Source organism: Hypanus sabinus, chromosome 8, assembly GCF_030144855.1.
Source record: "Hypanus sabinus isolate sHypSab1 chromosome 8, sHypSab1.hap1, whole genome shotgun sequence".
Taxonomy (NCBI): domain Eukaryota; kingdom Metazoa; phylum Chordata; class Chondrichthyes; order Myliobatiformes; family Dasyatidae; genus Hypanus; species Hypanus sabinus.
The window spans coordinates 114,504,467-114,576,555 of record NC_082713.1 but is presented as its reverse complement, the minus strand read 5'-3'; the positions used below and the strand labels follow the sequence as shown (position 1 = coordinate 114,576,555).

General features: G+C 43.0%; 1 protein-coding gene across 1 annotated transcript; it reads left to right on the top strand.

The window, feature by feature from the left end:
- The first annotated feature begins 16,544 nt into the window (after positions 1-16,544).
- kera (keratocan) lies at positions 16,545-43,668 on the top strand. The gene is made up of 3 exons (XM_059976550.1): positions 16,545-16,738; positions 33,178-34,051; positions 41,658-43,668. Exons 2-3 carry the CDS (start codon positions 33,178-33,180, stop codon positions 41,828-41,830), a joined length of 1,047 nt encoding a protein of 348 aa, XP_059832533.1. The 5' UTR covers positions 16,545-16,738; the 3' UTR covers positions 41,831-43,668.
- Positions 43,669-72,089: the final 28,421 nt, after the last annotated feature.

Genomic DNA, 72,089 nt, shown 5'->3' with positions numbered 1-72,089 from the left:
ATTGGTTCTAGTCATTCTTCTTATCACACTTTGACTATTCCTAACAAGCCTGACCACTCTGTAACATCTATACTGTACTTTTTTTTTGCACTGCTTGGTGACTTGACACACACGTAATATTTTTCAGATAATTGTTGGGAAATTCACAGGGATGGTCTAAAGGCTTTTGGAGACAGAGCTCCCAGACATCCAGGGGGCTGATCTTCTGAGTACATAAATCTCCCAACTAATGATAGGTCAGCTATTTGATGTGATAAGAGATAGTATCAATCTGGCCTGCAGGCTTCCTTGAACTATATAACTGAGCCAGGGTTGACTGGTTTGTTTCAGACCCAGTTAACATAACCCCGTTGACTGATGCTGTACCTTTTGAGCAGCCAGCCCTGTGTTGTGGGCCAACAGCCTGTGTTCTATACCCAGTGCTGTTTGCTTGCAGAACTGTCTTTTTAACTTAGGACTGATTATTGATTGCAAAGTACATTAAGAACTGGAGACTAGTTCTTTTTATAACAAAAAGCTCCAATAGTTGGCTGCTGATCGTCCCTCCTTTCAAATCTTTATCAGGTGGCCTGAGGCCTAGCTGGCCCCAGTGGGGTGAAGAAACATCTTCCTCGTGATGGCCATGAACATCTCCAAATCCGCACAGGACTTCAATCTACGTTCCTATGTGTGGTGGCCCAGACCAGATCTCTTCCAGGCCACTTCTCTGCACATTGAAAGGAACCAGGATGCCTGGTGTTCAAACACTAATGGACATTGAAGAAGGGATCTGAATCAGGTGTTCCCATTCTGAAATATGGTAATCTTGTTGCGTGCCATTTTGTTTCTCCCTGTACAGGTGCAGGGGGATGATAATTCTATTTTTCCCTGTTGTCATTTGGTTAGTTGGAGCATCTTGCCAATGCTCCAATTGACTGTCAATAATGTACTGAGCACTGCCAAAAGAAACCTTTGCCATGCCATTTGCCCAAAATTATGTTAAGAATTATACTTGAAACTTGCATGTATGCATAGTTCAAACAAACTCGAACTACATGCCGTGAAATCCAGAGCAAAACTGCTCAAGGCAGGAATCTGAAAATGACTTGGGAAAAATTTCACCGAGCACTAACTGAAAATTAGATTCACATTTATTTCTCACCTGCGGTGAACTGCATTAACAACAAACACAACCTGAGCAGGTGCTGGGGGAAGCCCATAAGCCACACACTCTGGCACCTACATAGCATGCCTGGAACATTCAGCAGAGCACAGGCAATAACAACAAGAGCAAACAAACACCACAGTAATGGGAATACAAGCCCCTTCCGCATCCTCCCACTCCCACTCACAGACTGCCCTCCTACCTTTGGCCCCGGACTCTCAGACTCACAGATTGTGGGTCAAACATAACTGTCAAATTTTCCAAGAGTCTTTGGACCAGATACAAAGTCTGTTCCTTTGCCAGCCGGTCCCAACTATCTGAGTATGACCTAACACTTGTTTTCCTGGCATTCTGGTTTGCGATGGTGCTGGTGAAGCCCAGTGGCTAAGTTTCACTGGCAAGCAAAACAAAAAGTACAACTGAATACTTTATTAATAACACTACTACCAGTAAAATGTCTGGTAAATAATCACCACAAACAACAGAGAGGTGGACAGAGTTGAGGATCGAGGCGAGCAGGTGCAAGGCAGAATTGAGGCAAGTGGAGGTGAGGTAGAGTCAAGATGAGTGAAGGTGAGGCCCACCCTCAAAAACCAAGAGCGAGGAAGATCCAAGGTTTGATTGATCTGAGTGCCAGGCTGATTTGGAAAGATCAGGTGCGTGCCGAGGTGTGGCTGCTGGGTCCGGGCCCAGGGCACATCAATGTGAAAGGGCCTGGTTCCTAGAGCAAGGAACAACCTGATGTTTGGATGATTTAAACACTGGGCCAGATTGAAAGGCAGAGGCGAGGGTCAGGCCGGTTCTGCTCGCTCCTCTGCAATGTTTAGTTGGCTCTGTACTGAACCAAGGCTGTGGCCTGCTCCAGCTGGCTTTGTGTGTGGATTCACTTCTCTTCTGAGTGCTATTTGCTTACTTTAATTATTTCTACAATTTGTTTTTTTTTTCTCTCTGCGCATCGGGAGTTTGATGGCTTTCTTCATGGGTTCTTTCAAGTTTCTTTGTTTTGTGGCTGCCTGCAAGGAGACAAGTCCCAAGGTTGTATAATGAAACACGCTTTGATAATAAATGCACTTTGAACTTTTGTTTGACCCTGAAATAATTGAGTCCATCAACACAGACTCCATGGTCAAGAGTGCCCACTTCTGTCTCCAGAAGCGGTGGAGAGAAGAGGAGAGGGCTCGGTCCAATATTTCACAGGCACAACCCTCCGTATCAGCAGCTCGAGGAGGCTTGGCCTCAAGAAGGCAACATCCTGCATCAAAGATCCCCACTGTCTGGGTTTTGCTATCTTCTTGCAGCTGCCAACGGCAGGAGGTACAGAAGCCTGAAGACAAAAAAATGACAGCTCACAGCTGCTTCCCTTCAACCATTTTGTCTTGGAGCCAAATGGCAAACCATTAGAGTTTAGCAACACCATGACCACTTTTATCATTTTACACTAAAATTAATTTTTTCTTTGTTGTAATTGTGTTCTTTCGGGTAAAATTGTGCATAATTATGGGAGAAGGGCTCATGTTGCTGTCGTTGTCTTGTTTTGTTATTATTGCTGTTGCTCGGTTGTTCTGCTGAAGGTGGCAGACACGCTATGTTGGTGCCAGAATGTGTGGTGACTCTTGAAGGCGGCCCTCAGCTCACCTTGGGTGTCATTGTTGTAAATGCAAATCATGTATTTCACTGTATGTTTCGATGTGCTTACGACAGATAAATGTAAATCTCATCGTGAACGTATGTTTAATGTGTGTTTTTCTTGTGAATGCTACTATCTGATACTCTGTGCCTGTGGTGCTGCTGAAAGTAAATCTTTCATTTTGCCTGTGAATACATGTACTTGTGTCCACACAGTGGTCACTATGTCAGGCACACCTGTACACCTACTCATTAATGCAAATATCTAATCAGCCAATCACAGGGCAGCAACTCGATACATAAAAGCACGCAGACATGGTCAAGAAGTTCAGTTATTGTTCAGACCAAACATAAGAATGGGGAAGAAATGGGATCCAAGTGACTTTGACTATGGAGTGATTGTTGGTGCCAGACAGGGTGATTTGAGTATCTCAGAAACTGCTGATCTCCTGGGATTTTCACGCACAACAGTCTCTAGAGTTTACAGAGAATGGTGTGAAAAACAAAAAACACCCAGTGAGTGGTGTTGATCATGAGAGAGGTCAGAAGAGAATGACCAGACTGGGTCATAGTGACAGGAAGGTGACAGTAACTCAAATAACCATTTGTTACGTCAGTGGTGTGTAGAAGAGCATCTCTGGATGCAAAACATGTTGAACCTTGAAGTGATTGGGCTACAATAGCAAGGCTCCACTCCTGTACCTAATAAAATGGCCACTGAGTGGACGCAATAATAAACTAGACTTCACTTGAGAACTCCTGCCAACTCGCTCCAATTTTGACTCATCTGTGGCTGAAATATTCATCCGTTCTCTGTTTCTCCTTGGATACGAGGAATGTGATGCTCCCTAGGCTCTTAAACACACTCATCCTGACGACACCCCTCTCTGTCACTGGATCCTGGACTTCCTGACAGGAAGACCCCAACTAATCCAGGTTGGCATCAATATCTCAGGCTCCGTCACGCTGAGCACCGGCGCCCCACTGGGATGCTTGCCCAGTCCGTTGCTGTTCACACTGCTGACTCATGACGGCACTGCCAGATTTAGCTCAAACCGCATCATTAAGTTTGCTGTTGATACAGCAGTGGTTGGCCTCACCAGCAACCTTGATGAGTCGGCAACACAAAGTGGCTTGTCAGATGGTGCGAGAACAGCCTCAGACTCAACATAGACAAAAGAAATGATTGTGGACTTCAGGGAGGCCTGTGTCCACTAATCTCCATTACACATCTGCGGTGGAGAGAGTGAAGAGTGAGAAGTTCCTTCGGTTGAACATAACAGACAATCTAACCTGGACCCTCAGCACCTCCTCATTACTCAAGGGCTCAGCAGTGTCTACACTTCCAGAGGAGACTGAGGGGGGTGAGGCACCCCACCCCCATTCAAACAACTTTCTCCAGGAGCACCATCGAGAGTGTCCTGTCTGGCTGCACCATTGTGTGGCACGGAAGCTGCAAGACCCTACAAAGGGCAGTAGGATCAACGGGGTTTCTTGCACTACCCCCCCTCACAATTTGTGACATTTACCAGGAACGTTGTATAAAACCATCAGGCATAGGAGCAGAATTAGGCCATTCAGCCCATCAAGTCTTCTCCATCATTTCATTATAGCTGATCCCAGATCCCACTCAACCCCATACCCCTGCCTTCTTGCCATTTCCTTTTGATGCCCTGACCAATCAGGAAACAATCAACTTCTGCCTTAAATATGTGCACGGACTTGACTTCCACCGCAGTCTGTGGCAGAGCATTCCACAGACTCACTACGCTCTGGCTAAAAAATTCCCTCCTTACCTCTGTTCTAAAAGGTTGCCCTTTAATCTTGAGGCTGTGCCCTGTAGTTTTGGATACCTCCACCATAGGAAACATCCTCTCCACATCCACCTTATCTAGTCCTTTCAACATTGGGTAGGTTTCAATGAGGTCCACACACACACTTCCAAATTCCAGTGAGTACTGTCAAACACATCTTATGCTACCTCTTTCATTCCTAGAATCATCCTCGTGAACCTTCTCTAGACTCTCTCCAATGACAACGCATCCTTTTTGAGATATGGGGCCCAAAACTGTTGACAATTCTCCAATTGAGGTCCGTCTAGTGTCTAATAAAGCCACAGCATTATCTCTTGGTTTTTATATTTTATTCCCCGTGAAATAAATGCCAACATTGCATTTGCCTTCTTTACCACAGACTCAACCTGTAAATTAACCTTCTGGGAGTCTTGCATGAGGGCTCCAAAGATGTTTGAACCTTCTCCCTATTTAGATAATAATCCACGCTATTGTTCCTTTTATCAAAATGCATTATCATACATTTCCCAACACTGTATTCTAACTGCCACTTTTTTGACCATTCTTCCAATTTGTCCAAGTCCTGCTGCAATCACCTTGCTTCCTCAGCACTACCTACCCCTCCACCTATCTTCGTATCATCCACAAACTTTGCCACAAAACCATCAATTCCATTATCTAAATCATTGACAAACAATGTGAAAAGTAGTGGTCCCTGTACTGATCTCTGAGGAACACCATTCGTCAGTGGCAGCCAACCAGAAAAGATCCCCTTTATTCCCATTAATTGCCTGTCAGCCATTCCGCTATCCATGCCAGTATCTTTCTTGTAACGCAGCCTTGTTTATCTTGTTAAGCAGCCTAATGTGAGAAACCTTAACAAATGTTTTCTGATAATCCAAGTAAATGACATCCACTGCCTCTCCTTTGTCCACCCTTCTTGCTACTTCCTCAAAGAACTCTAACAGTTTTGTCAGGCAAGAATTTTCTTTACAGAAACCAGGCTGACTTTAACTTACTTTATCATTAGTCTCCGAGTACCCTGAAACCTCATCCTTAATAATAGACTCCAACCACTGTCAGGCTATCTGGCCTATAATTTCCTCTCTTTTGCCTTCCTCCCTTCTTAAAGAGTGGAGTGACATTTTCAATCTTGCAGTCCTCTGAGACTGTGCTAGAATCAAGTGATTCTTGAAAGATCATGACCAATGCACCCATTATATCTTCAGAAACCTCTCTCAAGACTCTGGGATGTAGTCCATATGGCCCAGGTGACTTATCCATTTTAAGACCTTTGAGTTTGCCTAGCACTTCTCCTTTGTAATAGCAATGGCACTCACTCCTGCCTCCTGACACTCACTGACCTGGCACACTGCTAGAGTCTTCCACAGTGTAGACAGATACAAGTACCCATTAAATACATCTGCCATTTATTTATCCCCTATTACTACCTCACAACCATCATTTTCCAGTGATCCAATATCAACTCTCACCTTTTTACTCTTCATATAACTGAAATCTTCTGGTATTCTACTTTACATTGTTGGCTAGTTTGCCCTTGTATTTCATCTTTTCCCTTCTTATAGCTTTTCTGATGAATTTTGTTGGATTTTAAAAGCTTCTCAATCATCTAACTTCCCATTACCTTTTGCTACATTATTTGCCCTTTTCTTGGCTTTTATGCAGTCCTTAACTTCCCTTGTCAGCCACGGTTGCCCACCCCTGCCATGTGAGAACTACCTCTTCTGTGGGACATATCTATCCTGTGCCTTGTGATCTATTCCCTGAAACTTCAGCCATCTCTGCTCTGCTGTCATCCCTGCCAGTATCACCCTCCGATCCACCTGGGCAAGCTCCTCTCTCATGCCTCTGTAATTCCCTTTATTCCATTGTGATACTGATACATGTGACTTTTCATTAAGCTCCCGAGTAAGATCCGGGTTTTTACACAACACTCAATCTAAGGTAGCCTTTCCCCAAATAGGCTCATGTACAAGCTGCTCTAAAAAGTTATTTCACAGGCATTCAACAAGTTCCCTCTCTTGCGATCCAACATCAACCTGATTTTCCCAAACCCCTTGCATATTGATGACTCCATTACAATTGTGTCATTACCCTTATTACATGCCTTTTCCAGCTCCCTTTGCAATCTCAACCCCACATCTTGGCTACTATTTGGAGGCCTATGTATGATTCCCATAATGATTTTTTATCTTCGCAGTTTCTTAACTCCACCCACAGAGATGCAACATTCTCTGACCCTATGTCACCTCTTTCTAAAGATGCAATTCCATCTCTTACCAAGAGAGCTACATCATGCCTATGCCTTCCTGCATGTCCTTTTGATACAAAGTATATCCTTTATTATTGAACTCCCAACTATGACATTTCAGCCATGACTCGGTGATGCCCACTACGTCACACCAACCAATCTCTAATTGCACCATGAGTTCACCCACCTTATTCCATATGCTATACACATTTAAATACAGCACCTTCAGTCCTGCATTCTTTGTCCTTTTTAAATTTTGCCTCTGTGGTACAATTTACCTCTTTGCTCTGTCAGCATTTGTACCCAATCATTGGCTTGTCCTTCCTTACACTCATGTTGCATTTGTCATCTACTTGTAAACCCGCCAGATCATCTTCAACTCTGTCATACTGGTTCACATCCCACTGCGTATTAGCTTAAACCACTCCCAGCAGCTCTAGTAAACCTGCCTGCAAGAATATTGTTTCCCTTCAGATTCAAGTGCAAATCATCCATTTTGTACAGGTCCCACCTGCCCCCAAAAGAGGTCCCAGTTATCCAGAAATCTGAATCCCTGCCCTCTTCTCCAATTCTTCAACCACGCATTTATCTGCCTCCTCATTCTATTCCTATCTTTACTGTCACTTAGCATAGGCAGCAATCCCGAATTTACTACCCTTGAGGTCCTGCTTCTCAGCTTGCTTCCTAACTCCCTGTATTTTTATTTTAGGACCTCTTCCCTTTTTCTACCCATGTCAGTGGTAGCAATGTGTGCCATGACTTCTGGCTGCTCACCCTCCCTTTTCAGGACATCGTGGATGCGTTCGGACATTGGCACCTGGAAGGAAAACTACCATCCGTGTTTTCTTTTCACATTTACAGAATTGACTATCTGTCCCCCTGACTATAGAGTCCCTATTACTGGTGCCATCCTCTTCAGTTCCCTACCCTTCTGAGCCACAGGTCCAGGCTCAGTGCCAGAGGCACGGCCACTGTTGCTTCCCCCAGGCTGGCTGTCCCCCCCCACCCACCAACATCATCAAAGTGGAGTACTTATTGTTGAGGGGGACAGCCACAAGGTTGCTCTCTACTATCAGACATTTCCCATTCCCTCTCCTGACAGTCACACATTTATCTGTCTCCTGTAGCGTTGGGGTGACTGCCTCCCTGTAGCTCCTGTTTATCACCTTCTCACTTTCCCTAACAAGCCGAAGGTCATCGAGCTGCAGCTCCAATTCCCTAACATGGTCTCTAAGGAGCTGAATCTCGATGAATCTGGTGCAGATGTGGCCATTGGGGAGGCTGGAAGTCTCCTGGAAATCCCACATTTGACACCCAGTAGTCTGTAGACATGCCCTCTATTCTCTTAAGGAAGAGAAATAAAAATAAGGATTGAAGTCACTTACTGACCTTGCCTCCACCTGTTCTCACTGAGGCCTCGTTGAGCCAAAGCTTTACAGCTCTGCCCCAGTCTATGCAGTACTCCAGTCAATGGTTCCTGTCGAAAAACCTCCTGCTGTTTAAAACTCCTTGCCGCACTGTTGAAGATCCCCACCACCCACGCCACAATCTCTTTGACCCACCACCCTCAGGCAGGAGGCACAGGAGTGGACTGCCAGTTTGCATAGCAGCTTCTTCCCTTTGGCCGTGAGACGACCGAATACCCTGCCACCACTAGGACACCAACCTGTTTACTGTTTACCTGTGCTGTGCTTTACAGCAGGCATTTTGAATTATATTTTATTAACTTACTTATAGTGTAATATTTCGCCCAATGTGCTCTGAGTGAGGTACAGTATATTGTGTGGGTGCACTGTGGTTTGGGGTTTGTTTGCATGTACGTACAGTCAGATGATAATAAAATTGAACCGGAGCTTGAAGCATTGCCATCTATTCATAAATAAAAATATTTGAACAAAACTGCAAAAGCTAAAAATCTGAAATAAAAACAGCGAATGTTTGAAAACTCAGTGGTTAAATAGCATCAGCAGGGAGAGAGACAATTGATATTTTGGGTCTGAGCTCTGATGAAGGGTGTTAGGCCTAAGACGTTAACAGTTTCTCTTTCCACACACTCTGAGATTTTCCACCATCTTTTGAAATTTACTCTCTTCTATTAACTTGCATCGTCTCTGTCACAGAGCATCCCCAAAGTTATTTGACTCACACTGGCTCCTGATTGGACTAAGTACCAGTTTTACATTTTTTTCCTGCCATTGTCCCACCCCTCCCTAACTTTGTATCTCCCACAGGCCTACAAGCCATCACAGTATCTAAGCACCACCAGCCTTGGCCTTATGCATCAAAGGAAAAGACCTTAAACAAGTCCTTTGATGTTGGTTGGAGAGTGATGCACCATCAATAACTCACTCTGAGACGTAAAGGCGAGATATTGGCTTTTATTGACTGGAAGAAGGAACAAGCAGTGAGTGACCACCATACTACATCCTGGAGACTGAGAGGCCGGGCTCAGGCCTTGATCACCTTTATACCGGGGTCTGTGGGAGGAGCCACAGGAGCAGTCAGCAGGGGACGTGTCCAGACAGGTAGATGTAGTTCACCTCAGGGATGCATTAGCTTGTATTCCGTCTGGGTAGCCCATAACCTGATGGCATGAACACTGATTTTCAGTAGTTTCACCCACTCCCATTTCTCCCTTTTCCATTTCCCATTCCGGTTCACCTCTTACCCCTACCCTTCTCCTCCCTCTAAAGCCCCTCCTCCTTCCCTTTTTCCCTTGGTCCACACTCACTCTCCTGTCAAATTCATCCTTCTTCAGTCTTTTACCTTTTCCATGTATCATATCCCAGCTTCACCTCTCCCCCCACTCAGTCACCTCCCCCCTCCACCTGGTTTCACTTATCACCTGCCAGCTTGTCCTCCTTCCCTTCCCCCCCCCACCTTCTTATTCCAGCTTCTGCCCCATTCCATTCCAGTCTCAGCCCAAAACATTAACTGTTTATTCCTGTCCATAGATGCTGCCTGACCTGCTGAGTTCTTCTGATTCAAAATTTGTTCTGTTTCCAAGCCACCAAAATACTTATTTATTGAGAAAAATAGACCCTTCCAGCCCTTCAAATGGCACCACCTGGCAACCCCCGACTAAACCCTAGCCTAATCACGGGACAAATTGAAATGACCAACTAACCTCGCAGTCGGTATGTCTGGATTGTGGGAGGAAACCCGGGCACCCAGAGGAAACCCACACGGTCACGGGGAGAAGGTACAAATTCCTTACAGACAGCGGCAGGATATCGAACATAGAACATTACAGCACAGAAACAGGCCTTCTGGCCCTTCTTGGCTCTGCTGAACCATTTTTCTGCCTAGTCCCACTGACCTGCACCTGGGCCATATCCCTCCATACACCTCTCATCCATGTACCTGTCCAGGTTTTTCTTAAATGTTAAAAGTGAACCTGCATTTACCACTTCATCTGGCAGCTCATTCCACACTCCCACCACTCTCTGTGTGTAGAACCCCCCCCCCCACAATGTTCCCTTTAAACTTTTCCCCCTTCACCCTTAACCCATGTCCTCTGGTTTTTTTCTCCCCTAGCCTCAGTGGAAAAAGCCTGCTTGCATTCACTCTATCTATACCCATCATAATTTTATACACCTCTATCAAATCTCCCCTCATTCTCCTACGCTCCAGGGATTAAAGTCCTAACCTATACAAACTTTCTCTGTAACTCAGTTTCTCAAGTCCCGGCAACATCCTTGTAAACCTTCTCTGCACTCTTTCAACCCTATTAATATCCTTCCTGTAATTCGGTGACCAAAACTGCACACAATACTCCAAATATGGCCTCACCAATGCTTTATACAACCTCACCATAACATTCCAACTCTTATACTCAAGCCGGGTTGCCTGTATTGCATAGCGCTGTTCCAACCATTACGCTACTGTCAAATCTGTCAAGAAACTGAATTCATTGATTCTGTGTCGATACCACTATCCCATTTTCCCCAAGGCAGATACATCAGATACCAGAGGATGTGTTTTAGAGGTTGGCAATGGTGGGAGGGGAGGGGTGGGGGTTGAGAGGAAGTTGAAAGACGATGTGGAAGGGCAGGCTTTTGTTCACAAATGAAGTGGCAGGTGTCTGGAATGTGACATTAGTGGAAGCAGGGAGTTTGGTGGAGTTTAAGAGGTTTTTAGACAGACACATCAATATAAAGAGAATGGATGATACACGGAGAAGGACATTTATCATAACTTGGCACAACCCCATGGGCCAAATGGCATGTCCAATGGTGAACCATTCTATGCTCTGTCCCAGTGTGATTGGACTTCTACTGATATCCTTTAAAACTGCAGTGTTATTTCAATTCATATCAAATAAAATAATTTGCTAAAACAGCCACCTGATGCTTGGGGTATGATGTCCAACACAGGAGATATATTACTGATTGTGCCTAAAGGTCTGCTTCCAAGCAAGTGCATTAAAACCTCAGACAAGCTACCTTGCTTGTAAATAATGTGCAATTATAAATGATATAATGGCAAATCAATATGCACCTTGATTGGTGACCGCAGTAATATCAATAGTGTGAATCTGGTACCTTCAATATAGTCAAATGTCTGGTTTGAACCACCCCACTGTGCGTGGCAGTGACTCCAATAGCCGTATCTTCAGCTGCTTTTAATTCCCTCCCACTGGACGTGGAAGCCAATTTCAAAAATAAGAATGTTGGAAACTAAACCACTTCTCATGTTGTATCGGCAAAATGCAATATACTGATTGGATCAAATGAGAGTTGAATGTATCAGAATCTAATAATTCATTAGATTCACCAGGTGCACCGAGATGCAGTTCCTGAGAGACTGCGTTAGGGATCTGGAGTTGCGGCTCGATGACCTACAGCTTATTAGGGAGAGTGAGCAGGAGGTAGAGAGGAGCTACAGGGAGTTAGTCACCCTGAGGCTGCAGGAGTTAGACAAGTGGGTGACCGTCAGAGAAGCTCAGATAGTGGAGAGCACCCCTGTGGCCATACCCCTCAGTAATCGTTATCTCATTTTGGATGCGGTTGAGGGGGGTGACCTGACACAGGACGACCATGGTGATCGGGTCTCTGGCACTGAGCCTGGTTCCGTGGAGCAGAAGGGAAAGAGGAAGATGAGGAATGCAGTAGTCATAGGGGATTCCATAGTGAGGGGAACAGACAGGAGGTTCTGTCAGCCTGATAGAGATACCCACATGGTGTGTTGCCTCCCAGGTGCCAGGGTACGGGATGTCTCGGATCGAATGCAGAGTATTCTGAAGGGAGAGGGTGAGCAGCCAGAATTCTTGGTACACGTTGGTACAAATGACATAGGTAGAAAAAGGGAGGAGGTTTTGAAGAGGGAATTCAGGGAGTTGGGTAGGAAGCTGAAAGGCAGGACCTCTAGAGTAGTAATCTCAGGATTGCTGCCTGTGCCATGTGCTAGCGAGTGCAAGAATAGCATGATCAGGCGTATTAATGTGTGGCTGAGAGACTGGTGTAGGGGGCAGGGCTTCGGGTTCCTGGATCATTGGGGCCTCTTCTGGGGGGAGGTAGGACCTGTACTAAAAGGGCGGATTACACCTGAACCCAAAGGGGTCCAATATCCGAGCAGGGACATTTAATAGAGCTATTAGGGAGGGTTTAAACTAATTTGACATAGGGATGGGAACCAGAGTGATAGGGCTGAGGAAGGGGAAAATAGAAATAAATCAAAGATAGCGTGTGACAGAGATGATAAAGGGACAGGCAGGAGATGAGGCTTAATCAAAGCCAGTGGCATGAGTTACAGGGCAATAGAGGCGTGGTGCAGTTAAAAAAAACTGAAACAAATACTGGACTGAAAGTGTTATCTATGAGTGCACGCAGCATAAGGAATAAAATGGATGATCTTGAAATTCAGCCACAGATTGACAAGTATGACATTGTGGCCATTTCTGAAACATGGCTAAAGGATGGCTGCCACTGAGAGCCGAACATCCAAGGATATACGGTATATCGGAAAGATAGGTTAGTAGGCAAAGGGGAGGTGTGGCCCTGTGTTTAAGAAATAATATTAAATCATTAGAAAGAGGAGACATAAGATTGGAAGGTGTAGAGTCTCTATGGGTTGAGTTAAGAAATGGCAAGGGTGTAGTGTGTGTAGGCCTCCATTAGCCTTGATAAACCTTGGATTTGCACCTTGGAAAGTTTCCAGGGTGCAAGCCTGGGCAAGGTTTTTTTTAAAATGGAAGACCGGCAGTTGCCGAAGCTGCAAGTCTCCCCTCTCCACACTGATGTTGTCCAAGGGAAGGGCATTAGGACCCATACAACTTGGCACTGGTGTCATCGCAGAGCAATGTGTGGTTTAGTGCCTTGCTCAAAGACACACACACAGCCTCAGCCAAGGCTTGAACTAGCGACCTTCAGATCACTAGATGAACGCCTTAACCACTTGGCCACGCGCCAACATAAGCAAGGGTAAAAGGACCTGAATGACAACTGTATAGAGGCCTCCAAACAGCAGCAGGGATGTGGATTACAAATTACAGCAGGAGATAGAAAAGGGATGTCAGAAAGGCAATGTCATGATCATCGTTGGGGATTTTAATATGAAAGTGGATTAGGAAAACCAAATCAGTACTGGACCTCAAGAGAGTGAATTTGTAGAAAGTCTAAGAGATGACTTTTTAGAACAGCATGTTGTTGATTCCACTAGGGGATCAGCTGGACTTGATTGGGTGTTGTGCAATGATCCAGAGGTGATAAGAGAGTTTAAGGTTGAGGAACCCTTAGGGAACAGTGACCACAATATGATCGAGCTCACATTGAAATTTTAGAGGGAACAAATAAAATCCAATGTGTTGGTATTTCAGTGAAATAAAGGAAATTACAATGGCATGAGAGGGGAACTGGCCAAAGTATCCCTGTCCTGAACTGTCAGTAACTATCCTTTGCAAATGGTGGCCCCATCTCGCCAAATTAACATGCAAAGTTTCCTCACTTACAGAAGCACACATGCACGCGCACACACTACTCTTATATCTAGCAGTTCAGCTCTCCGCGTTTGTGATACCTCGTGTTCCCGTGTACTGCTGACCCAAACAGATCCAAGTGTGAGTGCATCCACTTAGACTGCTAAGATCGCTGGCCACACGCTGGATCACGAAGGTATCCCACTCCTGACACCAAACGTTGTTGAATGAATAAAGTCGCCGGAGAAAATTACTGGTAACTATGAAGCAGCTTCTTTATTCAACATAACAAGGTACAGCAGGCAGCATATGGAGATACTTTCTTGTTGAAAGCTCTTGTTGGCCCAACATGGGGCTCGATATTTCAGGTGCCAAACATCAAAGGACAAAGTATGGACAATGCTTTCTTTGAAACTACACAGAAATTTCACACCTCCATATCCGGCCCACACCACAAACATCCAAATGAAGTTTAATCATTATTTTAATCATCTGGGATTCACAGCTTTTAGGAACCCATTGTTCAGAGCTACAACTCCAGATTAATCCACAATACGTATTCAGATGTGAAGACTGGTCGCCAAAGTCACTTGCTAAATGTAAATGTGCTAAACCCAGAATTGTCTTAACAAATCCCATTTGGTCACAAGTAGAATGTACACACGGATAACAGCGGGAATTGAACCCTGACCTTTGGGTCACTGGTGCCGTAAAGCATTACGCTAACAGCAATGATAATGTGCCAAGTGGAGGAAATATTGGCTACTGAAGCATGAGGGATCTGCTGCATCTGATTTAGGAAGCAGTGGAGGCATTGGTTTAATATCTGATCCAATGATCTTGTGAAATAAATGAGGATTACAGAGAGGGGTCATTGGCCTTGGTGTGCTAGCAGTATTTCAGGCTGAAGGTCTGCGGCCATTTGTTCTGAGGTTCTTAATGTCCAAGACCTTCAAAGTTGTCACATAAATTGATAGGGTCATTAAGAAGATGATTTATGATATGTTGGCCTTCATTATTCAGGGGATTGAGTTCAAAAACCATGAGGAAACGTTGCAGCTCTGTAAATCCCTCGTTAGACTACCCTTGGAGTATCACGCTCGCCTCATTATTAGAAGGATGTGGAAGCTTTAGAGACAGAGCAGAGGAAACTTACCTGGATTAGAGAGCATGTCTATCGACGATAGGTTGAGTGAGCTCGGGTTTTTCTCTTTGGAGTGGAGGAGGGTGAGAGGTGACTCGATAGAGGTGTACAAGATGACAAGATGCATAGACTGAGTGCGCAGCCAGAGACTTTTTTCCCAGGGTGGAAATGGCAAATATGAGAAGGCATAATTTTAAGGTGATTGGGGGAATGTCTAGGGGGGATGTTATAGGTAAGTTTTTTACATAGAGAGTGGTGAGTGTGTGGAACACCCCGCCAGGGGTAATGGTAGGGGCAGATACATTAGAGGTATTTAAGAAACTCTTGTTGTTCAGTTGTCGAGTCCAACTCTTCGTGACCTCATGGACCATAGGATTTTCATGGTAAGATATGAAGTAGATTACCAGGCCTTCCTTCTGTGGCTGGGTTTGAACTCAGGATCATCTGCCTTGAAGTCCAGTGCTGATGCCACTACACCACCAGTCGGCCCAAGAAACTCTTAGGTAGTCTCATAAAGAGGAGTGCTATGTGGGAGGGAAGGGTAAGATTGCTTTTAGAGTAGGTTAAAAGGTCAGCAAAATATCATCTTCTGAAGGGCCTGTACCGTGCTGTGATGTTGGAACATCTATATTGGATGTTCTGGGCCAGGGAATTTGGACCTAAGGACTGTGACTCCGTCTCCAAAACAGGTGGCATTTCTTCACCTTTCCTGGGCAGGATTCAGGGGTGGAGAGGGATTGGATGGATTTCCAAGGCTCCAGGCAGCAGTTAAGCATGCTGAATGTGCAGAGAGCAACCACCACGTGTTTCAGGAACACACATGTGATCTGAATTAATTGCAGTGATTTACCATCCGTATTTAAAATGCCATAGTTACCACAGCTTTCAGGCACAATAACACAATGGTCAAACAAATCAACTGTGCCACAAACTTAGCATAAATATCCATACATCTGGTTTATACTGTATCCTGATCCCAGGAGAGGGAGAAATACATTGCCAAACAGCTGGGATCCCTTACCCCGATGCTCAGCAGTGTGAATGAAATATTAAGTATTATTACTGAATTACATTAGCTGATCTGGAATATCTTCCACCGCCATTGCAAATGCTTCTATAATGATCTGCCTCCTTTTCAAGCAGTGATATTATTTTAAATCTTTTTATTTGCACAGTTTGTGTTGTTTTGCACATTGGACGTGCGTTGGTCTTTGGAGTTTTTCATTGATTGCATTGTAACTTTCTGTTCTGTTGTGAATGCCTGCAAGAAAATGAATCTCAGGGTCACACGTGGTGACATAGCCGTAGTTTGATAATAAATTTATTTTGAACTTTGAAAATAAATTGCATTGTTTATTCTGCCACCGTACACTAAATTGTTTAATCTAAGACTTGTAATGAAAGATCCATCCATCCTGAGCAAGTGTGTAGGCTTTCTCTATGAAATTTAAAAATTACTGCTCTATGTTCTCCCTGCCCTAGTCCATCAGCTTCATTTGTAAAGGTGACTGCATTTTTAGGGTTAAAAAGAAACTTTATCAGAATACATATATTAGGCTGCCTTAATAAGATCCAGCAAACAGGCTCAGCCAATCTGATGCAGTGTAACAATGGTGTGAGTGAGGCTGCAGAGCAGAGGGAAGTGTGCCTCCTGTTTTCCTGTAGATGCAAGAACAAGACCTCAACGATAGACCCTGAGAAGCTTTGAACCGCTGCTTAGTTTCAGTAACACCAGATTGGATGGAAGGTATTTGAAATATTCCAGTGCTCCCTCTAAGCAGAGCGCCCCGCACAGAGTTAAAATACAGTCAAGGGAAGTAGAGCTGAATTCCTGGATGCCAAGGTAAACTGTTTTTACAATTTACAATGAAATCTTAGCTCAAATATTTCAGGCTATCTGTGAGCTAGTTTGGGATGCTCAATGTGAGGTGCTCACCTTAGACTAGTGAGTGGGAAAAACATGAGGAAAAATCCTTATCCTTGGCTTGAGAAAGAAATATCAATCTTTGTCAATGAACTGTTTTTGTGAGCAAAGGACTACAGTAAGTGAATGAAATAATATATACAGTTGAGTTTGAATAATCTTAAATGAAAAAATAAACCTGTAACATACTTTCAGGTATTCCTTTGCTTTCCAGCTTTCTATTTTTAATGAAAACCTTATCATCATTAAAAATTTCTCTCTAATGTGTTTGAAATTCTGGAATATGTGGATTGATGAGTATCTTCTCACTTTGACTGACAATCATACAAAGTGATTTTAAATGCAAGATGATTTAAAATCTCCCTTAGCCTCCACAAGCCTCGAACTCCTTTGTGGCCACTGTGCAGACGGGCTCTGGTTTATTCAGCAAGTCTAGGGGTATGCAGAGACAGACGGGAACACTGGCTGTTGCAGTGTTCTGGTTAGTAATCCTATCCCATTTCTTCACCCAAGCTGCTGACAAGATTATGAAGTACTTATATAAAGTTTAAAAATCCGTATCTATACTTGTAAATATTGATGCCTGTCAGCTTTGCTCTCACTGGCACAAGGATCCCATCCTGCAGGACAAGTGAATTGTCATTACAGTACAGCACGGTTTATGTTTCCATGCATGTAGGTTGATGCTCGCTGGCGTTTCATCTATAGCCTGACTACGATCGCTGCTCTGTGCATCTGTGGAGCAACATCTGACCCTATTTTACACTTATGATTTTACCCTCCCAGATTGCAAGTAAAGAGTGCATAGGCTTGATGAACTTCCCTTTTGATTTTAGCTTGTTAGCCAAGAAATAAAACCATGTGGTAAAGATCAAGTAACCTTTGCGCTGGTTAACAGGCTTTGTGATATAACACAGAGCTGGCAGATCCATTTGTTTGTTGGAGCATACTGCTTTCTGCCTCTTATTCTCACAATGCTTTTGCTTCACTGTGGTCTACTGATTGGACCAGCGATGACAGAACATCTTCTGTTAATTGCACTGAGACCCATCTGTGAAACTGGAATAATGGTTCTACCTGTAATAACAACTGCAATTTTATCTTGTGACATAACAAAACACCTCATAGACTATAAGACAGGGATCAGAATTAGGCCATTCAGTCCCATGACATTGCTCCTCTATTTCATCATGGCTGATTTATTAACCCTATCAACTCCATTCTCTTGCCTTCTCCCTGACTAATCAAGAATGGATTAACCTCCGTTTTCCAATGTACCCAATGACTTGGCCTCCACAGTCGACTGTGGCAATGTATTCCACAGATTCAGCATGCTCTAAAGAAATTCCTCCTCATCTCGGTCCTAAAGGAGCTTCAGCAAGCCAAAAGATGGTGTTGCCAAGCCATGTACAGGATATTAGATTGGACCATCAAAATGTAACCGAAGAGTTATTCTTTTGGAACATCTCAAAGGGTGGATGTTGGGATTGGAGGTATAGGGAAGGAACAAAGGGCTGAAGGCCCTCGTCCTTTGTTACATAGGGAAGTTGAAAGCCCAGTGACTGTGAGCCCAAATCCACTGGAGATTGAGGACGGTCTGTCCTGGGATTGTGGACCTTGTGTGGATGGGTGGGAGGAACGGGGCTCGTTTTAATGATGTTGTTTTGTTGCTTGTTGTGTTCTGTGTCATTCTGCAGAGCGTGGTGGAAATGGTCTGTTAGCACCAGAATGTGTGGCCTTTATATCACTGAGAACATGATACTTGGATTAAATCCATGGGTGAACAAGAGCTATGATGAGAGGACTTTGATACCTCAGGAGGTTAAAGATAATGAGGACATCTCAGGAGTAGGGAGTGTGGACAGTTGTAACGCTGATCAGGATGAGTGAATGGATCTTGGTACATGATTTTGGATGATCTCAGCTCTTCTAAGAGTGGAACCTGACAGAGAGCCAGGGGTGCAGTGGAACCACCAAATCTGAAAGTAACAAAGATATGGATAATCAGTAAATGCAAAACAAAATAAACTTGGACATCCTGCTCCAGCTGTGTTTACTCAAGCATAACATGCAATTGATATTTGATCCCATTGGGAACATTGGTTATCTTTGAGAAGGTATTCATCAGCAGTCATAAATTCTTGCGCCATCGAGTCTAAAACAATGACTGCAAATTACTGTATTTCTCTTTGATATCGCTTCGCAGTAAGGGAAACCTGCTCTGTAGAAAATTTAAACCAGATGGCATAATTTTTCAAGATGATTAGACGGGTATAAACATAATCAGGCATTTCTGTTCTTCCAACAGTTAAGCACACAGAAATTCCATTATTTTCTTAACCAGACTTCCCCCTTTCCTGTAAACTTGGATTTTATCCAAAACCCATTCTCTGCATCATTACTTGCACCAAGGCCCATCACCCCAGCTCTGACTTGCAGCGGAGAAACTCAAGTCTTTATCAACTTTGATTTCAAGTAATTTAATGAACTTGTCCACACTTTTCTGTAACTTCCATGAGTTTCATAACCTCCCTCTAGTCCGGACTCCGAGTTGTTCCCAGTTTATTCATTCTACAGGCACAGAAGGCTTCAGCTTACAAGGCTGTAGCGATGTAAACCTGGAATCCATTTTCCAAAGTGCTTTCAACCTCTGTCTACCTATCTATCTACCTTTCTGTATCTCTCTCTCTCTCTCCTCTTTCTTGATTGTAATGTGTTTCAGTGCCTCAGGATTTCTTTCCCAAAGTGCTTTACAATGAATGAAAAACTTTCGAAGTGTTTTTATTGTTGTGGCTTTGGAAACAAGACATCGGTTTCTATATAGTAATTGACATCTGCTCTAGAGAGAAGCAAGTAAGTGGAGTGTTACAGGCTCACGTTATCCTCCCTGGATTCAGTCAAAGGAAATTTATTACCAGGGTACTGATACGTCACCATATGCTACCTTGTGATTCATTTTCTTGCAGGCATTCACAGTAGAATGGAGAAATACGGTATCCACCTGTGGCTGTTTCAGGCTGTTTGAGGGATATCAGGTCTTGGTGCAGCATTGCATCTGAAAGACAGACCAAAGTTCCCAGCCCAAAATATTGACTACACATTCCTTTCCACAGATGCTTCCTGACCTGCTGACTTCCTCCAGCATTTTGTGTGTATTGCACTGCATTTTCCAGCATCGGCAGAATCTCTCCTGTCGATCATCTGAAAGACAGAGCAGTCTTTCACCATTTCGGCACTGGGGAGTCAGCCGAGGATTTTGTGCCTGAGTCCCTGAGGTGTTCTGACACCTGTGTTCATTAGGTTGTTATTGAACAATAATTTGTTCCGCATGTCACACTGACTGAAATCCTCACCAGCTGGATTCATTCTCAGGCTGTCAGGGTGCAGCGGGGTCTTCATATTTCCCAGACTACTTCCTGTGATTCATCTGAGTGCTTCCATCAACACACAAGCAGACCCTGCGTTAGTATGTCGATGGTGTGCTTGCTCAGTGTGGCTCCCTCCCTGTGTTGCAGCCCTTCAGTTCTGAGGCACCACTCTCTCAGGAAACATCCCATTTGTTTTGCTAATTATGATGGCTTCCAGGTCCCTCTGGTTTTCCAGCCTCTTTTGTTTCCCTTTTCTGCTGAGCATGAACCCCTGCAATTGCTCATTGTCCTGAGGGAGAGCGGTCAGCAAATAAGGATGCTCTCTATATGTGAGGCTTTATAAGGAACTGCTCAGACCACACTTGGAGTATTGTGAGCAGTCCAGGTCCTTTCTCCGACAAAGGATGTGCTGTCATTGGAGAGAGTCCACAAGAGGTTTTCGAGAATGATTCCAGGAATGAAACGGTTAATGTTTGAGGAGCGTTTGATGGCTCTGGGCCAGGACATGCTTGAGGTTAGAAAACCGAGGGGGGAATCTCATTGAAACTCATCAAATATTGAAAAGGTGGATGTGGAGACGGTATTTCCTATGCTGGGGGTGGGTGGGGGGGGAAATGTTAGGACCAGGGGCCACAGTCTCAGAATAGAGGGATATCCATTTACAGCAGAAATGAGGAGGAATTTCTTTAGCCAGAGGCCAGTGAATCTGTGGAATTGATTGCCACAGGCAGCTGTAGAGGCCAAGTTATTGGGTATATTTAAAGCAGAGGTTGATATGTTGTTGATTAGTAAAGGCATCTAAGGGTAAGAGGAGAACAGAGTTGAGAGGGATAATACAGTAAATCAGCCATGATGGAATGGAGGAGAAAGCTTAATGGGCCGAATGGCCTACCTTTGCTCCTATGCCTTATGGTCTTGTAGGATCATCCTTCTCGTTGGTGTTACAGACGGCCCAGAACACTCTTTGACATCTGCTTTTTGCCTCATTCACTGTTTTGTTGCTTGTCATGTCCTGTGTGCTGCTAAGCATTAAGGGTATGCTATGTTGGTGTCGGAATGCGGCTGTACTTGTCAGCTCCCAGGTCGTCCTTTGGTAGTGTTGGTTGTTAAGACAAATGATGCATTTTACCACGTTTCCATATACACGTGATAAATAAATTTGAATCTGCTAAAAAAGACCAAACCATTTTGCACAGCAAGATCCCAGAATAAAATCAATATGATTATGAGGCAGAAATTTGGCCCCCCAATCCACCTGCCATTCCACCATGGCTGATTTAGTTCTTGAAAAAAAGCCCAAGGAGGATGAGTTACCTGATAAAAAGGCAAAGTGGACAGGGGGTCATTTCTTGAGAGAAAAAAAAAAGTACATTAGACAGTCTAGTGCTCAGTATATACTGAAAGCTGGTCTACAGTTTTGGGCTCAAGGACATCTTACTCTCAGTGACTATTTTATTAGGTACACTTGTACACCTGCTTGTTAATGCAAATATCTAATCAGCCAATAATGCAGAAACAACTCAATGCATAAAAGCACACAGACATGGTCAAGAGGTTCATTTGTTGTTCAGACCAAACATTAGAATGGGGAAGAAATGTGATCTAAATAACTTTGACCATGGAATGATTGTCGGTGCCATACTGGGTGGTTTGAGTATCTCAAAACTCAAGTAACGTTACTCCAGGGCCAAGGTGCAAAACACAACACCAACAGTCATACACAGCACAAGGCACATGTAGCACATATAAAAATAACAGTAAAATATAGTCACACAAAAAAAACAAATATAGCCCAACACCCTGTGTCCATAAACATTGCCAAAACCTGCAGCCAACTGCAATACAGCTCATCTTCAGCCAAGTGAACACAGAACCAACTCCAGCTTGGACGCCACAGCTCACAACCTCCGGTGGAGCACACTGACGGTGATGCCTCTCTCCTGGGTGGCTGTAAACAGGTAACATCATGGCTTGAGGCCATGCAGATCTCCCGTCGTCTTCCAATAAATCTGTGAGTCAGACTTGCAGTATTCCACATTAACAATTTCCAACAGGGTCTTGCGATCACAGGAAAAGCGACTAAGATGATCACTCATTGTTGTACTGCACAACTCCTTCATGCACTGATGCGTTCTCAGATGCAGACAGCAGCACGATCCACACATACTCCAACTCCTTCAGTTTCTCAATCAACGAACAGCATGCTGATGGGATAGACCTGCAGTACTTTTAGTTCTTAATGTTCAGTGGGGTCTTATGATCGTTAAAAAATATCGTTTAAAAAAGACAATAACACCTTTGGTTGACCCCTCCATAGAAATCACTGCAATTGAACGTGCTGCTATCTTACTGGAACTATGCTGGCCTGCTGGGGTTTTTATGCACGACATTCTCTAGAGTTTTCAGAGAATAGTGTGAGAATCGAAAAAACATCCAGTGAATGGCAGCTCTGTGGGAGAAAATGCCTTGTTCATGAGAGGCATCAGGGGAGTATGGCCAGATTGGTTCAGGCTGACGGGAAGGAGACAGTAACTCAAATAAGCACACGTTACAACAGTGGTGAATAGAAGAGCATCTCTGAATACTCAACACGTTGAACTTTAAAGTGGATGGGCTACAGCAGCAGAAGACAGTGAACATTCACTCAGTGGCCACTTTATTAGGTACAGGAGGTACATCACAAACTGGCCACTGATGATAAATGTACAATTTGCTGATCTAGATGTGGGATTCCATAGGAATTCACGATAGGAAGGATGTGGAAGCATTGGAAAGGGTACAGAGGAGATTTACTGGGATGCTGCCTGGTTTGGAGAATATGCTTTATGATCAGAGATTAAGGGAGCTAGGGCTTTACTCTCTGGAGAGAAGGAGGATGAGAGGAGACATGATAGAGGTATACAAGATATTAAGAGGAATAGACAGAGTGGACAGCCAGCGCCTCTTCCCCAGGGCAACTCTGCTCAATACAAGAGGACATGGCTTTAAGGTAAGGGGTGGGAAATTCAAGGGGATATTAGAGGAAGGTTTTTTACTCAGAGGGTGGTTGGTGCATGGAATGCACTGCCTGAGTCAGTGGTGGAGGCAAATACACTAGTGAAATTTAAGAGACTACTAGACAGGTATATGGAGGAATTTAAGGTGGGGGTTTTATATGGGAGGCAGGGTTTAAGGGTCGGCACAACATTGTGGGCTGAAGGGCCTGTACTGTGCTGTCATGTTCTATGAGTTCTCCATGCTGAGACTTACTGGGTGGGATTGAAGGTTATGTAACCAATGGGAAACAGACAGAATGAAAGATGGGAGCTCTCCATTGGAAAGTCCGAGTTTGCTCAAATTCCACATAGTGCACATCCAGCTTTGAAGTCTTTGAACTTTGAATAAAGTTGCTGCTTTAACAGAGCAAGGGAAAGCCTGGTGTAACACTTTACAGTGGCAGCTGTGAAATCAAGATTCAATTCCTGCCACTGTCTGTAAGGAGCGTGTACGTTCTCCCTGAAACCACGTGTGTTGTGCTTCCTCCAGCTGCTCCAGTTTCTCCAACATTTTAAAGCTGTATGGGTTGGGGTTAGGGTTAGCAAGCTGTGGGCAGTCTACCTCGGTGTTGGAAGCACGGTGACACCTGGGACCTGTCCCCAGCACATCCTCAGTCTCTGTTGGTTTTTGAGGCAAAATATTGCACTTCACTGAATGTTTCAATGTGCAGATGACAAATATCAGTAGGTTTCAGTAGGTATGTTTAATGCTAAAGAAATGTATACAATATACATCCTGAAATTCTTTTTCTTTGCTAACATCCACGAAAACAGAGGAGAACCCCAAAGAATGAATGACAGTTAAATGTTAGAATCCCAAAGCCCCCCAGCTCCCCCTCCCATGCACAAGCAGCAGCAAAGCAACAAATTCCCCCTCCCACCAGCAAAAAAACATTGCCCCCCCCCCCAGCAAGCACTCAGGCGTGCAGCAAAGCATTAATAAAGACACAGACTTGCAGTAGCCCCAAAGACTACTCGTTCACCTGGTATTCAACATACTACAGGCTCTCTCTCTCTCTCTCTCTCCCCATAATAAGGGATAAGAGGTGTCCCCGTTTCACAGTGAGAGGGGAGACATCACAAACAACTCGCTGGTTTATGGTGTTAAAGCTAACCTTTGAAAATGGTAGCTCTCTGATGGAAAGCCAGAGGTTGCTGAAATTCTGCTTCAATGATCCAGAAATGAAGAGAAGGAATGAAGAAGCTACATTAACAGCACAGTCAAGTCGAGTTCAAAGCACTGCCGAACATTTTGCAAGCAGCCAGGACTATGAGACTATCTTCGGTCCCCTCAGACCTGGTCTGATATTCAAAACTGACTCTAACTCTGTCCATATACCCTGGTGCCAGTTTATCTAATAACCTGGTTAGCCAAATGTTGGTGATTTCAGGTACTCTTACTTGCCTTTTAGATATGAATCCACTGCCCCACCATCTTTTCCTGAATTCCCCTCTCCATGGACTTGTCCTTTTGTTAGGTTCCTTTCACCAGAATCTCTGAATTCTTTGATATCTTTCAAAATGCTAAAACCTTCAGTCAAATCCCAGTGTGACGTCCTCAGATATAAAAAGGAAGGCAGGAGTGGACACTGGGGTGCTGGTTGATGGCGCTGGAGAGGAAGCAATGGTGAGCAAAAAGAGATCACTAACAAGCTGAGTAAGTATTTTGTGTTAGTCTTTGCCTTTGGTAGACACCAACAGTATGCCAGAAACCCAAGGGTGTTGGGGGACAGGAATGTAGTCGCTTTCACTTGGGAAGCTGAAAGGTCTGAAGGTAGATAAGTCACCTGGACCAGATGGACTATGTCCTGGGTTCTGAAAGAGGTAGCTGGAAAGATTGTAGAGATATTAATAAAATAGGCTGATTCATCAGATTGATCATATTGAGTAATTGCGATCACGGGCAAAGCCTTCCCTACTATTGAGTACATCTACAAGCACTATCCATTATCAAAGGCCCCCACCATCCAGGCCATGCTGTCTTCTCACTACTACCATTGGGCAGGAGGTGGGGGAGATTGGCTTCCTCACTACCAGGCTCAGGAACAGTTATTACCTTAAAGCCATCAGACTCCTGAACTGATTCTATGACCTACAGATTCACTTTTAAGGACTTTGTGACCAATGTCCTCAGTATTATTTTTATTTGCACAGTGTGCCATCTTTTTCAAAATGGTTGTTTGTTGATCTTTATCTGTTCTTGGATAGTTTTTCATAAAATTCTATTGTATTTCTTTTTTTCCTTGTCAATGCTTGCAAGAAAATGAACCTCAAACCAGTACTTGGCAAAGTACATGTACTTTGATAATAGATTTATGTAATCAGGCAAACTGTTGATATTATATTTATATCCCTGGGGATGAGCTTCTGTAACAGATCATTATCATCCACCTCCTGACTCAGGGGTCACTAGCGTGGAACTCGGGGGCTTGTCTGTGAGGACGGCAATTACAAAAATGTATTCATCCAAATTCAAAGGGTTCAGAACAATGGATCATGATAGTGAAGGAATGAGAATTCAACAGCAGTAGATAATACACATAAGGAAAGAGAAATGAAACACAGATACACGTGAAGAAAGATTTCAGTGTGATTACTGGCCAGGAGACAGCAATCAATTAATATGGTGGCATTAGCGTCAGCATCAGGTTTATTGTCACTGGCATGTCGTGAAATTTGTTGTTTTGCGGCAGAAGGACAGTGCGAGCAACAAGTTTATTTGTATAGCACTTTCCAAACACAAGGCAGTTCAAAGTGCTTCACACAGAACAAGATATAAAAATCAAACTTCAAATTTCAGAAAGTGTATAAGATAATAAAATTACACAAAAAGTAGATACGATAAGTAGAAGTTACAGTGCAGGAGATTCTAATTAAAAGCTGCAGCAAAAAGAAAAGTTTCAAGCCTCGATTTAAAAGAGCTTAAAGTTGGGGCAGACTTCAGATCCTCTGGAAGGTTATTCCAGATACGTGGAGTATAGTCACTAAAAGCTGCTTCACCGTGTTTAGTTTTGACTCTGGGGACAGTAAGCAGATCCTCCCCAGATGACCTGAGAGCTCAGGAAGGTTCATAGTGCAGCAAGAGATCGGAGATGTATTTTGGCCCTAGACCATTCAATGCTTTATAAACCAGCAGTAATATCTTAAAGTCAATCCTCTGACGGACAGGAAGCCAGTGCAGCAATCTGAGAACTGGAGTGATATGTTCTACTTTCTTGGTCTCAGTGAGCTCATTCTGAATGAGCTGCAGCTGTCTGAGGGATTTTTACAGAGGTCTGTGAAAATGTCATTATAGTAGTCAAGCCCAGTGAAAATAAATGCACGAGTGAGTTTTTCTAGGTCTTGCTGAGAATCTTGTTATATTTTTAAGATGTAGTAGGCTTTGTACACAAGACATAAAATATACCACAAATTACAATAAGAAATATATATATTTATACCAATATAAATACATACAAGTCAAGTCAAATCAAGTCACTGTTTATTGTCATTTCGACCATAACTGTTGGTACAGGACACAGTAAAAATGAGACAATGTTTTTCAGGACCATGGTGTCACATGAAACAGTTTGAAAACTACACTGAACTACGTGAAAACAACACAGAAAAAAGAAACCACTAGACTGCAGACCTACCCAGGACTGCATACAGTGCACAAAACAGTGCAGGCATTACAATAAATAATAAACAAGACAATAGGCTCAGTAGTGGGCAGTAAGTTAGTATCAGTCCGGTCTCTGGGTATTGAGGAATCTGATAGCTTGGGGGAAGAAACTGTTACATAGTCTGGTCGTGAGAGCCCGAATGCTTCAATGCCTTTTCCCAGATGGCAGGAGGGAGAAGAGTTTGTACGAGGGGTGTGTGGGATCCTTCTTAACGCTGCTTGCCTTGCGGATGCAGCGTGTAGTGTAAATGTTCGTGATGGCAGGAAGAGAGATCCCGATGATCTTCTCAGCTGACCTCACTATCCGCTGTAGGGTCTTGCGATCCGAGATGGTGCAATTTCCGAACCAGGCAGTGATGCAGCTGCTCAGGATGCTCTCATGCTCTCAATACAACCCCTGTAGAATGTGATGAGGATGGGGGGTTGGGAGATGGACTTTTCTCAGCCTTAACAGAATGTAGAGATGCTGCTGGGCTTTCTTTGCTATAGAGCTGGTGTTGAGGGACCAGGTGAGATTCTTCGTCAGGTGAACACCAAGGAATTTGGTGCTCTTTACGATCTCTACCAAGGAGCCGTCGATGTTCAGTGGAGAGTGGTCGCTCCGTGCCCTCCTGAAGTCAACAACCATCTCTGTTGTTTTACAAGTGACCAGAAGGACATGTTTTGGATACATTTTTGGCATATCTGAATAATATTAAAGCAGGTCTAAAAAAATTATTGCCCTTTATCCACTATTCAAATTGTCTAATAATTATTGCCCCAAGATGAAGAGTCATGGGCTCACTACCTCACCAGATACTTGAGCTCAAGGTCAAGGCTGAGGGAGTACTGCCTTGTTGAAGGTACCATCTCTTGGGTGATAAATTAAAATGAGGCTTTATGGCCTATAACTGGGTGTAGGCGATTCTGTGGCACCTTTTGAAATGCAAAGACATTTATCTGATGGTCCTAAACAATATTTATACCATAATCAGCATCATAATGGAGAATTGATCCTAATGATCACACTGCTGTGGTTAACTTGGCCACCACCTTTCCTATAATGTGACAATGACTTTAGACATAATTCATCAGCTGTAAAGTGCCTTAGGCCAACCTGAGATTATTTATTTTTATTAAGAGTTACAACAATGACAGGCCCATCTGCCTCAACGAGCCCGCCTTACCCAATTACACCCACGTGACCAATTAACCTTTGGGATGTAGGACGAAACCGGAGCACGCGGAGGAAACCCATGTGGTCATGGGGAGAACATACAGACCCTTACTGACAGCAGCGGGATTGAATCCAGTTTGCTAGAGTTCTTACAGAGCTACGCTACCGTGCTGTCCAAATTATCCAGGCTTATATCCTTAATCTTTTCCAAAGCATCAGTTTGGTTATTACATGCAAATCTTCAAAAAGACATTGATGAGAATTGGGTAATTGAATTGGGAACCTGGAATAGAGCCAAGAGCCACAAAAACAGACTCACAGCACTTAATTTATCTTCAGTGGTAAAATAATTAGGTTGGAGCAGATCCAAGAGGTAATTCAATATGAACATGAACTTACATATGGGTGAGAAAAACCAAATGGCCCAAAACACAAGCCTAGGCCCAAGGAGGGATGACATGCAGCATTCGGGAAATTGGTTTATTATTGTCACATATACTGAGGTACAGTGAAAATCTTTCGGTTTTGCATGCCATTCATACGGACTGTTTCAGTTCAACAGGGTATTGAGGTAGTACAAGGGGAAACAATAGTGCAGAATTAAGTGTTACAGTTGTAGAAAAGGTGCAGTGCAGGCAGACAATACACAGCAAGGCCATAATGAGCTGATTGTGAGGTTTAGAGACCCTGTTATTGTACTAGGGAACCATTCTATAACCTTATATCAGCAGGAAGAAATTGCCCTTGAGCCTGGTCATATGGGCTTTCAGGATTTTGAATTTTCTGCTCAATGAAAGGCATAGAAGAGAGAATTTTCAGGGTGGCTGGAGTCTTTGATGATGCTGGTTGCTTTACTGAGGCAGAAAGAAGTGTAGATGGAGTTCATAAAGGGGAGGCTGGTTTCCATGATGTGCACAACTCCCTGTAGCTTCTTGTGATCTCAGACAAAGCAGTTACCATACCAAGCTGTGTTGTATCTGGACAGGATACTCTCTACACTACACCAATAAAAACTGGTAAGGCTGAAAGAGGACCTGCCAACTTTCCTGTGTTACTCTTCATTTCTTTCATATTCCTCCATAATTAATACTGATTCGGCTCAGCTAACTTGAATACAGAAGGAAATCTGCTATGTATTGTTATGCCTGATTACAGGTTCCCCCTCCCACCCCCACCAAGCTTCCAAATGCCCAACATGCGTGCAGCTGGTGTGTCTTGGGAAGAATGTTGGGCTGATTTTCCAGTTGTTACAGGGCTGCGCTTGATTATTCTTGACAATAGCTGGAATTTTGCCAGATCGAACCCATGAAGAATACACTTAATCAGCATGTTGACATCCATTTTGTGAATCCTATGCTGCATGAGCTCGCAGCTGTGTCCTTTTTTTAAATGATTAAGAGCATTTAAAACTTCTCCTCCAGTAAAATCTTCTAAAAGAATATCAATACCAGTTCAAAATAGGTCAAACTAAACTTGTTACTATCAGCTTTAGTACCAAAAAATGGTAAAGCATGACTTTTGCCAGACAATTTGGCATGGTAGCGTAACACAACTTTGTGCGCCGAATGGCCTGAAGTGAGCTGTAGATTTCTATGTTTCTAACCTTATCAGGCCAGAAATCAAGGTTCAGTTCCTGCCGCTATCTCCCTGTGACCATTTGGGTTTCCTCTGGGTGCTCTGGTTTCCTCCCACATTCTGTAGATGTATGAGTTATTAAAGGTTGGTAAGTTGCAGAGATGCTATGCTGGTGCCAGAAACATGGCGACATTTGTGGGCTTTTCCCAGCATATTCTCAGAGTGTGTTGACTGTTGATGCAATCGACAAATTTCACTGTACATTTTGATTTTTTGACATGCATGAGACAAATAAATGTAATCTTAATCCTGATCTATTTATTCACACGGGGCAACGTAGGTCTACAGGCACCTTCTGCCATGTGTGAATTCTGTTCATGGCCACATATTGGGCTTGCCAACAATTTGGGTTAATCACTATAACCTGGGAGGTCCTACATGTGATGTGAGAAATGAATGCCACATTACGCCAAGGGCTATTGAAGATTGACAATGAATGCTGGCAGTGCCAATGAACAGATAGATAAAGGGTCCGGTAATATTGCTTTCTTACAGCAGGTGAAGACTTGATTCACCTCTGATTTCCTCTGTGTTTGATATGTATTTGGCTTAAGCTGAAAATAAGAGGTGGCACAGCAGCGTAGCGGTCAGCAAAATGCTCTTCGGTGCCAGTGACCCACTGCTGTCTATGGAGAGCTTGTACATTCTTCTCTTGACTGCGTGGGTTTCCTCCGGGTGCTCCGGTTGCCCCCACATCCCAAAGGTGCATGCGTTAGGAGGTTAATTGGTCACATGGGTGCAATCGGGCGGTGTGGGCTCATTGGGCTAGAGGAACCTGAAAGCAACGTAACCGTGCTGAATCTCTAAATGAAATAAAAACACAGTTGATTTTTCCCGCGCTCCGCACACAAGATACTGGAGGAACTCAGCTGGTCAGGCAGCATCTGTGGAAAGGAGCGCACGGTCATTGCTAAAACCCTTCTTCAGGACTGAGAAGAAAATGGGGAAGATGCCAGAATAAAAAGGTGGGGGTAGGGGAAAGAGGCTACTCGGAAGGTGATGGGTGAAGCCAGGTGGAGAAGAAGGAAGTTGATAGGAGAGGAGAGTGGACCATAGGAGAAAGGGAAGGAAGAAGGGACCTAGCGAGAAGTAATTGGCAGGTGAGAAGCCAAAAAAGATCAGAGTGGGGATTAGAGCAGGGAGAGGGGTTAAATTTGTTCACTGGATGGAGAAATTGATGTTCATGCCATTAGGTTGGAGTGTACCCAAACGGAATATAAGATGTTGCTCCTCCACCCTGAGGGTGGCCTCATTTAGGCACAAGTAAAGGCTATGGATTGACACATCAGAATGGGAATGGGAATTAAAATGTTTGACCATGGGGAAATCCTACTTGTGGCAGATGGAGCAGAGGTGCTGGATGAAGCGTTCCCCCAGTACAGGAGGCAGCATCAGAAGCCCCGGACACAATAGACAACCCTAGTAGGTTCGCAGGTGAAGTGTTGCCTCACCTGGAGGGGCTACTTTGTTGATTATCCTCTTCCAAAATAGAATAAAAACTCAAAATATTCTGCTGGTCAAGCATAATCTACGGAGAGGGAGAGTAACATTTCACGTTGATAATCTTTAATGAGAATCAGGAAAGGAAATAAAAGATGACAGGAAGGCCTGTGATAAGACTGGGAACAAGAGAGACTGAATGGTATGGGTGCTGCAGAGAGACTGGGGAATACCGCAGCTGATTTGATGGGGGGGGAATATATGGAGTTGAATGAGAGTGGGGAGAGGGACAGAGAGATCTACACATGGATGATCTACATATCGAGAACCTACACAGAGCAAACCTAATACCACTTCTGTGATACCAGGGACACACAGTGAATGTGGCAAGGCATTCGTATGGTAATGGATGAGAAGACCACGCTGCCACGTCCGTAACAGCGACGCCTCTCTCCCTATGGGTTGAACTCCTTCTACGCATGGCTGAATACACTGAGCTGGCGAGATAGGCCCCACCCCATTCCCCACTCTGCCTGGCTGCAGCTGAGGTGAGGAAGACTCGTGTCAGGGTCAAGCTGCGGGGCCTGAAAACATACCTGTTCAGGTGCATCTTTAACGTCTCTCTGAAAGAGTCCACCATCCCTGCAGGCTTCAAGGATGCCACCATCATCCCACTGCTCAAGAGGACAACAGAAACAGGCCTTAACGACTACCGTCCAGTGGCATGGACCTCAGTGAGAATGAAGTGCTTTGAGCAGCTGGTCATGAACTGCATTAAATCTTGCCTTCTCACTACATTGGACCCTCATTAGTTTACACATCGCCTGAATAGGTCCACCAGTGATGCCGTAGCCTCTGCCCTCTACTCAGTCCTGTCCCACCTGGAGAATTGTGTGTCATACATCGCACAGACTTTCCAGACGCATCATCCACCTACTGTGTTAACTTCAGGTTTTCCCTCCCTTGTCTATTTCCAGCATTTTCATTTGTTTCAGAGTTCCACCATCTGGAATGTTTTGTATCTCACAGCTGGATCATTGTATAGAGTCTGTCCCGCATCTACCTCCATTTATTCATTTTGCTCCAGACAGACCAGCAAATGCTGATCAGGCCTGCGTTCTCTCAGCTGAGACCTGCTTTTTTTCATTCTCTCTTGGTCTCCAACCTGTCAAAAACTTCCCTTTGCAACAATCTTCTGGAATGTCGCCAAGCATGTTCCTTCGTTCTCTGCACACTTCCCCATCTCTGTGGCTTGAAATGCCTTCGTTTTCCAGGCTTTCCTGCGCTCTATTCAAGTGTTTGCCTAGTGAGTCCCAACACCCTCTACTGGGGTTAAGGCTGCTGACAGAAGCTCGCTCTGCCTCTCTCTTAGGGCAGTCTTTCAAGTTGTCCCTAGGTGCGGCCCATCTCGTAAGATCCTTCCTCTCCCAGAGATGAGGTCTTTGGAGCTTCTGTTGGTGTTTCTGTAGCACTGGATTTTTACAGGATGGGATTGCTAGCTCTGTGCTCTACCCCCTCCTTTCACAGCTGAGCTTGGGACCGTCTATTGTGGAGCTCTGTTCAAATGCCACTAACAAGAAATGACAGTTACTACCCCTCAACCACCAAGCTCTTGAACCAAAAGGAATAATTTCACTCAACTTCACTTGCCCCCCCCCCATTGAAATGACCCCACAACCTAAGGACTCGCTTTCAAGGACTCTTCATCACATGTTCTCAATATTTATTGCTTATTTACTATTTATTTCTGTTTGTATTTGCACAGTATGTTGTCTCTTGCACACTGGTTGAACACACAAGTTGGTGTGGTCTCTCATTAATTCTGTTCTGGTGATTATTCTATTATGGATTTATCGGCCACAGTAACATGAATGTCAGAGTTGTATATGGTAACATATGTGTACTTTGATAATACATCTTACTTTGAACTTTGAACTTGATAGCTCTGTTTCTCTCCAAGATTAATGTGCAAGGTATTTGTAAAATATCTTTTAATTTCCTTCAGTTTTCTAAGATTCTTTTTTGCTGTTTGATTAATTTTCTCCTTTCTTTTCTTCCAGATGAGTCCAAACATAAAGGCGGCCCAGCATATTCTGGTTATTTTACTCATGAGTAGCGGCATATGGTGTCAAGACCCTGAATACTTAGCACGGTTAGAATACTTTTATGAATGCCCGAAAGAGTGCAAATGCCCTGGTAGATACTCTAACTCCCTGTACTGCGACAACAGAAACATCAAGGAGATGCCACTGATACCATCGAGAGTCGTGTATGCGTACCTTCAAAACAACCTCATTGACGCAATTTCAGAGAAGTCCTTCAAAAATGAGACGCAGTTGAAGTGGCTAAACTTGAACAAAAATAAGATCACAAGCAGCAACATATCTAAAGGTCTATTTAAGAAGATGGGAAACCTGCTCTACCTGTACCTTGAAGATAATGACCTGGATGAAGTACCTTCGCCCCTGCCGAGCAGCCTAGAACAGCTTCGGCTCGCCAGGAACAAGATCTCCAGCATCCCGGAGGGAGCTTTCTCAAACCTAGAGAAGCTGACATTGCTTGACCTCCAGAGCAACAGATTGAAGGACCTTGTCATTCAGCCGAGTACGTTCAAAGGACTGAAGACGCTACTGCAGCTCAACCTGGCCTACAATGACCTCACAGCCATGCCTGAGCAGGTGCCCATTTCGACTCTGCAGCTCTATCTGGACAATAACTCCATCAAGGAGATACCGTCGGGCTACTTCAGCGGGCTGCCGAAGCTGTCCTTTCTCAGGCTAAATCACAATGAGATTTCCGATACCGGAATTCCAGAAATGGCTTTCAATGTGTCTTCCATAATAGACCTGCAGCTGTCGTACAATCAGCTCACCACAGTTCCCATCATTCACTTCAGTCTGCAGCACCTGCACCTGGACCACAACCAGATCAAAAGTAGGTACCGCATAATTAAGGAGCCTCCTTGGTTGTGGAATCAGCTCAACACTGACTGATTCCACAACCTATGGACTCGTTTTCAAGGTCTCTACAACTCATGTTCTCAATATTACTGATTATTATATTGTTTCAGGGGGTCCAAATCTAGACCCCTTGAATAATGGCATTTGGTCCATGGCATAAAAAAAGCTAGAAACCCCTGTTTGGTCATTTGTCTTCTTTTGCATGTTGTCTGTGTGTAGTTTTTCATTGATTCCATTGTGTTTATTTGTATTTACTGTGAATGCCTGCAAAAAATTAACCTCAAGGTGGTATATGGTGAAATATACGCTCAGTGGCCACTTTACTTGGTATCTCCTGTAACAAATAACGTGGCCACTGAGCGTATGTTCACGGTCTTCTGCTGCTGTAGTCCACCCACTTCAAGGCTCGATGTGTTGTATGTTCACAGATGCTCTTCTGCACACCACTGTTGCAACGAATGGTTATTTGGGTTACTGTGACCTTCCTGTCAGCTTGAACCAGTCTGGCTGTTCTCCCCTCACCTCTCTCAGCAAGGCATTTTCACCCACAGAACTGCTGCTCACTGGATGTTATTTTTTTCATTGCACCATTCTTCTGTAAACTCTAAACTGTTTTGCGTGAAAATCCCAGGAGATCAGCAAACCACCCTGTCTGGCACCAACAATCACTCAGATCACATTCTTCCTCATTCTGAAGTTTGCTCTGAACAACAACTGAACCCCTGACCATGTCAGCATGCTTTCATGCATTGAGTTGCTGCCACATGACTGGCTGATTAGATATTTGCACAAATGAGCAGGTGTAGTTGATAAAATGTTAACTGACTAGGTGTACATTGATAATAAATCTACTTCAAACTTTGAGAACTTACGGTGCTTTTCAAATAGAGGGGTACAGTTCAAGGATTAATGGAAAATACACTTACAAAGCCCACAGTTCACTGTCCTCTAGACATGGGGAAAATTTACATACAGTCCACTCGCTTAATGATACTATAAGGGGAATATTATAAAGTTGCATTCTTCAGGGAAAGAAATTTGCCCACTAATTTTACTGGGAGTGCAGGTCAGGAGCTAAAGGGGTATCCAGTGCTTCATTAAATGATTAAATGATTACCCATTGCCTTTCAATTTATTATCATTATATTAAAAACCTTGTCAAGGGCGGCGTAGAGACCGATACATTAGGAGCATTCAAGAAACTCTTAGATAGGGACATGGATGATAGATAAATGGAGGACTACGTAGGAGGGAAGGATTAGATTGATCTTAGAGTAGGATAAAATGTCTGCACAACATTGTGGGCTGAAGGGCCTGTACTGTGCTGGTATGTTCTATGTTCTGATTTATGTAGACTAATGCTATCACAGCACCAGATTTGAGATCAATGTTCAACTCCCACCACTGTCTGTAAGGTGTCTGTATGTTTTCCCAGTGACTGCATGGGTTTCCCCCGTTTGCTTCAGTTTCCTCCCACCTTCCAAAGACGTATGGTCAGGGTTAGTAAGTCCTAGGCAACCTTGGTGATGCCAAAAGTGTGTCGGCACTTGCAGGCTGCCCAGCATACTCATAGCTGATTTTATTTGATGCAAGCAACACATTTCACTGTGGGCATTGATGCATCTGTGACAAATAAAGCTAATCTTAATCTTAAACTTTTCGAGCCACCAGCCTTTGCTTTAAAAGATGTCCACCTACTTTCCATTCTCTCCCTAAGCTTTTAACTGTCTTAAATTTACTGTGTCCAACCAGTTTCATTCCAGCATCATAAAAACTAGCACGAGGCCTTCTTAGAGGCTGATTCAATTTCCCAATGCCATGTCTACCGTGCCAATAGTCACTAAAACACACTGGTATTTTGTGAAGCAAGTTTCCTTTATGTCATCTGTTTGTAGGCTCAAATAATCATCTGTCAGATCTCCCCAGTTCAGCCAAAAACATTTAGAGTCATAGAAGTAACAGAGTACAGCCTAATTTATCCTTGTCGAACAAGATGTCTATCAAAGCTGGTCTCATTTGCCTATGCATGGCCCACATCCCTCTAAAACTTTCATATGATTTGTTCTCACATAGCAGGCTTGTGTAAGTAGCAGGCTTCCTAGTTACAGTGCTCCAGTTCCCCGGTGTATGGTTAACTACTGCTGTCCCTTTAAGACTCAGACTGTTGATTATTGCCTGCCACATTCCTTCATGGAACGTCTACTTATGAGCATCATGCTGAGCACTCTGTGCTCAATGGTAAAAGTCCCATTTCTAGTACCACTGTTTATGATTTTGCCATTGGATTTTGTTTGTGTCTTCACGTTTATTTTGAGTCTGAATGTATTCTGGACCTTACTCTGCGTTCATCTCCGTCCATCACTCTCTCGTTATGTCCAGTCTGAATGTATTCTGGACCTTACTCTGTGTTCATCTCCGTTCATCTCCGTCCATCACTCTCTCGTTATGTCCAGTCTATGTACCTGTAGCTGCAAGCTGAAAGATCACACGGAGGTGGTGATGGAAATAACAGGCGAGTTATTAAAATCTGGTGCTCACCAGGAGACCAGCCAAAACTGACCTACCTGAGCATGAACTTGATGCAGCTTTTACATTCTCAGTTGATGAGATTTCCAGTAAAACTTCATTTTCATGACAGACTGGTGGCTACAGGAAGACTTAATTAAGTTACAGACTAGATCCTGATTACAGAGTAAATGATTATCCATTGGTCTAACAACAAATCCAGTTCTCTATTACAACAATGGGTGCACACGATAACATAATTAGTGAAGTTCCTGAGACTTGGGTGTTTTCACTGCTGCATTCTGTGTCTCTACCTTTGTCCATGGTTCCTTGTCACAATATCTGCACAATCCACATCTCTATTGACTAGTTATTAGCCTCATACATTCCCAAACCCACAACAGTATCTCCCCAAAGATTTTGTACATGTTAGATCATAGACCATAAGGCATAGGAGCAGAAATAGGCCATTGCCCCATTGAGTCTCCTCTGCCATTCAATCATGGCTGATCATTTTTACCTCTTCTCAGCCCCACTCCCTGGCCTTCTCTCCTTAGCCTTTGATGCCATGTCCAATCAAGAACCTATCAATCTCTGCTTTAAGTAAAACCAATGGCCTGGCTTCAACGGCTGCCTGTGGTAATAAATTCCACAAGTTCACCACCCTCTAGCTAAAAAAATTTCTCTGCATCTCTGTTTTAAATGGACTCCCCTCCATCGTGAGGCTGTGCCCTCATGTCCTAGACTCCCCCACCATGGGAAAAATCCTTTCTACATCTACTCTGCCCTTCAACATTCAAAATGTTTCAGTGATCCCTCCTCATCCTTCTAAATTCCAGCGAGTACAGACCAAGAGCCATCAAGCGTTCCTCGTATGATAACCCTTTCGTTCCTGGAATTATCTTTGTGAACCTCCTCTGAACCATCTCCAATGCCAGCGCTTCTTTTCTTAGATGAGGAGCCCAAAACTGTTCACAATACTCAAGGTGAGGCCTCACCAGTGCCTTATAAAGCCTCAGCATCACATCCCTGCTCTTGTATTCTAGACCTCTTGAAAGAAATGAATGTTAACATTGCATTTGCCTTCCTCGCCACAAGCTCAACCTACAAGTTAACCTTTATGACGTTCTGTTCAAGGACTCCCAAGTCCCTTTGCATCTCAAATTTTTGGGTTTTCTCCCCATTTATAAAATAGCCCGCACTTTTATTTCTACTACCAAACTGTATGACCGTGCACTTTCCAACATTGTATTTTATTTGTCGTTATTATACCAATGTCCATCACTTCCACTGCAACTCATTCCAAGTACATACCACCCTCTGCATGGGAGGTTGCTCCTCAGGACCCTTTTAAACCTTTCTCCTTTAATTTTTAATTTCCTCTCCCTGGGAATGTAACATGTCAAACTCTCAGCCCCAACATAGTGCGATCACTCAGTTTGTGTAAGATGTTCTCCTAAGGGGTTGTCTATTGGGGGGTCCTCAGGTGGCTGTGGAGGCTGATCCGGGATCCACATCTTCCAATGCAGTGCGGGCAAGAGTAAGTGGTGTCTGTGGTTAGTGGATGGGTCTTTTGTGTTCTCAGTCTCCCCTTTCACAGCTGCCACTTGTTCTCTGTGGGGTATCTATCATTCATCTGTCATTTTGACCTGTTATCCAATCCATTTTATCATCATCAGTAAATCCCTATGCCCATGTTTCTCAAAGAGCAAAACTTGGTTGAAGATCTAAGTTCCAGATAAAAATAAGATGAAATGACATCACATTTATTCTGTGATGACAGAACTTCCCAAAGCACATTTCGACAAATGAGGAAATGATCACGTTTAGGTATAATTTAGAAAAGCTGTGAAGCAACTTCTTACACAAAAGTAACTCTATGTTACTTTACCTACTTCAACGGGATTGTTAGTTAAATTGTCTGTAAAGATGATTTCTCTTCATTGTACTCTTTTGCAAAAAAAGAACATGAGCCAGATTTTTAACCTCTGAACAAAGAAAGTTCATCTAATACCAGAGGACATGCATTTAAGTTAAGAGTGGGGACGTTGAAAGCAGGTGTGAGGGGCAAGTTATTTCTAACATAAGAAGTGTTGGGTGTCTGGAATGCGCTGCCGGGGGTGATGATAGAGGTAGGTACATTAGGGATTTTTAAGAGCTGTTTAGATAGGCAGATGAATGTGGGGGGAAATGGAAGGATGAGGGCATTGCGCAGGCAGGAGGGATTAGTGTAGCTGGCCATTTGATACTAATTTAGTTGGTTTGGGACAACGTTGTGGGCCAAGAGGGCTGTATCTTTGCTGTACGGTTCTATGTTCTATCCTCTGCAGTAGCAAGTTATAAATGTAACATATTTAGATTATGTAGTTCCAGAGCTTCATCCTCTGAGTCCATTTTATTGCCATTTGCTTGACCCCCTGTAATTCCTTGTTGTGTGACGTGCCATCGCAGACCCAGTTTTAACAATGTGGGGATCCAAGTGCTCAGGAGGCAGATCTGACGATTCTTCATCTGTCTCACAACTTCCTGAACTTTTATAACAGAACAGAAAGGGCCGATAAGAGCAGGAGCTTTGAAGCTTCTGTCTCATGTCTAAAGTTCAATATTTCTCCATTACGAGCTCTCATTTGTTAGAGCAGATAAATAAATGGGGCATGAAACTTTTATACGATTTGGAGTGAATGACATTGGGTAATCCAGAGGACCCTAAGCACCATGATTCATAACCTCACATCAAACACTTGCAAAGAATTCTCCTCATCCTGATTATTACTGCCAAAGAGATTCTTCATTCCCACTTCTAGTTTTCCATTCCCCTCTCTGCTTCCCCTTTCACTCTTCTCTCCTCACCTGCCTGTCTGCTCCTCCTCCTGTTCCACTCGCCTCTCCTCTCAGACTCCTTCTTGTTCGGCTCTTTATCTTTTCCGTCTATCACCTCCCGGCTTTTCGTTTCATCTCCCCTCCAGCACCCAGCCACCTGCTCTCTCCCCTGGCTTCATCTCTCAGCTGGTTTCACCTCTCACCTCCCAGCTTGTCCTGCTTCCCCTCCATCCCTCCACCGTCTTATTCTGGCTTGATCTGCCCTTCCCCTCTGGTCCTGATGGAGGGTCTCGGCCTGGAACGCTGACCATTTATTCCCCTCCACAGATGCTGCCTGATGGGCTGAGTTCCTGCAGTATTTTGCTGTTTCTCCTCTTCTCCTTCTTTACCTGATGAAGCACAACCTCCTTGAGTTCAATGTCACATAGAAGAAGAACTGAGAACAGGAGGGAACCAAGTGCACCCGGGTGGGAGATTACTCAGTAAGAGTAGCTCCGTGTGGCTGCGAAGGCCTCAAATCCTCTCGTCCTCAGCTGCATGAGGTAACGGAAAGGCTTTGGCAAAAGATCATATCCCAGCTGTAATGTTGAAGACTTGGTTAACAGAACTGGTCAAATCTCTGGTCCGAACAGATGGAGCATGTCAGCCACGGCTGGCAGCTCACCTAGGAGAAAGAAAAGCCTGATCTCAAAACTCTGCTGCTTTGCAGCTACAGCCACACTTATGGAAGGTTTCAGAAGTAAACCCCAAGGAAAAATCCAGAGGTGGAGTCCCTATGTTAGGTTCAATGTTGACTGGCAACTCCTTTGCTCTCATTAGCTGCTGGGAGAGGAGGAGCTCACTACACGGGCTCTCCATATCGTAGTGCCCATGCTTGCACACTGGCTTGTGTATACGCAGACAGCTAGGACACGATGTCCATGGTTGACTCTGACCAACAGCGGGTCCTCCCTCACATCTCTGGACAAGCCATTCCAGTACAACTGCAACTTTGACGCAAGCACAAAATGCTGGGGGAGCTTAGCAGGTCAGGACCCAACTACAGAGATAGAAGAACAGTCAGTGTTTCAGGCTGAGACCCTTCCTACAATAAAATGGTGGGATGGGGAAGGAGCACAAGGTGGAAATGATAGGAGAAGCCAGATAGGGAGGTGGGTAGGTGGGGAAGTGGATGAAGTAAGAACCTGGGAGGAGGGAGGTGAAAGAAGTGAAGTGCTAAAGAAGGAATCTGACGGGAGAGGAGAGTGGACCATGGGAGAAAGGGAAGGAGAAGGGGCACCCAAGGGAGGTCAGAATGCTTTTCACAGTACATCTGTAAATATTTACTAAGGCCTTTGTGACATACTACATCTCCTAAAACTCCTAATGAAACATAGCCACTGCTGTGCCTTCTTCAGAATCAAAATCGGACTTAATATCATCGGCATATGTCGTGAAATCTATTGTTTAGTGCCAGCAGTACATTGCAATGCATAAAAAGCTATAAATCACAATAAGAAATATATTATACAATAAGAAAAAATGAATATATGAATACACATACATTTATATAATGTAATATTAATTAAATTAAGTAAGTAGTGCAAAAAGAGAGGTAGTGTACTTGAGTTCATTGTCCATTTGGATGGCTGTGAGGAAGAAGTTGTTCCTAAAATGTTGAGTGTGTGTCTTCAACCTCCTATATCTCCTCCTTGATGGTAGCAATGAGAAGAGGTCATGTGCTGGGTGACAGGGGTCCTTAATGATGGATGCCACCTTTTTGAGGCATCACTTTTTAAAGATGTCCTCATAATTTTTTCATAATTGCATCAATATGTTGGGCCCAGGACAGATCCTCAGAGATATTGACACCCTGAACCTCTAGTTTCATCTTGGTTCAAGGACCGAGTGGGGTAGCAGCTGCTCTTGAGCTTGCTGGTGTGGGACTTCAGGCTTCTGTCTGTCCTGCGCAAAGGTAGGTGCAAGAAGATGGCATGTCCTGGATGGTGGGGGTAGAATTTGCCGGTATTGGAGAGGGTTGTGGCTGTGATGTTTTGGGCTAAATCTAATAACATCTGCAGCTTCTTACATTTATATTCTGGTGTATTCGAATAAATTGCCAATACAATGTTATAATCAATAGACTATTAGAATGCCAGCAGAGGGATGGGAGGGGCATAAAATACAGCCTGCTCCGGGTAAACCATTGAGATGAATTTACGCTTCCTATTATTCTTGGAATAATGATACATAGATACTTTTCTTTTACTTTACAGAGATTAATGGACCTCAAATCTGCCCTGTTCCCGTCAACACCATTTATCAGATGCCCATCGGAGACCATCAGCCTCAGCTCCGTTATCTCCGTCTCGATGGCAACGGAATTAAACCGCCCATTCCGCTCGAGCTCATGATGTGTTTCAGGCTCCTTTCTGCCATTGTGATTTAAAAAGAGGGTAAAATATGCTCTGCAAATCACTTTGGTGAGAGAAAAAAAGAAAACACAAGTCTTGCTGGTCTTGTACTTGTAGGTTGAAATGATTCCTATCTTCTAAACTGGAAAATAGGTGATAATAAATAATCTAGTATTGGCATAAACTGTGACCAGTTATTAACAGTAGCATTGGTGGAAATTCAAGTACATTAGTATTGAATTATTAGTGAGAGGTCTTCTTTTTGAATAAAACGTCTGATCAATAAATGGACAGCCGAGTCCCAGAATCGTTGTTCAGGTAGTTTCCCTGTCGCATTAAAACATCGACAGAGCGTACATTGAAAACAAAATAATTTTTCATTTCTATCTCATATGAATAATGACAATGGTTACCTTTAAGCAATGTTGTAGGCATTTCCTTGAGAAAAGTTAAGGCAGAGTTGCTTGATTGTTGCTTATTCCTCTCCTTCTTCGCACCGTTTTCGCTCCTTTTCAGACCTTAGGATGCCAACAGCATTTCTCACACAATAATGAAGGGAAAATGGAAATCCGGCATGCACGTAGAAAATGTAGTCAATACACATCAATAAGACCATGAGACATAGGAGCAGAATTAGACCATTTGTCCCATCGAGTCTACCCTGCCATTCCATCATGGCTGATTGATTAGCCTTCTCAATCCCATTCTCCTGCCTTCTCCCTGTAACTTCTGACATCCTGACTAATCAATAACCTATCAACCTTCACTTTCAATATACCCATTGACTTGGCCTCCACTGTCATCTGTGGCAATGAACAGCAAAGCTTCACCTCCCTCTCGCTGAAGGAAGTCCTCCTCATCTCTGTTCTAAAGAGACACCCTTCCGATCTGGGAGGGGTGGTTGCCATCTGCTCCAAGACACCCCCACTGTAGGAGACGTCCTCTCCACATCCACTCGATCTAGATCTTTCAATATTCTATAGGTTTCAGTGATAGGTTCTGTGAGGGGATTAATTGGCTCTTTCAGGACTGAGATCAGAAGATATTAGTTGTGTGAGAATGTAGATGAAAACAAAGCTAGGTATACTGGGGAGGGGGCGGGATATCCTGGATAGAAGGCTCACAGAGCATTTGAAACAAATTTATTTTGAGATACGGTGTGGAACTGATTCTTCCTGCCCAGAAAGCCGCAAACCAGCCAGTAAACCCAAGCCTAATCACAGGACAAGTTACAATTAACCTACTCACCTTTTGGAATATGGGAGGAAACCAGAGCACCCTGAGGAAACCCACATGGTCGGGGAGAACGCACAAACCCCTTACAGACAGCGCAGGAATCGAACACCAAACTCTGACGGCCTGTGCTAACTGCCATACTACCCGTGGTGCCCACAAAGCTCAATTGAAGCCAACTCACTTCAAACTCTTCTCAGCAATGATCAAATAGAATGGCAGAAAAGGTTTGAGGATACTCTTGTTCATCCATTATCACTGCTAATCCCATCTGTGGTTGCCCAGTCCATAAAACTCCTTTCCCTGATGCTTTTATCTGAGGAGAAAAAAGGCTGGTGTATGTTTTGGGTAGAATTTGTACACAAAACATTGGATGTGTGCCTGAGGACCCTTACCCCAGAGAGCTGTGGGCCGAGTGCTTGATGATAGAATTAAGCTGACGAGCTCTGTTTCCATCAGCGCAATCAAATTGAATCAAATAGCTTACTTCTGGCTCACGAAGTTTCTCTAAAGGTTTTCTTTCCCAAAGCCCACCTTGCCTTTCTGCTGTCAAATGTGTTCAGACCACTTGCTGCAACATTTCAAAGCATTTTGCACATTCTTGAATTACCTCAAGCCTCTGGACTTCATCCTCCACTCGACTGGGAAACTCTTCAGTCGACTGGGCAAATGACTGATTTCTTCCTCATTTGCAAGTAAATCAGTTGGAAAGTTGGCACCAAAGTTACAAAAGGATTAATAAAAATTGCAGTGGTAACAACTTCAGTTCACCAGTAAGTTACAGGGTATGAAACAGCAATATAATATCAGAGCAATAAGTTGTTAAAAAAAGAGCCCAACAAGTTCATTTGGCATCAGTGCATGGAACAGAAGGCTATTTGTTCCACTGAGATCATAATATCTTTTTAAAAAGTAATCCAACTTACCCTACTCCATTCAAGTATTTACTTAATTTTGAATGCTACTAATGATTTTTAGACAGCGTATTTCAGATCAAAGCAGCTTGTTTAAATATCTTAGTAGCAGTTAGCACGACGCTTTACAACACCAGCTGTAAGATTGTGGTTCAACTGCTGTAAGGACTGTTAGGAGTTGAACCACAATCTTACGGCTGGTAAGCATTTTCCCCATAACCATGTGGGGTTCCTCAGGGGTGGGGGGGCTCCGGTTTCCTCCCACGTGTCTTCTAAAAGGCATACAGGTTAGGGTTACTGAGTCATGGGCACGCTATGTTGGCGCCAGCAGCTTGGCGACACTTGCGGGCTGGCCGGAACAATCCTCGCTGATTTGATTTGATACAAATGATGCATTTCACTGAATGCTTTGACATACATGTGACAAATAAAGCTAATCTCTTGTTAATTGCTTTTGTTCCTTTGGCAAGTTTTAAATCTGTATCCTCCTGATCCTAACCTTGCTAAGACAGTTCCTTACAAGTTGGTGTCTATCTTCTGCAGTGCCAATGGCTCCAGTGAAGGGTATAACATTTAGATTGAATGGTTGGCAATAATGGGACTTCATGCCACTGACTGGGGCCCTCACCAGCCAGGTCACATAAGGCAGACAGTCTATACCTGATCTCCAGGAATGAGGGGCCTGCCCCCCACCAGGACCTTAGGACGATGATCCTTTGATGTCTTCACTGAGCCAACTAGAAAACAAAGAGGAATCTAACAAGATGCAACAGCTTATCTGCATCTGATAAATCACAAAGAAATGTGTTGGGAAATGCAACTGTTCCCAGGTATAACAGAGAAACTATACAGCATGTTTGGCAGTGTATCAAAGTTTAACTAGACCCTTATACTTAAAAAGTGTTTAATGATAATTTACAGTTAAAAAGCTTATAATAATGGAATAGAATTTTGGAATATGCATGTTATACGGTATTTCAACATTATCATACAGGAAGCATGTATGGACACGTTTAATTTATTTCTATTCCAGATAAATATGCTACAAGAATTATTTTATATTATTGCAAATCTAATAAAATTCCAAAAAAATCTGCTGAGCCCATTACAGCGTCTGCGTAACTGGGTTTACGAGTACAGTGATGATGGATTAACTTGTTAAGTTGTACAAATAACTGAAATACCACCCTGTGGTGGTTAGTTAATGGACTTAACCTACATCTTGCTTAATGTTACTAGCTAAACAATGCACAGAGGATTTTCAGCAAACTTTGCCAGTAACCCAAACTGTCCAACCACAGGACACGGTCACTGGCATTTTCCCAGTGAAATAAGACTTAGAACAGGGGTTCCCAACCTGGAGTCCACGGGCCCCTTGCTCAATGGCATTAGTCCAAGGTATAAAAACGGTTGGGAACCCCTTATTCAGAATAATTTATAGTCAAAATCAAAATATTATTGGTACATATATGTTACCATATCCTATCATGAGATTAATATATATTAATTTCATATCAAGATTAAAGATAGCTTTATTTGTCACACACATGGGAATGGTGAGATGAGTGAGTTGCACCAATGACCAACACAGCCTACATCTGTGCTGAGGGCAGCCCGACAGTGTTGCCATGTTTCCAGTGCCAACATAGCATGCCCGCTAGCCAAGAATCCTAAACGCATACAGTACTGTGCAAAGGTCTTCGGCACCCTAGATCTTTTATATGGTTTCAGATAGTATGGCCTCCACAGAGCCCTGATCTCAATGTCGCTGAGGCTGTCTGGGATTTCCTGGAGAGACAGAAGCAAGCGAGACAGCCAAAGTTTGCAGAAGAATGGTGGCACGTTCTCCAAGATGCTTGGAACAACCCACCAGCCGATTTTCTTATAAAACAGTGCCCCTAGGAGAATTGATGCAGTTTTTTTATACAGAAGGTGATCACAAATATTGACATGATTCAGTTTTTTACGGTTTACTGGCCTTTATAGTAATTTTTTTGAAAGCGTCTTCACTTTACAGAATTTTCTTTTACATGTGCCTATGACTTTTGCACAGTACATCTTTGGAATGCGGTTGTAAGATGAACTCAGGTTAGCAAACTGGAGAATCGAGTATAGAACACTGATGAGAGTTTATTCACAGAAGAATCATTGAAGATGCACAGGTCACTCAGAATGAACATCGCTGTGGAAAGGCTGGTTCAAGACGGAGCAACGAGTACTCGCTGTGCATAACTTAAGTAGTACGAGAGACCCACCCCCCCCCCCCCAGTTACCAATAAGCTGCACAAAAAACTTTAGGGAGCAATTAACAGGTAAAACAAGTCACAATTAGGTAAATTAACGATGCTCAGGTACAGTAAGGCATAGAGGTCTGGAGCCATTGGGGGCTTCCCGCTGATCCAAAGGGTTTCTGAAAGTGGGAAGAAACGCACATGGTCAAAGGGAGGGTGTATGTATAAACCCCTTACCAACGCCGGCAGAAGTTCGAAGTTCAAAGTACATTCATTATCAAAGTATCTATGTAGTACAAAACTCTGGGATTCATCTTCTCCACAGACGGCCATGAAACACAGAAACAACATGGAACCCATCCAGGAAAACATCAAACACCCAATGTGCAAAAAAAAGAACAAATTGTACAAATAGCAGAGAATGAGCAAAAACACAGATTATTAATCATCAAACCACAGAGTCATTGAGACAGTCTAGGATTGCTCAGTTTAATTCAGTTCATTTCAATTCGGTGCTGTGTTGTTCGTTGACAGCTGGCCACAGTGCCAGTCCACCTCAATCATATATGCACAAAATAGCAAGACAAAAAGTAACCAGAAACCAGCAACACATACAACACGAACTGCGGTGCCCAAACCGTGTCGATTAAACCTTGCCCAAGACCCAAGACTCTGGCACCATCCTCCAGCAGCATCGAGAGAGAGAGAGAGATAGGGAGAGAGAGGTGGAGGGAGAGAGAGAGAGAGCGAGAGCAGTCAAATGCAGACACCTTCCTCCAGGAGTAGTGAGTGAGGTGAGAGAGAAACTGGCCAAACACAGACAACTTCCTCCAGCAACAGTGACAGAAAGGGGGAGAGAGACCAGCCGAATGCAGGCAGATGTCTCCGAACAACCGCTCACCTCCCTTTCATCCTTGTTGATTAAAGCTTGATGCTTTAATCAATGAGATCAATGAGAAATAGAGCCGATCATGGGCTCACACCCCTCATCCAGGCTGAACACTCCATTCAAAACCTCACCAAAGTCCCTCAGAGGCAGCAAAGCCTCAGATCACTCAAATGGCCTGAAGACACACCATCAGACTATAAATCACAGGTTCCAATAGTAGCAGAGACATATTTGAAAGAAGTAAAAAAATTAAAGGTAGTTTTGTGAACTGCCTGAAAGACGTCTCCTTTGACTGCGTTGGATGCTGGAGCCATTTTCTTCAAAAATTGAATCCTGGTCACTGATTGCTGGCACTATAATAGCATTAGGTTAACCACAATGATAACGTTAGGTTAAACACTATCGTACTGCCAAACACATTTTTACCCCCCTCCCCCCCACTCTCCAATTTCAGCAGGAATCACTCCTTCCATGATTCCTTTGTCCCCTTGTCCCTTCCCAATATTCTCCCTCCTGGCACATATCCCTGCAAGTGACAGAGTGAGAGTGCTACACTTCTAGAGACTGCTGAGCATGAAAATCCCAGGAGATCAGCAGTTTCTGCGATACTTAAACCACCCCAACTGGCACCAACAATCGTTCCACGGTCAAAGTTACTCAGATCACATTTCTTCCCCATTAAAGTGTTTGGCTTGAACATCAACTGAACCTCCTGACCATGTCTGCATGCATTGAGTTGCTGCCACATGATTGGCTGATTAGATATTTGCATTAACAAACAGGTGTACAAGTGCACCTAATAAAGTGGCCATGAGAGTATATCTGCACCATTTTCCTGTCCTGCCTCCATATTCTTTGATAATTCCAAGGTTCAGAAATCTATCAATCTCAACTTTGAGATAACTTAATAATTAAGCCACCAGAACCCTCTGAGGTAGAGGATACCACATCTCAAGTGCAGAAATTTCGCTTAATTTTGATTCGGCAGCAAGGGAAAGCATTTTCTCTTAACCTACCCTCTTGACCTTTGCAAATATTTTGTGGTTCAGTGAAGTCACCATCATCATTCCAAAGATTAGAGGTTAACCCAACACAATCCTTCCTTGTGTGACAGGCCTGCTATCCCAGAATGCTATCTGATTAATCATCCCTGCACCCCCACTATAGCTTGCGTGCCACAAGAGAGAAGAGAAGGGCCAACAGGGTGAGGCATGACTGGACTGTTTCATTGCCTCTTTTTGGTTGGCAGAGAGTGACGTTGGCAAACTACCAAGGTGTAATGCCACTCAGCCACTTCAACGCAGTTAGCAGCGTAAGGAGACAGGGGAATAAGAACGAGACAGAAAATGTAGATTTTGGGTTAAGAAAGACCCTGCTTTGCCAGTGTTGGCTGTGGATTTGTTTTGTACAAAAGCTCCTTTTACATAACAACCTGGCATCCAGCAGGCAGATCTGTGGAGAAACTTCTAGGAAGACGGAATGCAATTAAGATATCGCCCCTCTGCCAAGATTGCTGTGGAGAATGTCCATCTCCACAATGACAAGTCCTAGTTGGATACCTGTATAAGGGCAGGTGACACCCCCCCCCCCCACCTACCCACCGCCATCACCAGGTCTTCAGCGTCAGAGTGCAGGATTCCAGGATTCAAGGAATCAAGGGCCAAAGGCTAAACCCGTGATTGGCAAGTCCTGGGGTCAAGGCTTGAAGGTCAAATCCGTGATTGGTGAGTCCTGGGGTCAAGGCTTGAAGGTCAAATCCGTGATTGGTGAGTCCTGGGGTCAAGGCTTGAAGGTCAAATCCGTGATTGGTGAGTCCTGGAGTCAAGGCTTGAAGGTCAAATCCGTGATTGGTGAGTCCTGGGGTCAAGGCTTGAAGGTCAAATCCGTGATTGGTGAGTCCTGGGGTCAAGGCTTGAAGGTCAAATCCGTGATTGGTGAGTCAGGGATGATTAATCAGATAGCATTCTGGGATAGCAGGCCTGTCACACAAGCAATGCATTTCACTGTATGTTTCCATGGCATGAGACTCAACTAGCCCCTGACAACCAAGTCCAGCTGCTGGCCTTCACGTGTGGCTCAGCTACTAAGCCTGGCAGAACCATTTCTATTGACAGGAGAAAAGCGGGTTACCGGCAAAAAACCAGTTGCTCCAGGCAGACAGGGTTCGTCAGCTACGGCTGGCAGCTCATCTAGGAGAAGGAAATTCTGATCTCAAACTTCCACTGCCTTGCAGCTATACCCACCATGAGGAAGGATTCGGGAGTAAACCCCAAGGAAAAAATCCAGAACTGGGGTCCCTAAGGCAGTCCTACGTTAAGTTCACTGCTGACTGTGAACTCCTGTGGCACTGCTGGTGACAAACTCTATTGGTCTCTGCCGTTCTCTTGGATTCATCAGCATGGTGGAGACGGGAGTTCGCTACAAGGACAACAGCTCGTTCTCGATACCGTACTGCCCTGGCTTGTGTATCTACACATCTAGAACACAACATCCATGGTCAACTCTGACTGACTGAGGCCTCAAAATCAGGGTTAGGGTTAATTGGGAGTTGCTGGGGCAGTGTGATTTGAAAGGCAGGAAAGGTCAGATCCTGTATCATTAAAATAAACTATCTAGAAGTGTACTTCTTGGTGACCGGCTTCAAAAGCAAGGATCAGGAATTAACTTGACTTGCCCTGTATCTTTACATTATCAGGAAGTTGCTGTGGTGTGTTGGTGCTGCAGGCAACAGTGCTCGACAATTATAAAGAGTAAAGGATTATATAAAAATAAGGATGGAGGTTAAAGTTCGGATATGGAATAAAATGTGCATAAGTACACAAATGCTGCGTGTAATTAGTAATTCATTCCACCCATCAAGTCCATTACTAATCCAAATGTCTTTGGAATGTGGAAGGGAGCCAGATCACCTGGAGGAAACCACGGATACAATGTGAACAGCATTTTAAAAAGTGGTTTAAAGTTGAAAAGGATCTAGTGCCTTAATGGCTTAAAGTATTTATCTTGCAGTGCAGTGACTGAGCTAACAGACAAATGGGGCGAGGGTGAGGGCCATCTAAAATGGTTGATCAGATAACTACCTGAGGGCAGAAACTTTTAAAATGGTGTGAAGTATTACGTAGGCTGAAACTGGTTAACATAGAACCTAGACCACACGAACATGGTTCATATTTTTACTATTATGCTGTATGCATTCTGTTCTGTTTTTAGCTTGTTTGGGTTATTGTTGAAGGTAAGAGATGAGGAGGAACATGTGCCATCCAATTAGGATGGTTGAATTAAGGGGAGGTTTCTCTGGTGAGGGATACCAAGGTTGGGCTTGGGGCTTTTGTTCGAGAGGAGATGAAGAGGGAAGACACAGGAGAGAAGAAGTTGTAAGATGCGATCCGGAGTGGGACCGTGATTCAATGAAACCAGGGCCAGGTCGATGGTTATGGAGAATCTTTGAGCTCCAACTTGTGCACACTTGACTGTTTCATTAAAATTTGCCCTTTTCTTTTTTTGTTCTTTTCTTTACTAATTACTTTACTAAGTTCTTTTCTTTAGTCAAATTAAGATTCAAAAATATAATCTTTTAATCGTATGCAGTGTTCTGCCTGTTATCCCGTGGCACTGATTTGTAACAGGGTAGCGAATCAGACAGCATCCACACAAGCAGGGCTTTGGGGTGTGAGAGTGCCTCAATTTCACAAGTTTGGAGGTTGTCTTCCCTAGACTGATGCAGCCAAGGAAGTCAGGGGGTTTCATATGCTACAAACAAGCCTTTTTCCACTCAACTTCATTCAATCCCAATTCTATTTCTCCAACTCAGCTTTCCTTTAAAAGCATCTATGTAGTTCACTTTAATTTTTTTTTGTGTGGGACAGAGTTCTGGGTAAAAACTTTTTCCTGATTTCCCTGCGGGATTTATCAGAATCTGATATTCTTGGCTCTTCATTTTCCTTTCATTTGTAAGTGCTAATGCCGAATCTGTCAAATCATTTTCTAACATTAAAGATCATTTGCTTCAGTCATCTCTTTATTTGCAATGAGATCACCAAACTGATCAGACTTTCCGGATAAGATAATGTCCCAGGGCGGATATTAGTTCATTAAATCATCTTTGTATCTACTTTAGTGTGTCCACATTACTCTCATAGTATGAAGACCAGTAATGTTCAAAGTGCTACGTATATTATTCTGCTTTCCCTGTATAAGATGTGGCATCACTGAGGAAGATAAAGATGTAAGGTTAACTTTATTTGTCACATGTACATCAAAATGCTGAAATGCATTGTTTGTTTCGATGACCAACACAATCTAAGATGAGCGGGAGCAGAAGACAAATGTCACCACACTTCAGACACCACCACAGCATGCCCACAGCCTACTAGCCCTTAATAATCTGTACGTCTTTGGAATGAGGGAGGAACTAGAGCACCCTGAGGAAATCAAACAGTTAGCGGAGAAAGGTACAAACTCCTTAAAGACAGCAGGAAAATTGAACCTGGGTCACTGTAAAGCAAATTGCTAATTGCTATGTCACCCTGGTTCCTGCATTGCCTATCCCTAATTGTTCTTCAGTTGGGAGTTTAGAGAGCGGATGGCATTCAAGCACATCGTTACGAGGTGAAAGTCACAAACACACCGGGGTATTCGAAGATATTCACTACAACGATGACTGGTTTTTATAACAATATACTGTAGCAGTTTCATTATCACATTGCCAATACCTTCATTGTAATAGGTGGCTAATTTAATTGAAAATTTCTAACTCCCATGGTGGGATTTGAACTCACGTCTTCAGCATTCTACATGCTAAAAATCAACTGAAATCATTAAAATGTACATACATCAAAGGCAGAATAGGTTAGTGGATAGTTCAGTCACTTTACAGTGCCAGCAGTAAGATCTGGCTTCAATTCCCACCGCTGTCTCTGTTCTCTCTGTAAGCACACAGATGCCTCCAGACGCTCTGGTTCCCACCCCCCCCCCCCCCAATATTTCAAAGATGTACGGTTAATGTTAATGAGTCGTGGGCATGCTATATTGGCGCCAGAGATATGGCGACCCTCGCAGGCTGCCCCCAGTACAATCCTCAGACTGAGTTGGTTGTCAGCACAAAATGATGTATTTCATTTTATGTTTTGATGTATGTGTAACAAATAAAGCTAATCTCTTTTTTAAAAAAACAACTTAAATAAATAAAACAAAGCTTCAAAACTTCTTGCATTTCTCCCGAAATCTGTCAGTCCAAGTTCCTGGTCTTCATACCCTCCGGATGGGCAAATCAGGGTTCAGTATGAGTTTACAATCTCTGTCATGCCAGAAATGAATATAAGGGCTTTCTTTTTGTTCTGTGGCCTTGTACTGTTAACTTTCATGGTCTCTTCCTCTGGTATAAATCGGTATGATTTCCCAGCAGCACAAGGCTTCATTAGAGAAGCTTCAGCCTCTCCCCAGTGACACAAAAACAAGAATCTAGGCTTCAATATTCCCTCTAAATTTTTTTACAACATGATTGCTCTGAGCAGAAACTTTTTACACGGCCTAAAAGCTGTGCGACACTTTAATAAAACATTACACAAATCAAAATGCTGGCTGCGCAGCAACAAAGGCCACATGTGTGGGCACATTGCAGTCACCTTCACCCCATTGCATTCTCCTACCTTCATCCCGTAACCTTCGATACCCTGATTAATCAAGAACCTATCAACATCCTCCTTAATATACACAATAACGTGGTCTCCACAGCATCTGAGGCAATTAATTCCTCAGATTCACCACCATCTAGCTAAAGAAATCTCTCATCATCTCTGTTCTAAATAGATGTCCCTCTGTTCTGCAGCTGTGCTCTCTGATTGTAGACTCCCCCACTATAGGAAACGTCGTCTCCACATCCAGTCCATCGTGGCTTTTCAATATTCAACTCAAGTCAAGTCACTTTTTATTGTAATTTTGACCATAACAGCTGGTACAGTACACAGTAAAAACAAGACAATGTTTTTCAGGACCATGGTGTCACATGAAACAGTACAAAAACTACACTGATAAACATAAAAACAACACAGAAAAAAACTACACTAGACTACAGACCTACCCAGGACTGCATAAAGTGCACAAAACAGTGCAGGCATTACAATAAATAATAAAAAAGACAATAGGCACAGTAGAGAGCAGAAAATTGGTGTCAGTCCAGGATCTGGGTATTGAGGAGTCTGATAGCTTGGGGGAAGAAACTGTTACACAGTCTGGTCATGACAGCCCATGAAATCCCCTCATTCTTCTAAATGCCAGTGATTACAGGGTCACAGCCATCAAACACTGCCCATACATTAACTCTTTCATTCCCAGAGTCATCCTCATGAACCTCATCTGGACCCTTTCCAATGCCTGTACATCTTTTCTTAGATAAAAGGCGCAAAACTGCTCACAATATTCCAAGTGTGGTCTGACCAAAGCTTTATAAAGTCTCAGCATCACATCCTTACTTTTTTATTCTAGTTCTCTTGAAATGAATGCAAACATTGTGTTTGCCTTCCTCACTACCAATTCAATCTGCAAGTTAACTAGGGAATCCTGCACAAGACTCCCAAGTCACTTTGCACCTCTGATTTTTGAATTTTTTTCCCATTTAGAAAATAATCCATGCCTTTATTCTTTCTACCAAAGTGCATGAATATGAACTTCCCTACATTATATTTCATCTACCACATCTTTGCCCATTCTCAAAATCTGTCCAAGTCCTTCTGCAGATCCCTGCTTCCTCAACACTACTAGACCCTCCACCTATCCTTGTTTCACCTACAAACTTGGCCACAAAGCCATCGATTATATCATCCCAGTCATCAATGTATGACATGAAAAGAAAGGGTCCCAACACTGACCCCTGCAGAACAATGCCAGCCACTCTTTGCCTCCTGCCAGTCAGCCAATGTTTTGATGTACATGTGATAAGTAAATCTGAATCTCAATCCGTAGGAATGCAAATCCTTTAATCTCTCACAATCTACCATTCCACGATTACCTACATTCGTATTAATCTAAAAACACATCCATTATGCATGTTCCAGCTCTGTCTATTCCCTGCTTCAGATCAATTTTATATTACAACACCAAAGGCCATGAAATATTTGGCATTATGAAAATGCTAGTTGTAATTATTGAACCCATCATTCAAATTCAGATTCAGGTTCAATTATTTATCACAAGTACAGTGAAGTTCATCATTTCTGTTAACAACCAAGACAAACTACCACTGCATGCAGAAGGCTGTAAACTCAACCAGCTCCAGCAAGGGCTTCAGCCTCTCCACCATCGAGAAAATCTTCAAAAGACAATGCCTCAAGAAGGCAACATCCATCGTTAAGGGCCCTCAGCACATGGGACATCGGGGGGAAGTACAAGAGTCTTAAGAAACATACACAATGTTTTAGGGAAGGCTTCTCCCTGTCTGCCAACAGACTGTATATAGAAAAGTGGATTCTGATTAATATCTGCTTATTTGGGACAACACTTCAAGAACAAAAACTAATAAAGAACATAGTTGGAATTTCCTTCATTTATTTGGAACATTATGTCACTTAGTTGGAACAGAAGACTGTTGCTGAAGTTTCTAACCAGAGTTAGTTGTGTGCACTTGTGTGACTTTTAGACATTCCATCGTGCTTAGAGCGAATAGTTTTTAAATAGCATCAGTTGCGTGTGTTTATGCGGTGATTTTTGTCACTGATAGTTGGTGAAACATAAACTTTAAGACAATTCAGAACTGTGTTGCTCATTGAGATTACAAGCATTCAGACTTGTAGATGCCTGAAACAGCCGGGAGTGAAAATGAAATGATATCACTACTTCAACATGTTAGAAACTATTGTGAATTTAAAGGCATTGACAACCATCTTGAATATTAAAATGAAAATGAAGAGTTGAGTATGTAACCATCAAAAGCATTGTTTCAAGGCATCCTAATATCTACATTAAGTATCTGTGCTGATCTTGTTCATTTACAGTCAATCAAAAGATGATGGCAGCATACACTGGGTGAATTTTTCTGTCAATAACTATTAGGAACCAATACACAGTTTTATAGTACAACAGTAGTATTGGTAGTGTTCTATTTTGTTTGTATTTAAGTTAAATACATAATTTGATACTCAGTTACATGGTGACTTGTCTTTTTAATACCTTTTTAAATATTTCCAGGAAACTTTGACTAATTGGGGCAGCCATTTAATTGGGCTAAAATTAACCAGAATTAAGTGTGTGTGTGTGTGTGTGTGTGTGTGTGTGTGTGTGTGTGTGTGTGTGTGTGTGTGTGTGCGTGTGTGTGTGTGTGTGTGTGTGTGTGTGTACATACAATATTGTGCACCGCCCTGGAGGGGTGTGGGACAGGTGGCAGAGGAGTGCTGGGGGTTGGGGGAAGAGTGGATGCAGGTGCAGACTCATCCAGTCCTGAGACACCAGGCAAGATAATTTGATTTCAAACAATTAGTTTATTGATCATTGTAGATTGTCTCTCTGGTACTTCCCACTCCTCCCTTCTCCCTTCCCCCTTTTCCCAACCATGATTCCCCTCTCCCAATCCCCTTCCCATTTTCAGTCCACCATAGAGGCCTGTATCAGAATCAGGTTTATCATCGTTCACATATGTTGTGAAATTTGATGTTTTTTGTGGCAGCAGTACAACGCAATACATACAATTTCTACAGTACTGTGCCAAAGTCTTAGGCACCCTAGCTACATTAACGGGCCTAAGAATTTTGCACAGCACTGTATATATAGCAAAAAGAGAGCAAAATACATACTGTACTTTTTTGTAAATTATAGCTTATTTTACGTATGCATTGGGCTGTACTACTGCAGCCAGACAATAGATTTCAAAACTTGTATCGGTGATAATAAGCCAGCTTCTGATTCTGATTCAGAAACTAAGAATGTGCTGGGGGCAGCCCACAAGATTTTGGGAAGAGTAAGGAAAAGCCAGGTGAACTGCCAAAGGGCAGTTCTAAAGCTGCTGTGGAAGTAGGGAAACCTCATGACTAAATTGTTGTGTTGATGAAGTAAACTCAGAGACAATTGCACTTACAAACATTTCACCCCACTTGGCATTGTCAATATGAAGCTCCACTTATCCACTTAACTCTTTCCTCCACAATAGACACAGGTCAGGAATCGGATTCTTCCATTCAAGGGAATGGAGATTTGAAAGTGCCGAGCTCACTTAGAACTGCACTGGAATCAGTCTGTATTTGTGTTTGGAAGGGGCACATGAACCCACAGTCTTCTGACACACTTGGTATGCCTAAGAAAGAAGATCAACACCAGATTCAGCAATTCAATCAACCAAAGCTGCTAACTTCACTTCTGTTGATATCACCGGTGAGGTTTGTTGCAATGGGCAATACCACAGTACATCAGAACATTCTGTATCCCCAACCGTGAACCTACATCTGATCAATTTTGGTGGTATGTCTCATGCTAGGAGCCACACTTATGTTCCCATCTACATCAACGGAGCAATAGTGGAGCGTATATCAAGCTTCAAATTCCTTGGTGTCCACATTTCCGAGGATCTCACCTGGTCCCTGAACTCCTCCATCCTGATCAAAAAGATGCAAAAGTGCCTTTATTTCCTGCGGAGCATCAAGGAAGCTCATGTCTGTCCCAGGATACTGACGGACTTTTACCACTGTACCATTGAGAGCATACTCACCAACTGCATCTCAGTGTGGTATGGCAATTGTCCCGTATCGGACCGCAAAGCACTCTAGCATGTGGTGAAAACCTCCCAGCAGATTATCGGCACCCAATTGCCCACCATTGAGAAAGTCTACCATAAACGCTGTCTGGGCAGGGCAAAAAGCATTATCAAGGATGCATCTCACACTAACCATGGACTTTTTACTCTCCTCCTATCTGGTAGCCACTACAGGAGTCTCCACTCCTGCACCAGCAGGCACAGGAAGAGCTTCTTCCCTGAGGCTGTGACCCTGCTGAACCTCACATCACAGCGCTAAACAGTATTGCACCCATATTGTACTGTCTCAGTACTTTTATATTTGTGTGCTGTAGCATTTACTTTTTATTCACAGTTATTTTGTAAGTAATACTGTTCTTTTCACTTCTGGTTAGATCCTAATTGCATTTCATTGGTTTTGTATCTGTACAATGACAATAAAGTTGAATCTAATCTAATCTAATCATGAGGTGGAGAGGGTCAACAATTTAAATTTCTCGGTGTTATCATTTCAAAAGACCTGTCCTGGGCCCAGCACTTAGATGCAATTACAAAGAAAGCAGTTTGCAAAGAATTGGCATGGCATCTAAACCTTTAACAAACTTCTATAGATGTGTGGTGGAGAGTGTACTGACTGACTGCACCACAGCCTGGTATGGAAACACCCTTGAAATAGAAGATCCTACAAAAAGCTTGTAGATGCAGCCCAGTCCATCATGGTTAAAGACCTCCCATCCATTGAGCACATCTACAGAATGCACTGCCTCAGAAAAGCAGCAAGGACCCCACCATCCAGGCCATGCTCTTTTCTCACTGCTGCCATCAGGAAGAAGGTACAGGGGCCTCAGGACTCTCATCACCAGGATCAGGAACAGTTATTATCCTTCAGCCATCAGGGTTTTTAAGCAAAGGAGATAACTTCACTTGTCCATTCATGAAACTGTTCTTACTACCTGTGGATTTACTTTCAAGGACACTTCATCTCATGTTCTCGATATTTATTGCTTATTTAATTACTATAATTATTGTTTTCTTTTTGCATTTGCACACTGGTTGAATGCCCGAGTTGATGTGTCCTATCGTTGATTCTATTACGGTTATTATTCTATTATTGATTTATTGAGTATGCCCTCAAGAAAATGAATCTCAGGGTTTATATGGTGACAACTACAGTATATATTTTAAATTTACTTTGAACTTTGAAATGTGCTCACGATTATCATGCAAATTAAATAAAACAGGAACATCAAGAAGTTAACAAATGAAATATATTTACAGGTCTTGAGTGAAATTCTACTCTGCAGTTTACACATCTTATATAAGCAAATTCAAAATATGTGCATATATTGATATCTTCTAATTTCACCTCATTAATGCTCATTTTGATTAATCAGCTAATTAAACATGGAGTTAGCTGTCAGTTACATGTAGACTGTTGAATCATCTGTTATTATTTCATTCTGTGGTTTTTAAGCATATTCCTTCATGTTTCTCTTGGCATTTTTACTTTTTTCTCTGCTCTTGCTCTGTGTAATGTGTAGTGATACACTGATAAAGATAAAGGCCCGCTGTTTCCCTTCCCTGCCTGCTGGACTGAGGTCGGCATCCCCAGGAGGCCCCAGCAATCACAAGCCAAGTCAGTCTGGCTGTTGTCAAAAACAGCTGGCGGCAGTCCATGTCAGAACCAAATAGTCAGCAGCGAGCACTGAGAAGAGCAAGCTCGTTATCTACCCTCAGAACCCAGGTTTACATTGGAGCATGACAGATGAGATTAAGATTTCTTCTGTTTGATAGACGTGTTATGTTTTTTTTTCAGTTTTTATGCTAGTTATCATCTTTCAAGTCAATGTCTTCAAGCACTCAGCTGAAGGGAATGTCGTTTTACTGCCTGGAGTCCAGATACAGTGGACGCAGAGATGATGTTCCCAAATAATAGGGGAGTCTCGGACCAAGGGGCACAGCCTCAGAATACAAGGACGTCACAGACGTCCACAGGATGGTGAATCTGTGGAGTCCATTCCACTAGTGGTCGTGGAGGCCATGTCTTTGGGTATATTCAAAGCAGAAGTTGATAGATTCATGATTAGTCAGAGCATTAAAGCTTTCAGAGAAACGGCAGGAGAGAGGGGTTGGGGTGATAATAGATTAGCCATGATAAAATGGTGTTGCAGGCTCAATGGGCCAAATGGCCTAATTTTGACTCTCTGTCTAATGGTCTAAACGTAATGAATTCCAGAGGTTGCAAAGCTGACAGAAACCCAAAAGCACCTTCCACTTATCCAGCTCCATTACTAAAGCAAGAGACTCCCAACGCACCCGAGATGGGAGCAAACCTAACAAGCAAGATTGCGTTAACTTGCACTTGCGTCGATATTTGCTCTAAGCGATAGCTTCTAAGAGCATCACGGCAACACACTGGTTGGCATAACACTTTACATTTTGTACAACCTTTCCTCAAACCTCATTCTCTCCAATCTGTACAGCACCCTGATAAAGCTCCACGGCTCACTTTCCGCAGCTTCCGTCGTAGCAGTATGTGTAACACTATTACAGCACCAGTGATTAGCGATCGGGTTTCAATTCCCACCCCTGCCGGTAAGGAGATTGTTCGTTCTCTCTGAGAGTGCCTTCAGCTACTCCAAAGACATATTGTTAGGGTTAGTGAGTTGTGGGGGTGCTACGTTGGTGCCGGAAGCATGGTGACACTTGTGGGCTGCCCCCAGCACGTCCTTCAGCTGCGCTGATCTTAAACTCAAATGATACGTTTCACTGTATGTATTGATGTTTCAATATACATGTGTCAAATAAAGCCAAGCTTTATACTTAAAAAGGGATTTAAAGAAAGTCAACAATTCTCAGAGAGCAGTTTCTAAAACTTACGGCAACTACCCATTGTGGAATCCAGGGCGCAGGAAGAGACCAGTAACAGTGGAGCACAGGTTTGCAGGACTGCAGGAGGTTTCACAGACCGAGAAGAAGAGACAAGAATTCAAAAGTAAAAATGTCAGAATTTATTTAATCAATATTGTATAACTCACAATGGTAAGTCCTGCTGTAGGTTTGTGGTAGGGATATCCCACTCGGAGCTAATTATGTCAGTCAGTTCTCAGTCTGACATCATCTGGCCAGGATCTCCCTGATTAGAAGAGTTGGGCACAGGAACAGGCCCTTCAGCCCACCATATCTGTGCTAACCATGATGCCAAATTAAACCGACCCTACCTGCCTCCTCAGTAATCCATGGAGGTTTAGAGGAGATCTTACAAGCAGGTTTTCCTCTTGAGAGTGGTAAATGAACGGAGCGCACTGTCGCGGGTGGTGATGGATACAAGAGGGGCATTTAACAGACTTCTAGACAAGAACACGGATGATGAAAGTAAAACTGGAGGGTTATGGGCTATACAGGAGGGAAGGGTTAGATTGATCGTGGAATAGGTTAAAAAGTCAGCTCGAAATTGAGTGCAGGAGGCCCATACTGTGCTGTACTGTTCTATGTTCTTTACATATCCCTCCATTCCCTGCATGTTTGTGTGCCTATCTACTGTACTGTGCAAAGTCTTAGCCACAGGCATGAATGTGTATATATATATAGATATATATATCTATATATATATATCTATATATAGATAGACAAATAGGTATAGCTAGGGTGCTAAGACTTTTGCATAGTACTGTAGTAATTTTATGTATTGGCATAATTGTTGTGTGCTGCTGCCACAAAAAAAAATTCATGACAGTTGTGAGTGATGATAAATCTGATTCTGATTTGGGTCTCCATTGTGGACCGAGAGTGGGGAGTGGGAAGGGGGCAGGGAGAGGGGACTTGTCATTTGGAAAAGGGGAAATAAGAGGGGAGAGAGCAGGAAGCACCAGAGAGACATTCTGTAATGATCAATAAACCAATTGTTTGGAATCAAATGACCTTGTCGGGTTGTCTCAGGGCTGGGTGTGTCTACACCCACCCCACACCCTGCCCCGACACTCCTTCTCTGCCACCTGTCCGCACCCCTCCCACTGTTCTCTACCTTTGCTATTTCCACCATCCTTTGCTCCTGCTCCACGTTGACAAATACAGTACTATGTAAAACTCTTAGACGCCCCGGCTATATACATGTGCCTAAGACTTTTGCACGGGACTGTAAATGCTTCTTAGATGCCACTGTTATGTCTATTTCCACCACCACCCTGGGCTGCGCATTCAAGGTTTCCAACATGATCTGTGCAGAAAACATGCCACGCTGTCTTCATCTTAAAGCTAAGTCCTCCAGTATTAGACATCTCTACCCTGAAAAAGTGACTCCAATGATCTACCCTATAGCAATGCCTCTCAGAAACTGAGTGACAACGATGGACTCAGTCACATATGCAGATAAGCAGGAGTGCGACCAAACACAAGATATTCTAAGTATCATTCAGACTGAAAGAACTGCTGTAACTGTTAAGGTTATAGAGTCATGGAACACTACAGCACAGAAACAGGCCCTTCAGCCCATCCAGTCCATGCCAAACCATTATTCTTCCTAGTCTCATCCTAGACAATAGCCCACCATACTCCTCCCATCTAAGTACTTGTTCAACTCCACATCCCCTAGTTCTGCTAGCAGATCAATCCACAACACCACCCTCTGAGTGAAAAAGGTCCCCCTCGGGTTCCCCTTAAATATTTCACCTTTCACCCTTAACCTATGACATCTAGTTCTAATCTCACCTACCTTCAGTGGAAAAAGCCTGCTTGTATTTATCCTATCTCTACCTCTCATAATTTTGTATACTTCTACCAAATCTGCCCACTTTCTCCTTGTGGTAAAATGACCCCATGCTAATTCTTGGTGAGTCAATTAATCCAATAGATGAAATTATACTTTTGCCCAATAATATCAGCTTGAAGGCATGACTCACAGTGGTGTGGGGAAAGCAGAATAACCACAGATATAGCTTAATGGACAACACGAAGTTTGTAGCATTGTCATTCAGGATTGGTAGAGGCACCACATAGTTCTTCCTGCTTCAGCCACAGTCTGAAAGATTCCCACAGTCACCATCAGAGTTGAATCATGGTACAGTCCAGCAAACCCAAATCCAGTCATACACATTCCTTGAATTTGCTTTCTCTCAATTCATCGACAGAAATGGTCATCGGTGCTACGATAAATTGACTGTCCAAGTGCAGCCCTGGTTGGCCTCCCCTCTTCTATGCTTTAGGTAATGACTATGACCATTCTGGGCCATTTACTTTGTGATACAGATCTCACAATGATGAATTTAAATTCAAATAATTCAATAAATCTGCAACTTATGGAACAGATTAACTCAACATTTTATTTATTTAGACATATCGTGAGGAATAGGTTCTTGCTGCCCGATGAGACACATTACCCAGCAGCCCATCTATTTAATCACAGGACAATTCACAATAACCAGTTAATCTACTAACCAGTATGTCTTTGAAATGTGGGAGGAAACTGGAGCACCAGGAGGAAAACCACGCATTTATGGGAAGGACGTACAAACTCCTTACAGAGGTTGCGAAATTGAACTCTGAACTCTGACACCCCAAGCTGTCATAGCATCACGCTAACTGCTACACTACCGTGGTGCCAGTTTTTCCTAAGTTGTGTGGGTGTTCAGCTGCACAATAATTGAACAGCTCCTATGCGCATAGTCATTGTTGACGCACTGCTGGAATATAATTTTGAAATTACATTAATATAACTTTGAAACGCATGTGAATATAATTGTAAATTCCCTGTCGTTAATTATATGTTAACGAAACACAGTCCATAAATTTTATAAATAATAAATGCACCACAACTTTTACTTCGAAATGTCTTAGAGCTTCAACTATTTACATTGCCAGTGTTTCAAGGTACAACTCTGTTACAAATTGGAACAATAAACACAGAATAGAAGTCACTAGCTCATTGTCATTAAACCTCCGGCACACTGAACGCTGACGCCATCTAGTTAAAGCTTTTTACTTTGGTCATTGTGCCTGCCAGTTGTTTTGACTGCTGGACATCTTTTACTTTTGTTGTGAGTTGTGGTTCGTGTTTGCTTGATGTGAAAAATTCCACATTCTGACATTTTTGGCAAGTAATCTTTAAAAAAATCCTACTATTACAAACTGCGACAAAAGTGTTGCCACAAAAGTATTTGCAGCAATATAGTGATTTCAAATTTTATGGTTCTGAGAAAGTTACAGTGTTAATCGGTTCAAGTAAAACATTCACAGATATGTTGAACTATGTGCATAGAAACAAAGAACTGGAAGAACTGTCAACCCTTGTTGACATCGTTGGAACACTTCAAGCTTCTAGTGCTGACTCTGAACATGGATTCAGTCTTAGGAATTCAATCAAATGCAAATCCAGAAACAGACCAGAAGTGGAAAATTTGGATGATAAAATGAAGATTAAGACATATTTCATCTAGATGTGAAATTAATCTGGACAGTGTTTATGAACAATGGCTTTTTTAATAAAGATAGATGAGATAAAATTTACAAAACGTGAAAGATTTTCTTCATTGTATTGTATTTCATTATTCCCTTCAATTAATAAATAATATCAAAAGAATGTGAATTTTCAATTTTCGATCAGTTTTCAGGCTGTGTAAAAATTTTCTGCTCATAGTAATGGTTGGTCTGTCCAGCTATAAAAAAAAATTAAAGGGAACTTTGTTTGGTGCCTCATCATGTTGGATGTGCAGGTGATGTATTTTTGGAGTTCTTTGGAAGGCAAGACTCCTGTGATTACAGCTGTTGTATTGGATATTGATAAGATGGGAGTGATGGGAAGTAGGAGCAGAGAAGAGCAAGCGAGAAGAGAGAAACGACACTGAACAATGAGTACTCTTCAAACTACAATCCTGATAGATAGGGCCAGCGGCAGTCTGTGGAGTTGGACCAACCATAGTCCAACGTACTGAAAATCATCTTGTGTGAGGGGGTGCATGGGTGAATGGGAGGTAGGAAGGGGGCTTTTTTGCTACTGTTGTTATGTTGCTTGTTGTATTCTGATTTATTGTGTTCTGCTGAGCATTGTGGGTAAGCTACGTTGGTGCTGGAATGTGTGGTGGCACTTGCAGGCTGCCCCCAGCACTTCCTTGGGTTGTGTTGGGTATTAACACAAACAATGCATTTCATGTATATGTGACAAATAAATGAATCTGAATCTGGCAGGCAGGTGATAATGCAAACATTTAAGCCAGCATAAAGAAAGTTAAGCCACAAGAAAAATACCAGTTTAGGCACTAACCTAACAGTAACAGCAAAGATAAAGCTATTGGATTATTGCTAAAGTCCATCTAATGCTCTTCAGAGAAGGATATCTGTCTTCCATAGCAACACACATAAAATGCTGGAGGAGCTCAGCATCTTGTGGATGTTGCTCTGGATTTCCAGCATCTGCAGATCTGATGTGAATCTGATGAATACCTTCTCAAAGATAACTGACCCACCAATGTTCCCGAAGGGATCAAATATCAATTGCATGTTATGCCTGAGTAAACACAGCTGGAGCAGTTTATTTTGTTTTGCATTTACTGATTATCCATATCTTTGTTACTTTCAGATTTGGTGGTTCCATTACACCCCTGGCTCTCTGTAAGGTTCCACTCTTAGAAGAGTTGAGATCGTCCAAAATCATGTACCAAGATCCATTCACTCATCCTGATCAGTGTTACAACTGTCCTCACTTACTCTCCACACTCTCTATTCCTGAGATGTCCTCCTTATCTTTAACCTCCTGAGGTGTCAAAGTCCTCTTATCATAGCTCTTGTTCACCCATGGATTTAATCCAAGTATCATGTTCTCAGTGATAAAGTTTCCTGAGTTAGAGCTGTAGATTTAGATTCTGAGTAACACACACAAGTGCCTTGATGAAGGATCTCAGTTTGAAACACTGGCTCTTTATTCCTCTCCATAGATGCTGCCTGACCTGCTGAGTTTCTGCAGCATTTTGTGTGTGTTGCTCTGGATTTCCAGCATCTGCAGAATCTTGTGTTTGTGCCACTCATGCGATGGCCACTTGCTAATAATAACGGCAAGGATTCCAGAGTTAATGAAGCTTATGGTGACCCAAAGCCATTGTCCCATATTCCCAGACGCACATTAATTTGGATTTTGAATTTACAGCCACCTTCCTCCAAACAAGGCAATGCCGATTTTCTATTTTGAAACTAACAGATGTTTAACAAAGGGAAGGATGTGAGTCTTATAGAATACAGCAGCACAGTGCATCTAACAACTAATCCTCTCTCCCCAACCTCACCTCAGGCTAAAGTAAACTGCTTTTACACCTGTTTAAAATTCAGTCAACGTGCATAGTCCTTTTAAGTTTCATCCTTGTGAAATGCTTTGGATCATGTTTTCTTCATTTAAAGGCATTATGCAAAAGGAACACTCTGGCAGGGTGATACATTAGGGATATTTAAGAGACTTGGATGAATAAAAAATGAAGGGCTGTGAGGGAGGGAGGGACGCATTAGATTGATCTTGGACTGGGTAAAAAGAATAGAACAATGTCTTGGGCTGAAGGGCTGGTACGGTGCTGTAGTGCTGTATGTTCCATGTTCTATGTTCACCACAATGACCTTACCATCAATATCAGCAAAACACAAAATAGTTGGCCATTGACTTCACTAACTGGAGTGGAGAGCTATGTATCAATGGTCATGAGAGCAATTGGGCTGAGCGCTTCAATTATTTTGTGTCGACAGGCTGTCCGGTTCCAATCGTGGTGAGCCATGGCCAAGAAACCTCACCAGCACCTCTGGAATTACGGAGAGTTCTGGACAGAGCCTGATCCATTGGAAAACCAGCCTCCCCTCCATGGACTCTCCCTACACGTCTCATTGCCTTGGAAGAGCAGCCAACATAATCAAGGACCCCTTCCACGCCAGGCAGTCTCTCTTCCTTTAGATGGGCATGCAGATGAAAGAAAAATAGAGGGCAATGTGGGACAGAAGGGTTATATTAATCTTGGAGATTATAAGTTTGTCACAACATCATGGGTGAAGGATCTGTACTGTGCTGTAACATTCTATGTTGTATGTAAGTACTGGAAGTAGCCATGGCCATAGCAATAGTAGGAGTGGAACTGAAAGTTGTGGTAGTGACTATTGCTGGAGGGATAGCTGGGTGGCCATAGCGGCAGATTTATTAAAATGTAGACGGCAGCATGTGCTCCACTCCCTTTCAAAAGTCAATGATCAACTCTTTGGCTTTGATGATGTTAAGCGAAAGATCATGGTCAGTACAATACTAACTGTGACCAGTCCCTTAAGTACCGATAAAAGTTAGTAATCATTCAGTTTTGTAATCATTACAATACTAACTGTGCCCAGTGCCTTACATTGATGAAGTTAGATAATCATTTACAAATGCTTGAGCATTGTTACAGAATGTCTCTGATCCAGAAATGGCTGTCTCCTGCCTATCTGTTTAATGTCAGACTACAGTTCTTCCCTGTATTTTTCCCACAAGATGAGTAAAAGCATACTCCTTTGACTGTAGGGTGCTTGGGACATACTGATACAGCACTGATAACTGCAGAATAAAAATAAATCTTTCTTTCTATAAGCACAACTTCCCCTCTGCTGTTAATCTACTTTCTACAAAAAGATCCAACATCAGATAAGAATGACTATATCTTTTTGGCCGTCATTAAATTGGAGTGAAGCCAAAGCCTGGAACACTCCAGTAGGATGCTCAAACCTATCTAATTTACCCCCCTCCACCCATAACGTTCAGCTGTTTTGGCATTCTCTCAGCAGTTAGAAGGAACAGATGACAAAGTAGACTCTTTGCTTTGTTACGCTCTGTTTAACTAATTTTATTTATTTAGAAATGCAGCTCATAAGAGGCCCTTCTGGCCCAATGAGACATGTCATCCAGCGACCCTCCAATTTAACCCTGGCCTAATCACAGAACAATTTACAATAGCCAATGAACCTACAAACCAGTGTGGCTTTGGACTGAGGGAGGAAACCTGATCATCAGCAGGAACTCTCTGCAGTTCGTGGGGAAAATGTGCAAACTCCTTACAGGAGATGCCGGAATTGAACTCTGAACTCTGGAATGCCCCGAGCTGTAATAGCATCACACCAACTGCTACGTTTTGATTGTACTAAAGTAATAAAGATGGGGAGATGATGCAGTCTGGTGGACACAACTGGGCAGTGGTGATTACAGAAGATGCACATTATAGAATTGCCAGATAGTTTATGATTATGGAATTGTCTGAAAAGTAAATCGTCATATTCCATTTTGCAGACTGAATACCAACTTCATTTTATAGCTGTTGTTCTACTGACCTCTACTGGCATTGCTTAAATATAATGTAATTTTTAAAATATGTGATGACCAACATTCAAAGTTCAAAGTAACTGTGTTATTTGTTGTCACTGTATAGCACCCTGAGATTCATTTTCTTGTGGGCATTCAAAGTAAGTACAAAGGAACACAATAGAATCTGTGAACAACAAAGACAACTAATGTGCAAAAGGCCACCAACTGTGCAAATACAAACAAAGAGAAAAAAATGGTAATAAATATCAAGAGCAACAGTACCAGTGGAGAGAAAATCTTTTGACCAGTAAGTATATTTCCCTTAGAGTAATGGAATTCCAAAGACTGGGATCTCTGAAAATGCTACTAAACTGCTTATGTTTAATATTCTTATTCGGGGCTCTATCATTGCCCAGTCCAGAGTTCGAGGCCTGGAGTTTGGGGTCCTCTTTCGAGTCCTCATTCATTGACACTGGTGAGTCCTGTGGTCAATACCGGAGATCAATGTCCGAAGGACGATAAGCCGTCTGGAAGTTGAGGCTCAATGTTTGTGGGTCACGAGTCTGCTGGAGTCTGGAGGCCCAGAGACGGCCAGTCCTGTGTGTGTGTGGGTGGGTAAGTGGGAGTAATGGGGCTTGTTTTGCTATTGTTGCTCTGTCGTTGTTACTGTTGTCCTGCTGAACACTCTGGGCACGTTATTTTGGCCCTGGAATATGTGCGGACACTTGCAGGCTGCCCCCAGAACATCCTTGGGTTGCTTTGATTGTCAACACAAGCGATGCATTTCACTCTACTATGTTTTGATGTACACGTGATAAATAAATTAATCTGAATCTAACAAAGGATCTAATAAAGAAATTGCAAATAATAAATGCAGACAGATCATCAATGACATTAAAAAAAATTTCTGAAGAAGGCAGTACCTGTCACTAAGGACCCTCGCCCTCTTCTCCTTACTACCATCAGGGTGGAGGTACGGGAGCCTGAAAACACACCCCCAATGGTTTAGGAACAGCTTCTACCCCTCAGGCATCAGATTTCTGAATGGTCCATGAACACTAACTCATTTTTTGTTCTCTTTTTGTGCTGTTAAGTTATTAATTTTAACATTTCTCTTGTAACTTTTATTATTTTAACTTTTACTATTATTATTTAAGTTAATACTGTAACTTTTGTTATTTTATGTTTGCACTGTACCGCTGTCACAAAACGCCAAATTTCATAACATATATCAGTGATAATAAACCTGATTCTGATTGGAGTGCTGATCAAATGGAATTGGCAAATAGATAATTACAATATGTACCTGTATAATAAAGTGAGTATGTGGTCGTGGGGGGGCAGTGGAAGTGACAGGTGGGGAGGAGACCCAACACGCATCTCAGAGGTTAATTCTTGTGCTTAATACTTCCCGGCACAAACAGGGTTTGTTCCTGCTCTCTAACAATCAATGGAAGTTAATGTAAAGGAAATCATTGGTGAGATATTTCTGTAGTGTCTGGAAGGTCCCAGTTTTAGGGTGAAGTGTTCCATTGATAATATCAGTGCTCTCCAACAGAGATACACCAAACCTTATCTGAAGAACAACAGTCTTCTACAACGGTAATCAAGCCAGGCTATGCTTATCAGGATTCATGCCAGATCTCCAGAGGAATTCTGGTCTAGAGCAATATGAATGGGACATTCATGAACTGTACTCCAGTGTGGTAGTTCCTGACACACTATCTGACCACATGATCTACATTACACACAAAATGCTGGGGGAATTCAACGAGTCAGGCAGCGTCCACGGAGGTGAATAAACAGTCAATGTCTTGGGGCTGAGACGCTTCATCTGGACTGGAAAGGAAGGGGGCAGAAGCCAGAATAAGATGACGAGGAGGGGAAGGAGCGCAAGTGGGTGGTGTTAGGTGAAGCCAGGTGAGGGGGAAGGTGTATGAGGGAGAGGGAATGAAATGAGGAGCGAGGACGAGAAGAGAAAGGGTGGGTTAGCAAGCAGGTGCTGGAGGCAAACTCACCTCCCATCATACAATCTGACATTGGACACTAGTGGTAAGCCCCATTACCAACGAGTGTCCTCTTCACCAGCTGTAACCCCAGAGTACAATTCGCACTGCAGTCTGAAAGGAGATTGTATGTTCTTCCTGTGACCACGCGAGTTTCTACCGGTGGTCCAAGTTCTTCAGTTTCCTCCCATATTCAAAAAAAGTTCGAATTAGGCTTAATAAATTGTGGGCATACTATATTGGGGGCCAAAAGCATGGTGACACTTGTGGGCTGCTCCCAGAACATGCTTGGACTGTGCAGGCTGTTAACATAAATGGTGCATTTTACTGTGTGTTTAGATGTTTGCATGTACAGTACTCACCACAAATTGTTAAACTTAAATCTTTCATCTTAAACCTTAAATCCTAAATCTTTATGATATGCTTTGTAACTCCAAGATATAAAAAACGAATTGGAAGAAAAACAAGGCAGCCAGGAAATAACTTTTGTTTTTACTTTTAGCGAGGCACACACGTATCACATGGTGATGCGATAATGTATGCCATTCACGTACTTTGTATATATAACCATTTATACAGCAAAGAATGCTTAATCAAACAACATATTTTCAATATTAATCAAATATTACTTATATTAAAAACACAACATTCCTCCCTGCTTAGCTATAAACTCCAGATTAATATAGAATGCATCTCAATGTACAAATATAATATATATGTAAATTTTACAGAGTACTATAAAATACAACTACTATATAAACATCCACAGATAATTGAAATGTAAATTGTCCCATTCATGCCTAAAGATTTAATCGTTGTGGAGGCTTTCTGACTCTTCTGGGATAACATGTTTTCTGACAAGTCAGATCACTCTGCTTGGCAGGTGAGACTTGTGACTTTGAAACAACCCTCACCTCCTCCGTGGTGGTTGTAGAAGTTGACTCAGGGGCAGCAGGAAGTGGTCAGGACAGCTCTGGGCAGCCTTCTTCTGGATGTGTTGGCATCCTGAGCAGTGCGTGGCAAGCTTCACTGGACTCTGTGAGTCATAATGTGCGGGTACGGTGTCTGATGTCACCATTTGCTTTTCCTTTTGGAAAGCCGTCTCACACTGCTTTGCCAGTTGCCATCTCCTCCCGATCTATAGTAATGAGTTCAAGCCATGGAGCACAGTAGCCAGGTTTGACAGGAACCTCTTAAATCCTTTGGCCTTGATGGTATCCACCATTGCTTGAATTTTCTCAGCACACTTGCATCAATGGTGTGACCACAATAAATGGTGCTTTGTTTAAAGAATTCACACTTGTTGTGTCATGCTGTGAGCTCATAATCTTCAAACCTTTTTAACACTGTCTTGGAGATGTTTCTTGTCATCCTTACGGATAACAGTGATGTTACCCTGGTAACACTGAGTGGCTGGAGAGCCTTGCAGCACCTGATCCATAGCTTTCAGTCAGAGTGCAGGTGCAGATGCTATTCAAATAATAAGCCTATTGTAGCAATAAAGCCCCTTGTGAGTGTTTCTGGTGAGAAACAATTTGAACTCTTCTTCCATCTCCATCCCTAGGTAGGCCTCAGCTAAGTCCACTTTTCTGAAGTGTTTCCCTCCAGAAAGGTTTGCAAAGATACTCTCTGCTTTGGGCAGAGGGTATTGATCTACTTTCAGTACTGGGTTGTTGGTGACCTTAAAATCACCACAGATCCATTATTTTTGGCTACTAGTGTTGCCCATGGGTTCCACTCAGCCTTGGAAGGAATTGCTTCAGCCTCCATGTGATCTGGCTCATTGGCTACTTTATCATGGATGGAATAAGGAACTGCAAGGGCTTTGCAAAACTTGGGTGTGGCATTCTCATTCAACTCTATTTTACTTTTGCTATGTTTGAGTTTTCCAATGCCATCCTTGAACACTGATGTGGCATGATCCAGTACCTTTCTTAATTTGCTTTCAGTTGACTCTATTGCAGGGGATGCGGCATGCAAATTGTGGATGGATCTCCAATCAAGTTACAGTTGACTCAGCCAATCACGTCTCCACAATGCCAGCCCTTTTGTTTTTACCACATACAAGCCCAATGTAGCTTGTTAATTGTATTCCACTGTTATGAATAATATTCCCACAGGAATGATCTATTCTCCAGTATAAGTTCTTAGATCCAATTCTATTTTAATTAATTTGCCATTTACTTCTGATGTAAGCCACATTGTTTGTCTATTGTTAGTTTTCACTCTATAAATCTCAAGGCCACTCATTCCTGCGTCACTCTCATCATTACCAGATCTTTCATCAACAGCATGCAGATTAGTGCATGGCCAGGCAGATTTCTGTTTAGACATTGCAATTTTGTTCACGTTCTCTTCCATTCCTGACTGCAACCTAATTGTGCCTCTGGCTGCAGTTTCCGTTGATACAGTGATTTTAACTGCTCTTTTAAACATGAGTTGTGCTTCTGTTAGGAGCCATTTTTGAATGTTTTCTTGTAAGATTCCACAAACTAAATGACCTGTCAGAGCATCATTAAGCTCATTATTGATCTGACAATGCTCAGACAACTTCTTCAATTCAGTAACATATGCTGAAATGGACTCTCCTCCCTTTTGATTCTACTTATGAAACCTAAAGCATTCTGCAATCCACAATGGTTTCAGTCCTAAATGTTCTCACATTACTTATACCATTCACATACTTCGTACATCTAACTGTAATGAATCATTTAAACAACAAGAATGTTTAATCAAACAATATATTTACAATATTACTTGAATATTACTGATATATTAAATGCACAACACTTTAATCCAAATCAGTTATCAAATGGTCACTGTCAATGCACTCCTTTGTTTTCCAAACTGGGCTTGATAACTGGAAAAGGGATCTGCCCTTAGCCCCTGTCTTCATGGTCCCCTCAGTACCAACTCGACCAGCAAGTCAATGGACCAAGATGGCTCTCGTTCTCAGCTTTTCTAAAGACATAGCTCTTTATCGCCACCACGTGCTTGGCCCCTCTGATGACTCTGTGT

What these genes read in the sequence shown, in the direction of transcription:
- kera (XM_059976550.1), top strand. Translation starts at nt 33,178, where the DNA reads ATGAGTCCAAACATAAAGGCGGCCCAGCATATTCTGGTTATTTTACTC. An exon ending in GGACCACAACCAGATCAAAA is followed by an intron (nt 34,052 to 41,657) that starts GTAGGTACCGCA and finishes TTTACTTTACAG; the next exon opens with AGATTAATGGACCTCAAATC.